Source organism: Ruditapes philippinarum, unplaced genomic scaffold (assembly GCF_026571515.1).
Source record: "Ruditapes philippinarum isolate M1 unplaced genomic scaffold, ASM2657151v2 ctg5969_1_1_1_1, whole genome shotgun sequence".
Classification (NCBI taxonomy): Eukaryota; Metazoa; Mollusca; class Bivalvia; order Venerida; family Veneridae; genus Ruditapes; species Ruditapes philippinarum.
The window spans coordinates 1-55,328 of NW_026867263.1; the positions used below are offsets into that span (position 1 = coordinate 1).

Here is a 55,328-nt window from a genome sequence, read left to right on the forward strand (position 1 = left end):
TTTTTTAGTTTTTAAAGGGGTATTACCCCCAAACTTCAAATACATATTCCTTATATCAATTACATTTTAATGTGACAATTGTTCCGTAACTCTTGAAGCAATATTTCAGATTTTATTTTCTTTGAACTTAGGATTTTCCTTACGAAAACTTATAACTTCTTTTACTTTTTAAGGTATCTATTGCAAACTTCAAATTTATATTTCTTATCATTACACACATGTTGTGTGACGGGTTTAACTCTAGATGAATTTATTTCTGATTTATTCCCTTGATTTGGAAAATTTTGTTAACAAATAATATTTTTTTACTATAACTTAATACAATTATACATAATTGGTTTTTTTTTTCATTGTTTGTCCTCCTTACTGGGTTTCCAGTATTTTATTTAGTCGAGGCTTGCCTGTCTCCTATGACCGTCTTGGGTTTTACTTTTTGTCCAAAATAGAGAACTGCTCCGTAGAAAAATTTAAAACGTTATTATATTATAATAAAATAATGTTGAACATAGTTGTCATTTAAAATTCCCAAGCCGTTGTGTTTTCACTCTTCGACTAAGTGAGATGAAAGTATGTAGACTGTAATTGACGGGGCAAAAAATCTTTCGAATAAACAGGAGGCTCTAAAGGTAAAATTTTGATGTAAGCGGGTTAAAGTACAAAGATAAAGAAGGAAATTTGACGGGATTTAGAATTCTTAGACTTACGCGGCATTTTCGAGTAAGGTTTGGATTTTAACTTATTGAGAGTCAACTGTTATAGTATTGATATGAAACGTTTGTGTTTCAAACCTAAAACGCTTTGCCTGTTCCATATTATTAATTAAAAAGTTAAAAGTTATAATATTTTAAATTTCTTAGCCCATTACAAATGTTGGTTTTGATTAACCCGTGGATTGTTTAATTGGAAAACTAAGTTAAAATCGTATTTTTGCTGGGCTTGTGATACATATAATTTATCAGAGATGTAGTTTTGATATGCACTTATTCAGGGGGTCGAACGGTATAGCGGTGGCGATACTCCTTTAAAGCGGGTGTTTCATGGCGATCGCCCTAATGGGCGGATTTACCCGTGTAAGACACCCAGAAATGATGTTTTTTTTTTTATTAAGAAATTTCATAAATTTCGATTACAATTGCATATTTTGTATTGAGGATGTGAAGATAGGACCGAAACACATTTTTTTTAAAATTAAGAGGCCCTTAAATTCATAATTTAAAAAGTTATTGAAGGTAAACTGACGGGAAACTAATTTGGGTTTCGGGAAATAAAATCAATTAATACATGCTTATATAAAATATAGTTAATTTTTTTTCTTCCCTATATTCTATTAGTGTAATCATAACTGAGTTGCAATAGCAAGTAAATTTGGGTGCTCCGATAATCATAGACGCTTACTGGTCAAAAATTTTTGAGTGACGCTGGATTTTGGGTGCGATAAAAAAACTGTACGATGTTTAAAGTTTCGATATTTTTCATTATCACAACTGCTGTTACATGTTTTCCTAATGATTATAACAAGATATCTACCAATATGTGCCAGTTTCCGGAATTTTCTAAATTTTCTTCTTTCCCTTAAAGATTTACTTTGGAAATAAAAGTTTTTGTATAACCATCTTATCTAAGCTGTTTTGAACTTAATTTGAATAAATTTAATAATAATCTATCCCTGGTGAATAATTTAGGGAGTTGGAAAAAAAAGTAACCTTTACTCTAAGATCTTAGCAAAAGTAAGGAATTTTGACTAAAAAATTGGGTAAGAATGAACTTAAAGAAAAATTTAAGAAAATCTTAATAAATTAACTCATGTTCAAAGAGAAGAACATTTCAGAAAAATAGGCTGTTAATAGCTGATATCCCCAGGGCTGTTTTACTTCATGAGGTTTAAGATCTTTTGTACAGCTGCTGTCAAACTGATATTTTTTTTCATATTCATAGATAGAATTGAACATTTAAAACAAACCTATAAAAATACAAGTAAAAGTACATTTCACTGCTGTTCTAGAGATAGAGACTGAGGAACCAGGTGGTAAATTCCCTTTCCCTTAAAATGTTGCTTAGAAAAAGGCCCCTATTTTTGTAGTGCACATAATTGTGGCCCTTGTCAGGAAAAAAAAAAAAAAACTACAATTTCAAAATTCAGTCAGTCATGGACAACCAAACAGCTCATGTCTTTCTTTGGAACAGGCTGATGCTTCAACATGTGCAAATACACAGTTGTAAATGTTTGCCAGAACATTAAAACATTACAAATTGATTAACAAACAAAATAAGTACTGCAAGATAGGTAAAGTACTACAAGTAAAAATGCTGGACACATGTACAAATAAACAAAAAAAGCTATTGAGTATATAATATTAGATTGAGTCACAGTGCTTATGGAGTATTATAATAAATAACAATGGTTTTCTGGGTTACAGTTAAAATATCATCCCAAGGAAAATACTGTTAGCCAAGGTGTTACCGAGGGAAACAGTAATTTTTTAGGAGGGTTGATATTTTTTCTGTTACTCCACAAACGCTGTGTGTTATTTATTTTATTTCCCGAACAGATACCTGTAATCTATAATGCTTTTATTTTACATAAAAAACACTTACCCCAGAATTTTATGCTGTTAAAAAGTCTGTTGGCCTGTAACAGTAACAAATCTCTTGGTACATCTTTGCTTTTAAAATAAGTAGTAACTCCTAGTGGAAAATGAAAAATTTTACAAAAAGTGGAGGGTTTTAATGCTATAAATTAAATTGTTGCAGGAGTTTTAAAAGCCTAATTTTTAAAGTAAAACTACTGTAGAATATGTTAAATCACTAAAAGTATGAATGCTTTCCCATAAGCAAATACAGAAAGCTGTTTTTGGTATACGCACTGGTCCATCGAGTAGTATAGTTATATATTCAAAGCGACAGAGCTAATGACAAACATCAGAATTACTGAAATACAATGATGTGCTCTGTATATAATATATACGAGGGTTGTTCAAAAAGTAATAGGACTAAGAGTCTTGCATCTTCATATTCAATTCAATTTAGAATATTTTTATATGTACAGCGATCGAAAAAATGTTTTCTTCAATTTAAGCATAAAAATATTGAATTCTTGCTGCTTAACGCGTGTTCCCTGTGTTTATTGAAATAAACCATGGTTAACACGTGCACCCGGCGCAAGCACATTTAAAAAGTTATTTGGAAGCTTAGTTGAACTTCTATTTTATTCATAAAATTTATTTTTTTTTTTTTCCCATTTATTCCACCAAACAATTTATTAATATTTAAGTGAACATTAGCCCAAATTTGACGTATTTCAGACATGAATTGGCTAAATCATCAAGTTTTGAAGCAACAGTGATTATAACGTTAAATGTAGAAATTTTGACGTTGCGTTAAAAACTGAAAATGTGGTGCGATCGTTAAACTTTGCCAAACAAATTGGCGATACTTTCCTTCAGATACATATGAATACATAAAATTAACATTAAGTACAATTAATCAGCTATCAGGATACTCGTTCTCAGCTTGCGCAAGCAATTCAAAAACTGCACATACGAAATCACAAACAGGAAAGGATGAGAATGATAGCGGGAAAATGGACGGGACGTTAGTGAACGTCAAATGAAAAAGCGCTACAAAATGAATCCGACGGTAAACTGTCCGACGAACTGGTCCAGCATGTTTGATTTCTGCATTGGGTCTATTGATTCAGTTTCAATGATTTGTTTCAAAACAAAATTCTATTTCCATTTAACTAGATATACGTGTTATCAATAAATTAATGTAAAAATGATTAACGGTAATTATTAATATTTTTCCCCGATTTCTTTTAAAAATGATACGCTGTTCCTAGTAGGAAAATATACTTTTCAGTTGATAACTATTGTTATTTTACTGACATAATCATATCGTTTTAAGAACGTACGATAAATGTATAATAATTCTATTAATCGCTTTTTCATTAACATCATAAGTTCATGCCTGTTTAATCTAGTATATTGATTACTATAAGGTACAAGAATACGAGAAAAAGCGGAGAGTGGCCGGCTATCGGGCTTTTTTTCTCGGAGAGTGGAACAAGAATGTGATCGTTTTCTTTCTCGCTTTCATCTCCCATAATTATGAGGTCTGGGTCAAAGTTACATGATTTAGACACATAGAACACTAGGGAGAATTCTTTCAGAAGGGATGACGCTTGATACATTTTGTTTTTATTTTACGACGTCATAAAACGTCATCTATTGTGCCTGTTAGCCGTGCGCCGGGCCGTGTTCCCCTTGTCATTTGAAATTTTCACAGACTCGTTATTTTTAAACTTATTTTATTGATTTTTTCACCGTATGTAGAGAATATGTTCCGATATTATTATCTTGTAAAATTGTGCACGTAAATTAAAAAATGTGAACAGTAGAACTGCAGTCCTATTACTTTTTGAACAACCCTCGTAACATCCAAACCATAGAGGAGATCAAACCAGTATTTTTTTTTTTATAAATTTCAAGTTCCATTGCAAAAAAAAATGGAAGAAACAAAACGAATATTATCGTGACTAGTGATTATTTGATAGAATTTCAAATTTCTGTGCATAACTTATCTCATTTTAATGATTAACCTTTGTGAGAAAAGAATATTTAAATTAACTATATCATAGTATAATACATTAATTGACACTGTTGTTTTAATTGACACTGTGGTTAACATATGATTAACATACAAACTCAAAACTTGATATTTCATCAAAATTGAATAAGAATGTACTGTAATGAGGAAGTTGCTACAGAAAAACATACCAACATTTGTGCGTACAGTTGGTTTATCGGACCAAAATATTAGGCGTACAGTAAGAAAACTGGAAATATTTTATATATTTTCGGATAGATATGGAAAACTACTCTTGTATATCGTTTTGTTTTCAAAAATAAACATGTTGGGACTTAAACTAATCGAATATCTCTATTTAAAACGACTAATAATTATTCGTATGCATGTGCATATCGGGTTGACGGTTGAATTTGCAGCAACAAATACCTCAATAACTTCCTCAATTCCATAAAATTTAGTATTTTATTTTGACTATCATGCAAAGTTCTGATCAGCATGCACAATGCTATTCTTCAAAAAATTACAACAGACAACAAATATTTGGAAAAAAACATGCTCATACCCACTTTCGTTTTCGCTCCCGTCCGCCATTAGGACGTATCGCATGAATTCACCTCGCTTAAAGGAGTATCGCACCGCTATACGTTCGACCCCCTGTTATTAGGTAGGTGTAAATAGGTATTTGATGGCATAACAAATCTGTTTTTGTATATGTTTTAGAGTTTTTTGATGTAGTGTATTTCATGATATAAATCATGGTATAAAGTAAACCACAAACTCAGTATTTCGCGCCAAAGCAACATTAAAAATTTACTACATACATGTTTCTGAATCGCACCAATATTCTAAGCCAAATATACAATGGTTTTGGCGAATTGTTTCCATAATGATATGCTTAAATAACACGTTGAAATGACGTGTCAGGACAACGTTTTTGCAAATGTTATAATTAAGAAACAAATTTAGTATCAACGGTGTTTCATTCGTTGGAATAGCCCATGAGGTTTAATAGAACGCTTAATTGGTGTTGTTGGTATCGGTATTAAGTTATGTTATATTTTATTGGTTTTTTTCTGGATCATTGATCCTGTTCACTTTGCATGTTGAAAATTGAATACCGCTCAAGCCGGTGACAGTGGGCGTGCGGGATTTTGCACGTTTCGTTTTCATTATCCCTTATGTACAGACTCATTCAAATCGAGTCTGCAATTTTCATGCTACTTTGTTATAAATGCTTCCGAAAGATAAGTTTTCAAGATTTTGCTAGTTAAGCACCCCCACCCCCTGTTCACTGTAGTAAGCCATATTGAATATACCATAGCACAGTTCAGCCACCGCATCATTCCTGGGAAGGCTGTCAAGCAGTTAACCAGTACTATGTTGCTTACACTTTTGCAAGGGACTAATAACGTCTGTGCAGACCTTAAAAAGGGTATAGTGTGAACGACCGTAGAAAGGATTACATGATAAATCACAACGAAAGTAAATCATATCATCCGGGAATCAAACCTGGTTTACTATTCAAAGCTAACCGAACGGCACTTAAAACGCTTAACATATCGGGACGCCGCCGCTATGTTTCACTTAACACAAAAATTAACTATCCTTTAGCACACCCGTAAACACGTGGTAGAACTAACTATATAAATGTCAGTTTTAAATCTAATTGTTTATGCAATCGATTGCAGAACAAAAAAGAATTACCAAGCGCACAACTGTTCTACCCGCAACAAACGGATCTTCTTGCAACCAGTGAACGGATGTGTGTATAATTAAAGTAAAAATATATGATATTTTCAAAATAAAAAGTTGTAACGGTTTAAAATTACAGCATCATAAACATTGTAAAACTTTACTTTTATGTTTTTTTCTTCGGACAATACATGAACTAGACCTATCACTAAGGTGATTAATACCCCCACCAGCAACTTTGACTTTTGAAGAAAAAAAGTAGTCTAAAGAAAAATTTGAACACAAACTATAAAATAATCAACTGTGTACAAAGAAATATTTCAATTAATTGTAATCGCAACTGGGGTCTCGAAATAAGCTTGCTATACACCAAGTTTGATTACAATATCTCATTCCTAACTCTAGTTATTGTCCGGAAATCATTTTTCTATTTTTAGTAACACTGTAACGGTGACCTTGACCCTAGAGGGTCCAAATGCAATACCAACCCAGGTCTTCATATAAGCTTCCTATACACCAAATAAGATTACAATATCTCATTCCTAACTCTAGTTATTGTCCGAAAACCATTTTTCTATTTTTCTAACGGTGACCTTGACCTTCACCCCAGGGGGCCCAAATGCCATATACCAACCAAAGTCTTCATATAAGCTTGCTATACGCCAAGTTTGATAACAATATCTCATTCCTAACTCTAGTTATTGTCCGGAAACCATTTTTCTATTTTTAGTAACAATGTAACAGTGACCTTGACCCTAGGGGGTCCAAATGCAATACCAACCCAGGTCTTCATATAAGCTTCCTTTACACCAAATTAGATTACAATATCTCATTCCTAACTCTAGTTATTGTCCGGAAACCATTTTTCTATTTTTAGTAACACAGTAACGGTGACCTTGACCCTAGGGGGTCCAAATGCAATACCAACCCAGGTCTTCATATAAGCTTCCTTTACACCAAATAAGATTACAATATCTCATTCCTAACTCTAGTTATTGTCCGAAAACCATTTTTCTATTTTTCCTAACGGTGACCTTGACCTTGACCCCAGGGGGTCCAAATGCAATACCAACCCAGGTCTTCATATAAGCTTGCTATATGCCAAGTTTGATTACAATATCTCATTCCTTACTCTAGTTATTGCCCGGAAACCATTTTTCTATTTTTAGTAACGGTCACCTTGACCTTGACCCTAGGGGGTCCAAATGCAATACCAACCCAGGTCTTCATATAAGCTTGCTATACACCAAGTTTGATTACAGTATCTCATTCCTAAGTCAAGTTATTGTCCGGAAACCATTTTTCTATTTTTAGTAACGGTGACCTTGACCTCAGGGGTTCCAAATGCAATACCAACCCAGGTCTTCATATAAACTTGCTATACGCCAAGTTTGATAACAATATCTCATTCCTAACTCTAGTTATTGTCTGGAAACCATTTTTCTATTTTTAGTAACGGTGACCTTGATCTTGACGCTAGGGGGTCCAAATGCAATACCAACCGGAGTTTCCACATAAGGTTGCAATATACAAAGTTTGATTACAATACCTCATTCCAAACTCTAGTTATCGTCCGGAAACCATGATGTGGACCGACCGACGGACGGACCGACCGACCGACCGACCGACCGACAAGCTGACTCCTATATACCCCCCTAAACTTCGTTTGTGGGGGTATAATAACTCATTTATTTCAATATAAATGCACGACATTATGGCAAAATTTTATCTTTTGATGACATATTATTTCAAAACGCCCATACTATAATGTGTAGGATAGTAGTTTTAAGGACATTATGATGTGCAGCTTCCTGGCAAGTGATTTACATAAAAGACAATAAAGAACAGTATCCTTACACGTAATATTATACCCACGTGGACAAAGTGCCTTGTTGAAATTGCCGGAGCAATTGTATAAAACGACATTCCGCACAATGTTGTTTTTTTAGGACAAAGTTCGTCTGTAAACGGTTTGACTTCATATAAAATAAATAGAGAAGAATTGATCAAGAGTTTGAATTCAATTGTTCATCTTAATTTTACAAAATGAAATCAGGAAATCCCAATGACAATTCTTAAATTAGTAAAACAATCTAAATGATCATTCTGAAACGCAAACACGGCCTTATTCCTACAACAATCTAAAGGTGTTTTGAAACTCAGTTTTGAGTTACATTTCTCGGATATTTAAGTGCTTCCCATTAAACATTTTACAGCAACAAACACTGCTTTCACATGTTTTAAAATTACATTAATTCTCTTGTAAATAGCTTTTTTAACATAACAATGTACTGAGTTACAAATGTCATCATTATTATAAGTTTTGTCTAAAACAACGAGACCACCAATACCGCTCACGATCCCAGAAACTCATGTACATAAACCACCTCCCCCCCCAAAAAAACAACAAAAAAAAAAAACAACAAAAAAAAAAAACACAAAAAACACACCACATAAAATCTCTAAACTCTTCCGATGATTTTCAGAAGTTTACGATTTTATATGATTATTGATGTGTTCAATTGATTTGAATGTCACAGGGTGAGAATAATGTGCAGCCGGACTGGGACTTCCCTTCAGCTGCTCTCAGGTCACTTCTCTCCTAAATAGTGAATAAGATAGTTTTCTTCTATATTCTTCCCGATTCAATCTGAGTTTTGTGATTAAACTCTAATCTATATGCAGTAACGGTGTCACATTGGGTGTCAGATGTCACAGGTGATAAAAATATGCAGGCTTACCGCGCATTGAACCCAGAACCCTCGGGATACCGTTCCACGGCTGAACCGACTGAGCTATCCCGCCGCTTATACATCCTCTCCCCAACATAGTTCTGAACCATGACATATTTTTATTGATCCTCATACGTATTTCTTCATATCAGTGAAGCAAACATTAATTTGCACATTAATTGTAAAATTGTACTATGTCAATTGTAGTTGAGTATATTGACAAAAAGTTATTTATGAGAACTTCTGTTAAAAACGCTACATATTGCTAAATAAATTGTGTTAAAGTCACATATCGTATTCGTTATTTAAAACCTAAATGAAAGAAAAAGTGAATTGAAACGTAAATGTTGAGTACGCATCAAGTTGTCACGGTTTGTTTGTGGTGAGGCTTCGGTATTCGGGTAAATTGTATGGGATTAAGGATAAATATTATCCGGAAAAGTACAAATGTATATTTTGGTGTTTTTGTTCACAGTAATGTATTCATTTTTCCTATAGTTAAGATCATTTAAAATAGTAAAACAAGTACGTTACATCAACATATACAACAAAACATATCACCATGTGGATTAATTCATGCATAAAACACATAGAGTATCTTTTTAAAGACACTTCATGTTTGTTTTACCGCCGAGTAATTAAAGAAAGGACCCACTTTACATGTCCTGTTATAGGACACATAGTTCATTAAAAGTTATCTCGGGAAACAGTTTATAGGGACCAAACCTTTATACATCCCTGGTTTAAACCAGTATATAACATTTTTAAAAGAACAATTATAAAACCAAGAAGGGGATAACTCTTATAATAAAGATGCTACACTTCTAAACTTCGTCATTCATGATGTGGTGCCAAAGAACAAATATCTCAAGTCTAAAGCATATGGTAACATATACACATAAGAAAGTAACAAAGAAGAAAATTAAAAAAAAATATGTATATATAACAATTTTCAAATAAATTCGAAGTTCAGCATGAAAATAATAAAGGAAATCCAGGGCTTAGATTAATACATCTACTCACATATGATTTAGGTGTTGATAATGAAAATACATTTGAAATTTGAAGTAAATCCAAAAGAGATAAGAAAATTGTAGAATAAGTTACATTGTGAGCACTCATCACTCTTAGGTCATGTTTCTTAGTGAGAAGTTGGTGAATTATATGTTTCATTATTTACATTTATCTCCATTTTAATTATAATTGGTTATTCCTGGAAATTGAGGATTGAGGTTAGTTGATTTTGTTTTGCCTCAGATTTATATCTTTTGAGTTACAAATGAGCAATGCTTTATTTGAATTTAGTCATTATTTGAGTTAACATGTATATTTGACATGTACATTGTAATCAAGATGGCTACCTATATATCTAATAGTTAGGTAATTGGTGCAATCACTATTTACTATCCTTTATTATCACAAATGTTATTTAACCATTTACAGTTAGAGCACTGCGTGATCTAGGAGAACAGATGAGCAGATGAGAGTCACTGATTGTAATAGTTATTTGTATACATGTATATATGAAGGACCTGATCCACAATTGGTAAATATGCTATTCTCTACATTGTTTATATAAATTCATTTAAGGTTATTAATATGATTGTTCTTATAGTGGGGCGGGAAATTGAGAAATAGTGCAAATTGTGATACAAGCATGAAACTTTCAGGAAATCATCTTTAGACCATGTAGATTTCAAAAGTGAAGTGAGCCCAAAAATATCTCTGCTCATTCAATATGGCCGCCATTTTCAAAATGGCCGCCATATATATTTGACGCACATGTACATACTAGCTCATTCATTCCATTTTTTGGTACAGACCTTTAACTTACACCAAGAGCATGCATATAGTTTCTCCTTTTCAAATATTTTAATCTTACAAAATTTATCTTTCAAACCTCTTTCAAATCCAAGATGGCGTCCAATATGGCCGTCGATTTTGTGCAAAACTGTTATATAATTTTTATAGTATAATTTGTGGCACAAATTGTGTTTATTATGAAAAAAATGTTTAAACATATCAGAGATAATCAAATTATATGTTAATCTCAATTAAAGTAAACATTTTAAAATATTTTGTCTTAAAATATCTTGTAAAAAGATCAAGAAAAAATTTCATTTTCATATTTTTCAAATTTGATTTTCTAAAGTAATGTACAAAGTAAAAAAATAGTTACTTTATATCTTAAACTGTATTTGACATTCCATTAATATCATGTGTTTATTGTAAAAAATGTAAGAAAAACATTAAATCTGTAGGTTTCATATTTTGTGAAAGTGGGTGGGGTAATTTTGTACGATAATTGTAAAAGAAAAAACAACAGAAAATAAGCATAGCTAAGTTCATTCTATTTCTTTGCCTTTTTACTTTTCTATGTTCTCATGCAAATGTTCCAACTTAAAAAGTACTTTTTATTGGATGAAAGTATTTTTGTCTTCCTTCGGGCCAAGTGGATGAGCCAAAAATGCACATACAAACATGTGTATACATTCAGTTATTAAATTTTGTTGCATGATAATTCTTGTTTCAATATATTTGATATCATATATTAATTGTTAATTGTAAAGACATATAAGAAGACAATAAATAAACTAAACGTGCTTAAAATAGCAAGCATGTACATGAATGTTAGGTATAAAGGTAGTCCATAAACGCATATTTTTTACTCATTCACAATTTTATTTTTATAGTATAAACATGGCTTAAAAGCCAACAAAATGTATGTGATGTGAAACAGATATATCAATGATATCGCCTACAGAAGGATCCATTTGTTTAAAAGCACTTTACTTATATTTGTTAAAAAGGGTCTCCATTTTGAAATCAAAGATGGCCGGCATTGCAGTCAATGTGTAAAGCATGTATAATTATCAGCCAATTATTCTTAAAAGTAACTGAAACTTTATTTCATGCAGATTAACGGACATACGATAAGATGTGTACCAGAAATGATAATTTTTTAAGTAGATGGTGAAGGACAATGGCGGCCATTTTGATTTGACCTTTAGAAGGTCAAGGACTTCAAGTACAGCCGTGGTAGAGCAAAAAATGGATTCAGCGTACCCGAATTATGTAAGAACGATTGACTACCTGCTTGTACTAAAAAATGCCGTTAGACTCTTAACAGAGGCTCTTTTCTGAAAATCAAATCCGTCTACCTGGCCTGCATGCAGTTTTTTGAAAAGTTAAGATACAAACTAAGTGTATTTCCTAAAGTAATCATTTCTCATTTTTTTCTTTCAATAAGAGGGCAATGATGACCTTGGATCACTCACCTAAGATCATTGTTGGGAAAAAGGTAACAAGATCATTTTGGGAGTGTCAATTATGTCATAACACACAAGATTTGTGTCATAATTGAATTCGGTTGCTTTTAAAGAAACATGCTCAATATCTAGTTTCAATTTTTTTTTCACAAGAGAGGACTAAAATAACCATATTCATATATGAGTCCATATAAACTTAGTGACTTCTGGTGTTTGGTAAATTTGGACCATGTTGTCCATGATATATCAAATATTTGTAGAGCATAACACAATTATGATGATACAACTTCAATAAGATTCCCTACACAGGTCTTTAAAAACTGTGTTCCTCGTGAGGGCCTTTAAATCATGCTCCTGAAGTCCAAAATGGCTTTACCTGTCACTTAGTTTACATTGATTTATATATTAAAATTCTTTTCCGAAACTACAGTGCACAGAGAAGAATATATATCGTATATCATCACATTGTGATTATAAAGATTATGAACTATTTTGGCATAGGGTCAAAATCACTTATTTTACATGAATATAACTAGTTATATGAGTCTTCTTGTAGCTCTGAGAGCTTAGTTATTGGGCATGTTTCTTTTCAAATAGTTTATAAATCATGACTGTATTTGGTGAAAAAAATACTCCTTATATGATGTTAGCATTCTTCAGTATTAAAGAATTATAGACCTTTTCCAGCAGTGGATCTTAGGCGAGTGATCCAGGGTCTCTATTGTTTAATGGAAAAATAAAGTATGAATACATTTAGTTTATATTCCAAATCATATGCTATGTTATGTGGGTCAAGCGGTTTTATTGATACATATTTTAGCACACATAGATAATATGATGTATCAGTCGCCTTAATTTTTGTTTCTTTTGAAAATATCATGTCTACATAAGTTATTAGAAATGGAAAGTACTAACTCAATTATACTTGGTTACAATGATGTGCAAGTAAATATATTAATATAACTTTGAATCATTCTGTAACAAGCTTTTAGCAAGACTAAATCGTCCAGGAAATAATTGTATTCATAAAAAGACAACATTGCACTCAGGTCCAGCCATGATTTTATCTTCGTTGATGAATATTCAGTCTTCTTTCTGTACAATTGTCAAATTATATTAAGAATATTGAAACAACTTATATCATGCAAACACATTTAATAACTGAATGTATACATATGATTGTATCTGCATTTATTGATAGTTTAGTACACCCTCTAGACCTGAAGGAAGACAAAAACACCTTAATACAATAAAATACTTTTACAGTGAATATTTGCAAAAGAATTCATAAAAGACGTTATTTTGTACTATAATTGTCTGATACATTTACCCCACCCACTTTGAATAAGTATAAAACCTTCACATTTTTTTTTGTTTTGTTACAATTATACAATAAAACATATTATTGATTGAATATCAAATACACTTCAAGAAACTATGTAACTTTTGGAATTTTGAACATAGACTTAGACACCATGTTAGAAAAAATGCAAAAAATGGCACTTTTTCTTTGATATTTTTAAATATTTTTTTGTACAAAAAACTAAAAACATGACTTACAATGAAGTTTACCTTAAATTTGATTTTTTTGCTTATATGTTTAACAATTTTATATGGAAATAGGCAGACTGTGTGCAAAAAATATACTACAAAAGAGATATATCAGTTTTCATTAAAATTGGCAGCCATATTGGACGCCATCTTGGATTTTAAGAAATATGCAAGCGAAATTGCTTAAATATTCAAATATTTGAAAAGGGGAGACTATATGCATGCTTTGGTGTTAGTTTCAGGTCTGTACAAAACAAGAGGGCCATGATGGCCCTGAGGTCGCTCACCTGTATATAGGCCCCCGAAGCGGGGCCAGTTTAAACCCCAAGGCTTTTATTTGAACAAACTTGGAATTAAGACACCCATTAGAAGATGTTTCATGATGTTAAGTTTTTGCTATACACCTATAAATAAAAAACAATGACTTTCACCACAACCCCCCCCCCCCGCAGAGTTAATTTTAACCCAAGGGCTTTTATTTGAACAAACTTGGTAGACACCCATAAGAAGATGTTTCATGATAATATATAACTATGCATATAGGTAAAATCAATGACCCCCTGGGGCGGGGCCAATTTTGACCCCAGGGCTTTTATTTGAACAAACTTGGTAGATACTTATTAGAAGATGTTTCATGCAAAATATCTAAGCTCTAGCTCTATGGGTTCTTTAAAAGAAGATATTTAAAGTTTTTTCTTTCGGTTGCCATGGCAACCAGAATTCTGCATGGAATTAAATTCTTTGAACAATTTTTAAAGGTGACCACCAAAGGAACATTCCTGTGAAGTTTGGATGAAATTGGCTTAGTGGTTTATGAGGAGATGTCATTTGAAGCAAAAGTTTACGGACGGACGGACGGACGACGGACGGACGCCGGACGAAAAGCGATCACAAAAGCTCACCCTGTCACTTTGTGACAGGTGAGCTAAAAATTGAAATGAAAGAGCTATTATGTACGTCAAATTTATATGGCGGCCATCTTGAAAATAGCGGCCATCTTGAATGAGCAGAGATATATTTGGGCCCACTTCACTTTTGAAATCTACATGGTCTAAAGATAATTTCCTGAAAGTTTCATGCTTGTATAACAATTTGCACTATTTTGACAGCAGATACCTTATTTCCCGCCCCACTATTACTTATTTTGACTTAAAGGGGCAACATTCGCTGCCACGGCAGCGAGTTTTTGTGGGTGTATCTTATCAGTGATGTAAAACTGTCTGTTATAAACCATGAGCTAAAAAAACATGCAGTGTTAACCTGCAGGGAGAATGTAAACAAAAACAGCTGATTTTACACAGGAGAGGTTTAATGGATGTTTTATATAACTCACAGATTAATCAGATTAATTAAAAGACATTATCAAGCCATCTTGTCCAGATATTATTTTTGAAGTCAGTTGTTTTTCTTTTTTTCACTGGAATGTTGTATGTTCTTAAAGGATCTCTTTTATATGGAATCTGTCTTTCTGATGTTTGAGGGCGATTCACATTTTCATTCCAGTCAAGGACAGCCAAGTTAATCCTGATTTTGTAGGCATCTAATCCAAAACATATTCTTTTGTCTCCATACTGTAATAATGCATTATTAAACGATTCTACGTAGTGAGTATCCATACAGTATCTATATTTTTCTGCATCTTTGTATACTGGCATTGATTTTAAAAAAATGTAAGAATAGAAACAGCTTTTTCATCTTTGATGGTGTAGTTTTGGAACATTCATATTTTGGGTCTGTTTTGCATCGAGAAGTTGGTAGACAATTGTCGTGACTGCCTTGTTGTGGTCAACAAAGTTAAGTTTGTTTTTTCGTAGAATTTTGGGATTATTTTGGCAGTTTTTCATTGAATGGAAATTGTGTTTTTTTAATGCAGTAGCTTTGTCAGACAGTTCCTCATGCCACACAACTCCGTTTGTTGATTTGAAGCCTGTTGTAATTTTTCTTGCAGCTTTCGTTATGCCCTTGGTCGAATGCCAAGTATCACTTGCATTCCTTGTTGGGTTTCTTTCTTCTCTAACATATAAGTTATTTGGTTGTTGTTGTCATGTGCATGGATGTCTACTGGGCAGTCCTTTTGGTCAAGATAATCATATTACCCTCGTTCCCTTACAAGTTGATGCCGTTGAGAGCTGGAATCATCAGACTTGGTGACTGTCTCAACTTGAATGCACTTGTTTGTTGCTTTACCAAGACAGACAACATCAGTGAACTTTGCATTCTTGCGCCAACAATGGCGGGCATCAGTAACAATATTTATTCCTGTCAGTATTTCATCATCAGGCAAAAGTGGAGCGGTCATGGCAATTTCATCTTGAAGAGCATTGTTTTTAGATTCTAAGACTTCATTCTCTACAGCTCCTTTGTAAGTCTCCATCATTTCAGAAATATATTTTTCCCCAAAATCTGCAATATCTGAAGCTTCACACAGTTCTTGAAATTGGTTAGGTAGTATACCGCTGGAAAAATAACCATGACCAAATTTGTAACTTGCTAAAAACTTTCCGTTTCCCATGTGTGGAGAGGACGTCCAGCTCAAGGCATGGGACTCCTTACATTTGATATTGGCAGTCATTACCCCATGCATTTTTTTGTTGTTTGATTTATCAAGACTTAATCTTTCCTTACATTTTATATCATGGGCTTGTACTTGTGTTATAAGTTTTTGAACTGATGATAAACATCCTATAAAAATGTCTTCCGTTTTTGCATCTTCCAAGGTGCAGTATTGATATTCTGGCTCAAAGTCTAAACTTTCATTTGTCACATTATCTTCAACGGGTAAGTTCAGAGAAGTAAAAAAATCACAAAGCCTGTGGAGTAGCTCAAACGTCGATATTTTATTAAACTGTCCTCCACCAAAAAAAATTTTATTTTGTCAATTTTGTTAAACAATTCAGTTATTTCTGACTCATCATTGTAATAGTACTCCAATTTGCCTCTTGATTTTCTATTTATTTGTCTATTTTCTTTATTTTCTTGCACGTCTTTTTTCACCAGAATTTGATGGATAGGCTTTTGGCTCCTTACGTAAATCCAAGCGTATTCTTTTTATTCCATTATTATGATCTTCAACTTGTTGATTATGGTTATCATCCATGTTTATCACTATATTGTATACCTGACTTTACTAATGAATTCTTCACACAAATGAAAATGATATCAGCTTCACATTGTTTTAACTGTAAACTCTGCTTGGAAACATTTTAATCTGCCAACACCTAATTAAGATGCTGTCACACTGAAGTATAATTGTTCATTGTATGGCCTGCCATGTAGAATTAAAAATCACATATGATGCTTGTTTTGGAGGGAAATAGTGCAAATCTTTAAGCTGTTATAATCTGATTTTATATATTTCGTACAAATTTGAATTCTAAAAAAATGGCACAGGATAATAAGAAAAAGAGATATGTGATTTATATGACAGAAGAACAGAAAGAAATTACTTGTGGAATATTCAATTTTCATGGGTGGGATATTGAAATATCAAGTGATGACGATACTGAAGCAACAAGTACCCAGTATCAAAATTTGAGCAGAACATCCACTGAGACTAAGTCAGTAAACTCAGATGTTTTGCGAAAAAGAAATACCTGAAGAGAATGCAAACTTGTCAACATATCAACAAGATGGATCATCTGAACTGGCTACCGGTAATACAGATGTTTGTCACCACTGTCTTAGTTCCCCCTGTGTGACTGCAAGTCCTCAGGGCTGGTTAGGAGATGGTCGCTTAGCAAGACCAGGAAATAACTTAATAAGAAAAAAACTTTATAGAAAATACTGGACTATGCTCGAAAGAAGGGGACTTTGGAGCAATAGTGTATATTTAGAAAGAAAGGAGAGACTTATGCTTGCAGCACATGTTGAACTAACTGTAAGGGAAGTTATGCCTGACTGTGTCCTGCATCAGGTCAGACAACTATATCCAAATCCAAAGGATGTGCCGTACATTGGACATTTCTTTTAAGAAAAACCTGCTAAAAATGATCTTGACAGGAATTTTAAATATTTTTAAACTATTAATATATAAACATTTTATACAAAGGATAAACATTTGTGAAATGTAATATTGACTGCAAGATATTTACAACAAAATATAGTGTAAATGAATATACCTGGAAGTTACTTTTACTTTTTCATGAAGTTTAAAACCATTTAAATACAAGTTGAATCAGTACTTTGAAATTAAAAAAAAATCATAGATTAATGGATTATTGTAATTTGTTGGATATAAATACTTTTTGATAAAGTAAGTTGTTTTTTCTTATCATGTATTCAGCATTCGAATGTGTCGTCTGCTGAAAATCTCCCTCCCTGAAATATATCGTCTGCTACAAATCTCTCTCACTGAAATAAACACTGCCACGTGCGTCTGTTTACTACTGAAGGTTCATGACCTGTAATGATCAGTTGGCTCCTCCCAGGGAAATTCAAATTTCAAATTTGACAGCCAGTATTTTTTCCAGAAACACACTTAACAAAGTTTTATTTTGAATAATTTTGGTCAATCTATATCAAGAATATCTATGCCTACATACATGCCAAGTGTTGTTTAAATGCATTTGGTAATTAATCTTAAATCTTTGAAAAAGGGTCCCTGAAGTGAAGCATGCATAAAATTAATAAGAAACCTGCCCTAGCGCCATCTGCTGGCTTTTATAGTCCAGTTGGGCCTTTAAGGCTAGGACTGACTTGACAGCAAGAGTATTTAAAGTGTGACTATTAATATATTCATTGAAATCATTTATAGACATACATGTATGATATCTTAATCTTTATTTATTGCAATATGTTATAATAGTTATTGCTTATTTACAGGGCTTTAAAATATATACAGAATAGAACGAAATCAGACTTTGTTGTATTGGAACCCAGGTTTAACAAGTTATTGCTGGCTAGGGCCAGTTAAGTCTACTCTTACTATTAGGGCTTGAGCCCACCTGGTCACATAAGGACAATTCAATGTTTAAGGGAGAGACAATTCTGGAAATATGGACGCTAGATTTATGAAGCTTGTTATATTATTATGACATGGTAGTTTAAAGTTTGAAGTAAATCGTTTAAAGAATCAAGAAGTTTGAGAAAAAAATCATATTTCTAGAAATAAAATCTAAGTTCAAGGTAGAATTCTGGAAATGGTCAAGCTAGAGTATTGAATCTTCGCACACATGATCTTAGTAACAAAAAGTAACATAAACTTGAAGTTTGAAGAAGCAAGAAAGAAAGAAAAACAAAGAAAGAAAGAAAGAAATGTGGGTGATGACAAAAAAGATATTTATGAAGTTTGAAGTAGAAACATTTAGAAATAAAAAAGTTACACAAAGAACAATATTGCTTTTTATGAAAGTTGTAAGTTAAAGGGGGTTATTCTGATAGGTTTGCTGCTAAAATTACGACCCTTGTCACAATTGATGTTGATAATAAGAAACATATATTTCAAGTTAATACCTTGAGCAATAAAGAAGATATAGTGAAACACAGATTTTACTGAGTAAAAACTGTAAAAATCAGGACGCGGTGGTCGACGCTTGATGAGTAGGACACATCTCAATATACTCCCCATAGTCAAGCTAAAAATGACGTGCATACTCTCTATACTGTCATCTATCCATATTGCAAGTTTCATTAAAATATTTTCATTATTTTGAGTGTATTTGTTGCCATAACAACCATTTTTTTTCAACAAAGGAACAAGAAAAAGAGACAGAATATCTCCAAACTGCCATATAACCATATTTTAAGTTATTAAAATTATTTTTGATACATTATGCGTTATCAAAGATCAGGTTTTGTGAACGGACAGTATTGTAAATGTTTACCAAAATGAAGAAAACTCGAACTCATCTATGAAATTATCCATGCGGACGGCACTTACGAAACAAATTTTTGTTTGCCATTGTTGTTGTCTTTTTTGGTGCACTTGCGTTTCTGTCTGCTGGTTTTCTTTTACGTAAATAATTCATTATGTCAAAAGTAATCAATCAACAGTGCCCTGAAACCGTCTGAATATTCATTCCGGCGTCAAAGGCCTCTAACAACGTTTGTTGTGCGGTGTTTATCAATGAAGTTACATCATATATGTACACTCAAGGGTGATTCATCATTTATGTACATACGTCTTAAATAACAAAAAGTTTTTATGTAAATAATAAATGAGTAAGTATTTCCTGTTGAAAGGGATTATATGGTTAATTATAAGGTGTAAAACGTTGACAGTTTATTTCAAGGCTTTTAACGAGCATGTTTTAGACACAAGGCAGAAAGAAACCGTTCTGTTTTGTTGTAATTATTAAAGATCCTGTATGTCATAAATAAGGTTGTTACCACACTTAAGTGAAATTTATATATGTATATAATTATGCTTCTTAAACGATTTTCAAACAACGAAGAATATGTAAAAATATGTACTGAAAATATTTGTCCTCATTATGTGTAATCATTAAAATATATGCATTCATATCTGATTGAACGAAATGACTTAGACTTTATAGGAACTAAATTTCAAATTAACATGAAATAGAAATTTGGTAATATCTTTACAAATAATGATTTTTGGAACATACAAATATTGATAAATCTTCATTTGAGCATTATATTTATGATATAAAACCATATAAAATCAGTAAAAGGATCTTAAGATTATTAAATAATTATTTATCACTTGTTTCATCCACGGGATTGATTGATGTGCATGTATCTTTTGACAAATTACAAACAAATGTTATGAAATTTCGGTTACATTGAAAGTTACTGCGGCACATTTTCAGATTTTCTTGAAGTTGATTGTGACTAAAAACCTAGAAATATTGTAGATTTACATTTAATATTTACCGCAAGATATTAAATGTTTTATATTTGCAAAGTGGAAGGAATCGATTATAATCTTCGAAAGAGAGAATTTTCGTTTGTCCTAAATACTGTTACATTGTTTATATTTCTGGCAATGGCATTCGTCTTTGAAACGGAAGTATCTACCATGTCAAACGGACAAGCAGAGATTTATGAAGTTTGTCAAAGCAATTTACGAAATAATAAACGGGTTGATTGTTATCACAAATTGGAAACGTCGGGATCAAAACGCTAAAGAAGTACATGTTTTGTATTCATTGATTTATAGAATTATTGCTGTTGGCATGAACACTTTTAATCCATAAAAGTTTCATAGTATTTGTAAGTATTCTATTAGATTCTTTTCTCAGCCTTTCTATTGTAGAATTCATAAACAATAAAATATTTAAGCTTAAAAAAACCAACCTGCCCCTTGCCGTCTTTTGATTTCATCAACATTCTCTTTCACATCAGTTACATTTTCCTTTATGTCTTCAACGTCTCTCGTCACATCTTACATTTTCCTTTATGTCTTCAACTTCTCTCGTCACATCATTACATTTTCCTTTATGTCTTCAACGTCTTCGTCACATCAGTTACATTTTCCTTTATGTCTTCAAGGTCTCTCTTCACTGCATTATCATTTTTCTTTTACATCTTCAATGTCTTTCTTCACATCAGTTACATTTTCCTTTATGACTTCAAGGTCTCTCTTCACTGCAGTATCACTTTCTTTTACGTCATCAAGGTTTTTCTTCACGTCTGTCATTTCTTGTTTTAGTCGGTCAACATCGTCTTTTAGTCCTTCCACTTTTCTATTTCTTTCTGGATTCTTCTCTCTTCTTCCAGATCAAGAGGGCAGGTTTTGAATTTGCCGATTGTTTTGCTGAATATTCAAAGCTAGAGAGCTTCGACGAACAAGTATCTAAAACCGGAAATGAATAACTTTATCATTTAAGTTTCGATGTTTGATGATCTTTATAAGTGTTTAGCGAAGATGTTGACCCAACAATTTATCTGTTTATGAAAATATTAGACATAAAAGACAAACGTTACTGAACAAGAGCCATGATGGCTCTATTTATTATAAAGGCTCTTGATGACAAGGGACAATTAACACGGGGGAGGAACTGTTACACGGAGGATGGAGTTCTTATGATAATTTGTTTGGAGTTCTTATTATAACTGTCACGGAGTTCCTGGAAAATGTTACGGATTTCTGTGGAAAACTTTTCTATATACAAATTATTTGAAGAACTCAAGTGCAAAATGATCATTTTTATCTTAAAATGGAGAGTTTGAGGTGCTAAATCAAACTTTGATAATAAAGTTTGGCCTAAACATTGTAGTATGTTTCAGAAAAACATTTTATTTCATTTTTCATCGCCCTTCTTAACAAACTCTGGTAGTTTTGTATAAAACTTTCAAATTACATGTTCATTCGTACATACGAGTATTAACATTTTCATTTGTGATCTTCCTCGTTGCCATACCTAATTACCTAATTATAATGCAGAGTTGCAAACATAAAGCCCAAGCTAATAAATTTATACCCGATTTTTCAAATGTCACGGAGTTCTTGTGATAACTCAAAATATGTCCTGGAGTTTCTTATGATAACTTTTGTTACTTCCAGTGTGTTTCTTGTGTTTATTTAAGGCACGTTTAAGCGTATTTTATTAGTCAATAAGTGTGTAAATCATTATGAACCATAGTACGCTTATCATTTGCACAAAATTTGGTAAAATAACGTTGGGTAAGAGTGTATTTTAGTTCAAGAGATATTTTTCTTTCCTCTGTTTTTGTAGGTTTTTTGTGTTTGTTTTTTTTTGTTTTGTTTTTCATTTTATTGGAATGACTGAAAACATACTTGATGTAGAACATTGACTTACAGGATAAAAAAAACGCTTTGAATTTAATACTCGATTTTTTCATGTATACATTATTCTTGGCAGTTTTTAGAGAACATTTAGTAATTATGCTATCGGTCTGCCGAAACAAATTACATGTAAATGGTTTGCAGCAAAATAGGAAGTAGTATGTACTTCCTTTATCTAAATTTAATGAGGTGGGTGTTATCTTTTGGTATTCAACGGATATTTTGATGTCTAAAAAGTTTCAATTTTTGTCATAGAAGCGTATAAAGTTGATAAGACAATAAAAGTAGGTCTTTAATGAGATATGTTAGTCACCGTAAAGGTTCATGCCGTTTATCGACCTTGTTCCTTTCACTTTTAAATCCAATGTAGCATCACGTGGTGTACATAAATCTCCATACGGACCTTTTTACATTACGATTTTTCCATAGCAACGTATGCTGCATTTCGCGCATGCGCATTCTGCGTACGGCAAAAAGCGCAATAACGATAGCATTCATTTAACGCACTTAAAGTCTTTAAAAGGCGTGATTTCAAGTTATATCACACAGAAAAAAGAAATATTGGGATGAATTAAAGCGGTTAGTACTTTAAAAGTGAATTGATATTTATAACAGATATACAAAAGCAGGACTTATAATTCAACGACCAAAAGTCCTCTGTTCAAGTATCATTAGGTGACCTTTTCATCAGTAATTCAAATAATTAAAACAACAGGGTGTTAAAGATCACATTTTATCACCCATGTATTACATAATATTACACAATTAGTATTCTTTTGAAAGTTGATTGGCAAGGCGGTAGTGTCAAACAGATTGACACGTGACCGGTTGTTATTTGCCAGCTACTTAACAAAATCATTCAACCGTGTCGTTTTTGTACCATGACATAAAATTATGAAAATGATTAATCGTAATTTAAGTAATTTTTATTTATACCAATCTCATCAATGTTTATTGATTTTGTGAAGTGACAAATAGTGTACGTGACGTGCATTTCCATGTGTTACAAGGAACCGGACAAAATGTGTGTTATTCCACCACCCATCTTAACTTCACAAGAGTTTGAAAAAATATTTAAATATATTATGTGACTTAAAAAAATTATGTTTGGCATCTCAGTCAAGTTGGATCAAGGATAAAATTAGCTAAACTGAAAACTAACAAGAGCCACCGCCGGGCGGGGGCAACGCTCGACTTTTTACTTTTTTCTAAACGCAAACATTCAAAGGTTTGAACATATATTAACGTTTCATTTTTATAAATTTAGTTGGTCTGTCTTGTCACATTAGTTTTGTTTATATATTTTGTATATATATATGAATAGAAACATTAAGCATATTTCTAAAAATAGCAACAGTACGCAGTTTCTTAAAATAGCAACAATGACGCAATTTCTAAAATAGCAAAAATAACACAATTTCTAAAAATAGGAATAATAACGCAATTTCTAGAAATAGAAAAAATGACGCAATTTCTAAAAATAGCAACAATGATGAAATTTTCAAAAATAGAAAAAATGACGCAATTTCTAAAAAATAAAAAAATGCCGCAATTTCTAAAAAATAGAAAAAATGACACAATTTCCAAAAATTGCAACAATGTCGCAATTTCTAAAAATAGCAACAATGACGCAATTTCTAAAAATAACAACAATGATGCAATTTCTAAAAATAACAACAATGATGCAATTTCTAAAAATTGAAACAATGATGCAATTTCTCGAAATAGCAACAATTTCGAAAAATAGAAAAAATGACGCAATTTCTAAAAATAGAAACAATGACGCAATTTCTAAAAATAGAAACAATCATGTAATTTCTAAAAATAGCAACAATTTCTAAAAATAGAAAAAATGACTCAATTTCTAAAAATAGAAACAATGACGCAATTTCTAAAAATAGAAACAATGACGCAATAAAAATAGCAACAATGACGCAATTTCTAAAAAATAGCAACAATGACGCAATTTCTTAAAATAGAAACAATGATGCAATTTCTAAAAATAGCAACAATGATGCAATTTCTAAAAATAGAAACAATGATGCAATTTCTAAAAATAGGAACAATGATGCAATTTCTAAAAATAGCAACAATTTCTAAAAATAGAACAAATTAAGTAATTTCTAAAAATAGAAAAAATGACGCAATTTCTAAAAATAAAAACAATGACGCAATTTCTAAAAATAGCAATAATTTCTAAAAATAGAAAAAATGACGCAATTTCTTAAAATAGAAAAAATGACACAATTTCTAAAAAAAAAAAAAAAAGCAACAATGACGCAATCTAAAAAAGAAAAAATGACGCAATTATTTAAAATAGCAATAAATTCTAAAAATAGCAACAATGACGCAATTTCTAAAAAAAAATGACGCAATTTCTAAAAATAGAAACACTGATGCAATTTCTAAAAATAGCAATAATTTCTAAAAATATCAAAAATGACTTTATTTCTAAAAAAAAAAAAGACGCAATTTCTAAAAATAGCAACAATGACGCAATTTCTAAAAATAGCAACAATGACGCAATTTCCAAAAAAAAATGATGCAATTTTTAAAAATAGAAACAATGATGCAATTTCTAAAAATAGCAACAATGACGCAATTTCTAAAAATAGCAACAATGACGCAATTCTAAAAATAGAAACAATGATGCAATACCTAAAAATAGCAACAATGATGCAATTTCTAAAAATAGAAACAATGATGTAATTTCTAAAAATAGCAACAATTTCTAAAAATAGCAACAATGACGCAATTTCTAAAAATAGCAACAATGACGCAATTTCTTAAAATAGAAACAATGATGCAATTTCTAAAAATAGCAACAATGATGCAATTTCTAAAAATAGAAACAATGATGCAATTTCTAAAAATAGCAACAATGACGCAATTTCTAAAAATAGCAATAATTTCTAAAAATAGAGAAAATGACGCAATTTCTAAAAATAGAAAAAATGACACAATTTCTAAAAAAAAAAGCAACAATGACGCAATTTCTATAAAAGAAAAAATGACGCAATTATTAAAAATAGAACAAATGACGCAATTTCTAAAAATAGCAATAAATTTTAAAAATAGCAACAATGACGCAATTTCTAAAAAAAATGACGCAATTTCTAAAAATAGAAACAATGATGCAATTTCTAAAAATAGCAACAATTTCTAAAAATAGAAAAAATTAAGTAATTTCTAAAAAAAATGACGCAATTTCTAAAAATAAAAACAATGACGCAATTTCTAAAAATAGCAATAATTTCTAAAAATAGAAAAAATGACGCAATTTCTAAAAATAGAAAAAATGACACAATTTCTAAAAATAGAAAAAATGACACAATTTCTAAAAAAAAAGCAACAATGACGCAATTTCTATAAAAGAAAAAATGACGCAATTATTAAAAATAGAACAAATCACGCAATTTCTAAAAATAGCATTAAATTTTAAAAATAGCAACAATGACGCAATTTCTAAAAAAATGACGCAATTTCTAAAAATAGAAACAATGATGCAATTTCTAAAAATAGCAATGATTTCTAAAAATAGCAAAAATGACGCGATTTCTAAAAATAGAAAAAATGACGAAATTTCTAAAAAAAATAGAAAAAAATGACGCAATTTCTAAAAATAGAAAATGACGCAATTTCTAAAAATAGCAATAATTTCTAAAAATAGCAACAATGATGCAATTTCTAAAAATAGCAATAATTTCTAAGAATATCAAAAATGACGCAATTTCTAAAAAAAAAGACACAATTTCTCAAATAAAAACAATGATGCAATTTCTAAAAATAGCAATAATTTCTAAAAATAGCAAAAATGACGCGATTTCTAAAAATAAAAAAAATGACGCAATTTCTAAAAATAGAAAATGACGCAATTTCTAAAAATAGCAATAATTTCTTAAAATAGCAACAATGATGCAATTTCTAAAAATAGCAATAATTTCTAAAAATATCAAAAATGACGCAATTTCTAAAAAAAAAGACACAATTTCTCAAATAAAAACAATGATGCAATTTCTAAAAATAGCAATAATTTCTAAAAATAGCAAAAATGACGCGATTTCTAAAAATAAAAAAATGACGCAATTTCTAAAAATAGAAAATGACGCAATTTCTAAAAATAGCAATAATTTCTAACAAGAGGGCCATGATGGCCCTGAGGTCGCTCACCTGTATATAGCCACCCCCCCACCCCCGGGCCAATTTTTACCCAAGGGTTTATATTTGTTTATTTAAACAGACTTGGTAGACACCCATAAGAAGATGTTCCATGCTAAACATCTAAGTTCTAGCTCATTGGGTTTTTTAAAAGAAGATTTTTAAAGTTTTTACTATACACATATAGTAAAAAACAATGACACCCCTGGGCCAGGGCCAGTTTTGACCCCAGGGCTTTTTATTTGAACAAACTTTGTAGATATTTACTTAAAGATGTTTCATGCTTAATATCTAAACTCTAGCTATTTGGGTTTTTTTCAAAGAAGATTTTTAAGTTTTTGCTATACACTTATAAGGAAAAATCAATTCCCCCCCCCTCCGGGCGGGGCCAGTTTTGACCCCAGGGCTTTTATTTGAACATACTTGGTAGACACCCATTAGAACATGTTTCATGCTAAATATCTTAGCTCTAGCTCTTTGAGTTCTTTAACAGAAGATTTTTAAGTTTTTACTATATGCATATAGGGAAAATCAATGACCCCCTGGGGCGGGGCCAATTTTGACCGCAGGGCTTTTATTTGAACAAACTTGGTAGACATTCACTAGAAGATGTTTCATGCCAAATATCTAAGCTCTAGCTCTTACGGTTCTTTAAAAGAAGATATTTTAAGTTTTTACTATATGCATATAGGGAAAATCAATGACCCCCCGGGGCGGGGCCAATTTTGACCCTAGGGCTTTTATTTGAACAAACTTGGTAGACACTTACTAGAAGATGTTTCATGCCAAATATCTTAGCTGTAGCTCTTTGGGTTCTTTCAAAGAAGATTTTTTAAGTTTTTACTATATGCATATAGGGAAAATCAATGACCCCCTGGGGCGGGGCCAATTTTGACCCCAGGGCTTTTATTTTAACAAACTTGGTAGACACTCACTAGAAGATGTTTCATGCCAAATATCTAAGCTCTAGCCCTTAGGGTTGTTTAAAAGAAGATATTTAAAGATTTTTCTTTCGGTTGCCATGGCAACCAGAGTTCTGCATGGAATTAAATTCTTTGAACAATTTTTAAAGGTGACCACCAAAGTAACATTCCTGTGAAGTTTGGATGAAATTGGCTCAGTGGTTTATGAGGAGATGTCATTTAAAGCAAAAGTTTACGGACGGACGGACGACGGACGGACGGACGGCCGGACGAAAAGCGATCACAAAAGCTCACCCTGTCACTTTGTGACAGGTGAGCTAAAAATAGCAACAATGATGCAATTTCTAAAAATATAAAAAAATGACGCAATTTCTAAAAATAGAAAAAATGACGCAATTTCTATAAAAAAAAATGACGCAATTTCTAAAAATAGAAAAAATGACGCAATTTCTAAAAATAGAAAAGACGCAATTTCTAAAAATAGAAAAATATTTCTAAAAAAATATATATATATATATACACACACATTTATATATATATAATACATATACTATACAGGATATATATATACACACACACCAATAAATGCACACATCTGAGAAAATTCAGTAATATAACCTTCAAGGTCAAGGTCATTAAAGAGCCCAAGCAAATTTGGGTTTGATAAACAACAAGGTCTGGTCCTTAAGAATGTTCTGTTATAATATGAAGTTTATCCCTTCAATAATAGCAGAGTTACAGTCAGTTACCGCGAAAACAATGAAAATTTCAATAATTTGACATTCAAAGACAATGTCATTTAATGAATGAAGGTCAAGGTCTTTCGGTATATTTTTAACAGTTATCTTTGAAGATTATTATGTCCAAGTTTAAAGACAATCCATTCAAAAATAACAAAGTTACAGCCAATAATAGCCAAAAAAATGAAAATTTCAATAATTTGACCTTCAACGTCAAGGTCATTTATGAGTGAAGGTCAAGGTCTGACTGGTTATTTTTTAGGGATATCCTTGAAGATTATTATGTTCAAGTTTGAAGACAATCCATTCAAAAATAACAAAGTTACAGCCAATAACAGCATGAACAAGCAAAAATTGGACATTTAACCTTGAAGGTCAAGGTCATTTATGGATGAAGGTCAAGGTTAGTGTGGTCTACTGAAAGGTCTTTTCCCAAAGGTTGTTGTGGCCAGGTATGAAGACAATACACCAAGAAATAAAAAAGTTATGATCCAGGTACAAGTTTGCGGACGGCAACGGCAACGGCAATGGCAACGGCAACGGCAACGCCGACCTGACTATAACAATACTTTTCAAAAAAAAAGTCGAGCTAAAAATGCATTTTATCACGTGTTTCGACTTTTTTCAGAATGATATTTAACCTCGATTTAAAATGTTAATAAAATTTATATAAAAATGTTATATATTATATGTAATAATTTTTTTTTTAATATGGATGTCTTCAACAACAATTAATTTGACTTATTTATTTGCTAACATATATATTTCCACATATTTTTTTACAACAATAATCTCAATGTCAGGTCAGTGACCGTGAGGGGGAATTCTTAAACAATCGTCTTTTCCATGCCTTTATTGGCCATCGTTTGTGTTTCTGTTAAAAGCTATTTTATATGATTTTCTATTTTTATCTTAAACAAATTCGGAATTGTCTATGAATTTCTACTTCATTTCTATGCAGGGCATGGCTTTAGTGCCATACGCAAATTGCGCATGCGCGATAAAATACTACTTCCTGTCATTTTTTTCATAGCGACGGACCGCGTCTTAAAAAGGTATATTGCAGAAAATTATTGCATACAATTTTCTTATTAAATTTGGAGTCCTTCGGGCATATAATCATTGTTGTGGAAACTCTGCAACAACTTTTGCTGTAATTGATACCAAAACTATATTGCTCGAACCGTGGAAATCTGTTGAAGAGATCGGTAGTGATCGGTTGATTTTTTATGTATAATAAGATCATACATTTTTGGTGCATGGGTGTGAAGGGTATCCCGATTATATACTTGTTGTTTATATTATAAAATGAAACAAATTACTTAGCCGCTTCTTGAGTGAAGCCCAACTGTATATTGTCAGCCTTAGAAAGGCAGTTGCTTAAAACATGTCGTTGAGAAAAAAGTGTAAGTTCTTAACAATTTTTGCTTGGGGGTTTAAGCCATGTTACTGCTCAATACAGGTTACCGCTGATTCAGGTTTTGCTGAAGATAGCCTATCACTTGTTTATCCTTTGTAGAATGTACACCAAAGCAGTATCATGTTCAATATATGCTTTACAGATTTGGGGTTTTCTGACTGCCGAATTCCGAAAAAATGACAATAACCGAAAAATTTACTTGACAAAATTTTTAACACACCAATCTATATACCGCATATATACTTAACGTTGTCATCATAAAAACGATATGCATGTCTGTTATGCTACTTATATATTTCTCAGTAGTTGCTGTAAATTCAGCGTAAACATTTCAAAAAAAACTTATGACATTAAAACTATATTTTACGAACAGTATACACAAAAACAATTAGTGAATTAGTTCGGTTTTATAATGTATATGAATTCGCACAAATTTAATTAGAAACATATCTTTTGAAGTAAAACACGCTCAAAACTAACATTATATAACCAGTTTCATGATAATTTAAACACATATTAAATCATAAAATACGCTTAAATATGCCGTAATGAAGCACAAGAAACACACTGGCAGTAACAAAAGTAATCATAAGAACTCCAGGACATATTTTGAGTTATCACAAGAACTCCGTGACATTTTTAAAAAATCGGTTATTTTTAGCATGGGCTTTATGTTTGCAACTCTGCATTATAATTAGGCATTTTAAGTACATTGTATAGTAACGAAGAAGGTCACAAATGAAAAGGTCAATATGTACGAATGAGCAAGTAATTTGGAAATTTTACTCAAAACTACCACATTTTTATTTTAAAAGGCGATTAAAAATGGACTAAAAGGTTCTTCTGAAACAAAATACAATATGCAAGGGCAGCTCAATTATCAAAGTTTAATTTAGCAACTCAAACTCCCCATATAAAGGTAAAAATGACCATTTTTCACATGAGTTCAATATAACCTAAAACTAGGTTTTTTGTCATCAGTCCATCTTAGGCAAGTCACAGTAAGTCGCTCTGGGTCGGGTTTGTGGCGGTTTTTTCCACCCAGTTATGTTCTTGTTAAAACGTTTTTCACTTGTTATGTATTTTATTGCATTTAATTAATGCCCTATTTACTTGCTATGTATTATATGGCATTTAATAAATGCCCTATTTTTATTCAAATACTAGAGTTGTGTTTTCACTTTATCCATACAAGTGTGACCTTTGTGACTTTCTCTAATGAGCAAAACATAAATCATAAGAACTCCAAACAATATATCACAAGAACTCCACCCATCGTGTAACAGTTCCTCCCTTGTGATTAACACTGTTTACTATAAATCAAAAAACAGATATCAAGTCATAATCATTTACTGATATTACAAAGGTCATTTCTTGCATAGCAGACTGGCGTTTCCGTGAGTTTTACCCATGCCGGAAATTTCATCTGGCATGGGGGGTTCCAGATGAGTCGCGTGCCAAACAACAACGTCATTTTACCGCACTTTATGGATGAACCGCGTTAAATTGACGTCGTTTTAGAAGGGAAATATGTGCTAAGGATGACGTCATTTCGCCGTTGTTATTTAAGTTGTAAGTTCATACGCTTTTGTAAGAAAATAGTAATGGATGAAATGACTTAAATTTTCATGAACATATATCGCATTGAGGTAAACCATTTTAAATATGAAATAATATGGCAGAATATGCAAGAAAAAATATCTGACATATGTTTGCGGTTCGGATCGGAACATCCGTCCCTCGGGAACCCGCCCATGGGCGGTAACTCGGCAAGCCTCGTTACCGCCCAATGGGCGGGTCCCCTCGGGACGGATATTCCGGTCCGAACCGCAACATATGACAGATATTATTAATCTGCATCTGAAATCGTGCAAATGTAAAACAGTTTACAGGTTGCTATTGCTGAGAAAATCATTAGTAATTAAAAGATTCACTTGCTGCTTTACAGTTTGGTAGTTAGTGGTTACTATGAAGGTCAATGGTTGATTTCTCGATTAAAAGTTAATAGTTTCTATAGAAAGTGAATGGTAGCTATCAAATTATATGGTCGCTATGGAAATATGGAAAGTCACTGTATGCTATGGAAAACAATGAATGTAATCGGAGTCGATTGTTTCCATTGAAGTGACTGGTTGATAAAACAATTCATTTAATGTTGGAAATCACTGCTTGCTATGGAACATCAATAATTGAAGAAAACACGTGTTGCTAATAAATACAAGGAAACTGGAAACCTGAAATATTTAAGCATGAATGTACTGTAAAATCTGAAAATTTTGAAGCACTCTAATTTCTAACTAGAAATGTGTCCATAGGACACTGATGCCCCCACACGCCACTGTTCTGTCAATCTTATGACTCTAGGTCAAATATTTTTTGGACTACATGTGCCACAAGTTGAAAACTAAAAATCAACAAAGGGCCATAATTCTATTAAATTTGGTCGCAGCAAAATATCCTTCCTTTACGACCATCTACACATTAAGGTTGTTCATCCCTGCAAGTTTAAGCAAAATCTGCCATCCGGTTTAAGAGGAGTTGCGTTCACAAAATTTCTACATAGTATAAAGTGAAAAAATCAACAAAGGGCCAGAATTCTGTAAAATTTGGTCGCAGCGAAAATTCCTTCCTTTACTACCATCTACACCTTAAGGTTGTTCATCCCTGTAAGATCCGGTTTAAGAGGAGTTGCGTTCACAAAATTTCTACATAGTATATAGTGAAAAAATCAAGAAAGGGCCATAATTCTGTAAAATTTGGTCGCAGCGAAAATTCCTTCCTTTACTGCCATCTACACATTAAGGTTGTTCATCCCTGTAAGTTTAAGCAAAATCTGCCATCCGGTTTAAGAGGAGTTGCGTTCACAAAATTTCTACATAGTATCTAGTGAAAAAATCAACAAAGGGCCATAATTCTGTAAAATTTGGTCGCAGCAAAAATTCCTTCCTTTACAACCATCGACACATTAAGGTTGTTCATCCCTGTAAGTTTAAGCAAAATCTGCCATCCGGTTTAAGAGGAGTTGCGTTCACAAAATTTCTACATAGTATCTAGTGAAAAAATCAACAAAGGGCCATAATTCTGTTAAATTTGGTCGCAGCAAAAATTCCTTCCTTTACTACCATCTACACATTAAGGTTGTTCATCCCTGTAAGTTTAAGCAAAATCTGCCATCCGGTTTAAGAGGAGTTGCGTTCACAAGATTTCGGGACGTACGGACGGACTGACTGACGGACGGACGGACGGACAAGTGCAACGCTATATGCTCCCACATTGTGGGGGCATAAAAACATTTGCAAGCATTGAAAGTACTTAAAACCTGAAAATAGTAAAGAACGCAAAATATTGCAAAACATGTGAACTGTGTCGCACTTCTAATACTCGAAACCCTTAAATCGTGATTTTTTTAAATAACTTGAATCCTGAATATTGGGAAGCACTGAATGGACGGAAAACTATAAAGCATTGAAATTCACATAAACTTCACCCTGAAAAAAATTCACATTACTTATAATTGAAAATGGCGATGCTCGGATGTAAGTGTAACGCACTGAAATAATTGCTACTTGAAAATTGTGATGGACTGGAATAACTGATACTTGTAAATTGTAAAGCACTGAAAGGAAATCAGAAAATCGTATTACACTGAAAATACTAGACAACTGAAAATTGTGAAACACTTAAAGTACTTGACAACTGAAAATCGAGAAATACTGAAAGAACTTGACAAATGAAAATCGTATCACACTGAATGTATTTGACAACTGAAAATCATGAAACACTAAAGAACTTGATAACTGAAAATAGGGAAACACTGAAAGTACTTGACAACTAAAAATCGTGAAACATTGACAGTACTCGACAACTGATAATCAAGAAACTCTGAAAGGACTTGACACCTGAATATCGAGAAATACTGAAAGTACTTGACAACTGAAAATCGTGAAACACTTAAGATAGTCGACACCTGAAAATCATAAAGCTTTTAAAGTACTGACAATTAAAGCGTAAAGGTTTTTTTAAAGTCTAAATACACCAAGCGTTCGCAGAGATAAGTCAAAATCATTCACATCGTGTTTGGAGATTTCCAAAATTTTACAAAAAATTATTTTACAATTAAAGGAAATCTACTGAGGACGTCAAGTCTAAAATAATAAAATTTGAAATTCTTACAGATCAAATTGTGCGCTCAAATGTCTCTATGGGGGAATCGGCTCGTTTGAAATGATTTGCTTGTTTCGACGAACATTTTGCGTCAAACATTTATACGTTTCATTAAATTTGAATTTAATAACCCATTTAATGTTTACTTTTTTAGGAACATATGCCTTACCGTTTTAATTTACTTTTTCTACATTTAAAAATGGATTTAAAGGTTACAAAGATAATAATAATAATAATACGCTGAAAGCGAAATGTGCTCACCAGTTCAATCTCATTCCACCAAGCTGTAAAATCAGTTTGTTGTATTGCAGTCGTTGTTGATATGTGACTTATCTGAAATAAAAACTAAATTATGATTCACTTTAAATACGAGCTCAAATCACCGAATCAAATGTAACAAAAGCAACCCACCCTTATATCCCGATTTATTTCATAACGACAGCATTATCTCGGATTATTTCATGAATGCAGTAATATCTGGAAATGTTTCATGATGGCAGTAATATCTCGAATTATTTCATGACTGTAGTTATATCCCGATTTATTTCATGACGGTATAAAATCTCAGATAATTACATTACAACAGTAATATCTCGGATTATTTCATGAATGCAGTATTATCTCAGATTATTTCATAACTGCAGTATTATCTCGAATCATTTCATGAAATTCAATGCAATTTTATCTCAGATTGTTTCTTTATGGCAGTATTATTTTGGATTGTTTCATGTCGTTGTAATATCTCAGATTGTTTTATGATGACAATAATATTTCGGATTGTTTAATGACAGCAGTATTATCCCAGATTGTTTCATGACGGCAGTATTATCTCGAATTGTTTTATGATGCAGTATTATCTCGGATTGTTTCATGATGTAAGTATTATCTCTGATTGTTTCATGAGGGAAGTATTATCTTGGGGTATTTCATGGAGGCAGTATTATCTTGGAATGTTTCCATGATTTCAGTTTCAGGTCAGATTGTTTCCTTGCCGGCTGAATTATCTAGGATTGTTTTAAGACAGCAGTATTATCCCGGATGGTTTCATATGGTAAGTATTATATCGGGTTGTTTCATGACCGCAGTAATAATTCGGATTGTTTCATGACGTCAGTTATAATTCAGGGTATTACATAGCGACAAAATACGCTCAGATTGTTAAATGGTGACAGGAATATCTCTTATTAATTTTTGACTGCAGAATTTTCACGGATTGTTTCTTTACGGCAGTATTATCACAGACTTTTTGATGTCAGCAGTTTTATCGCAAACTGTTTCATGACTGCAGTAATATTTTGGATTTTTACATGATGGCATTATTATCTCAGACTGTTTCATTGACGAGGTATTATCAACAATTGTTTAATGACGGTAGTATTGTCTCTGATTGATTCATGAAGGCAGTAATATCTGCGAATATTTCATGACAGCAGTTTTATCTCGGATTGTTTCATTAAGGCAGTAATATTTCGAATGATTTCATGACTGTAGTATTAGCTCTGATTGTTTTCTCGACGGAAGTTTTATCTCGGATTGTTTCATGAAGGCAGTAATATTTCGGATTGTTTCATGACTGTAGTATTAGCTCTGATTGTTTTCTCGACGGAAGTTTTATCTCGGATTGTTTCATTAAGGCAGTAATATTTCGAATGATTTCATGATGGCAGTATTATCACGGATCAATTCATGACGGTATTTATATCTCGGATTATTTCATGACGGCAATATTATCTCGGATTGTTTTATGACTGCAGGTAAGATTATTTCCGATTGTTTCTTGTCGACAATATTATCTCTGATTGTTTTATGACTGCAGGCAGTATTATCTCGGATTATTTCAAGACTGCAGGCAGTATAATCTCGAGTTGGTTCATTACTGCATGCAAGATTATCTCTGATTGTTTCATGACATCAGTATAATCTCTATTTGTATTATTACTGCAGTATTATCTCTGATTGTTTCTTGCCGGCAATATTATCTTTGATTGTTTCATGACGGCAAAATTATCTCTATTGGTTTTATGAATGCAGTATTATCTCTGATTGTTTCACGACAACAGACTTATGTCGGATTGTTTAATTACGGCACTATTATATCCGTTTATTTGATCTCGGATTGTTTCTTGACTGCAGTTTTATCCCTGATCTCGGGTTGTTTCATGACTGCAGGCAGTATTATCTCGGATTATTTAATGAGTGCAGGCAGTATTATCTCGGATTGTTCATGACTGCAGGCAATATATCTCGGATTGTTTCTTGACTGCAGTATTATCTCGGATTGTTTCATGACCGCAGGCAGTATTATCTTGGATTGTTTCTTGACTGCAGTATTGTCTCGGATTTTTTCATGGCGGCAGTATTATCTCGGATTTTTTTTTATGACTGCAGGCAGTATTATCTCGGACTAGTTCATGACGGTCGTATTATCTCGGATTGTTTCTTGACGACAGGCATTTTAATCTTGGATTGTTTATTGACTGTGGTATTATCCCGGATTGTTTCATGACTGCAGGCAGTATTATCTCCGATTGGTTCATGACGACAGGCAGTATTATCTCGGATTGTTTCATGGCGGCAGTATTATCTCGGATTGATTCATGACTGCAGGCAGTAAAATCTCGGATTGTTTCATGACTGCAGGCAGTATTATCTCGGATTGTTTCATGACTGCAGGAAGTATTATCTCGGATTGGTTCATGACTGCAGGCATTATTATTTCGGATTGGTTCATGCCGGCAGGCAGTATTATCTCGGATTGTTTCAAGACTTCAGGCATTATTATCTCGGAATGGTTAATGATGGCAGACAGTATTAACTCGGATTGTTTCATGAACGCAGGCATTATTATCTCGGATTGTTTCATGACTGCAGTATTATCTCGGATTGTTTCATGACTGCAGTCAGTATTATCTCGGATTGTAACATGGCGGCAGTATTATCTCAGATTGTTTCATGACTGCAGTCAGTATTATCTCGGATTGTAACATGACGGCAGAATTATCTCGGATTGTTTCTTGACGGCTGTATTACCTTTGATTGTTTCTTGAAGGCTGTATTAACTCGGATTGTTTCATGACGGCTGTATTACCTTTGATTGTTTCTTGAAGGCTGTATTAACTCGGATTGTTTCATGACGGCAGTATTATCTCAGATTGATTCTTGACAGCTGTATTACCTTTGATTGTTTCTTGAAGGCTGTATTATCTCGGATTGTTTTCTTGATGGCAGTATTATCTCAGATTGATTCTTGATATCGTGATACCGTGAAGGATTATTTCATGACATAAATAAAAAGTAAATAAAATATCCATGTTTAAGATGTTCATGTTATAACCTTTTCAGCATGACTTCGTAGCTGTAAAGATATGCATCGAATAAGTTCTTAACTAGGCAATATTTAAAGTTGTACTATTATATGTGTTTTAAATATTATGATTGATTAAATTATTTTTAAGTTAAACTTCTGCAGAATTTCATTTCTTTAAATATACGTAGATATTTATATTGCCACTTTATTCATTTATTTTATTCTTCTTTATTGCCAAGGCAGGAATTTAAAAAAATGCATTTCGAATGTACTTACTTTATTTCGGAAATCCTTTAACCGCCATATGTCTGCCTCTATTGATACATCGGTTTGTGCTGGTGCTGTCCTCCAGTCAAACTTTTTATTTAATCCAAAACATTTCAGATTTCTAAGAAGACAAATAATAAGCGTGATGTCTAAATCTGACGAAGTTGGGACTTTACCTCCCGCTGGAAACAACACGTCATATTGGACCTGGGTTATAACGCCGCGGCTTTTCAAACGTGTTATTGTTGACTTTTCTTGATTCAAGCACGCACTGAACGTTATGCATTGAGATGTCAGGGACTGGTCCAGTATATTTCTCAATACCAGGAGGCCACCATCAATGACTAGTATTTGTAACCGAAACAAAAATATACGGTTGTCTGGCGTCTGTGGTTGACCTCCGGTTGCCATTTTGTTTACTTCTTGATTTATTACATCTGTATTATAGCCACATCTGTAATGTACAAGTTACAATTGCTTTAAACACATTATTATACATGTAGTTATGTCGAATCGCAATCATAATATATATACAATTTATGTAAGTTATATCGATATTTTAAAATTGTTGTCAGATTGTGTTTCTGTCAAATTATTCATATTAAGACGATTTTAATCTAACTCATTTTAAAAAGAATAACAACAACTGTATTTTAAAGATATAAGTGATTCAATAACCATTTTATGTGATGAATTTAAATGTATATCTAGTAACAGAAATTCAGAACTAAATTGAATCTAATTTATTGAAGTCTGGGATAACAATTATTCCCTATTTGTTGAATTTTGGTAAAACTATAATCGAGGGTGACATAAATAATGACAAGAATTTGTAACAGATGTACCAACGTCCCCGCATACAAAGCATAAAATTGTGCTGTTTAAAAAGATTGAGATACGATCGTATGGATCTCAAGACCTTTAGTCCAAAATGATGATCAATGCTTGATCTACACATTTAAAAATCTATCATGTTAAGCTTTGACCTCTAAGTGTGACCTTGACCTTAGAGGTATTGGTGCTGGTGTTGTGCATGGCATATCATATTATTATTGTAACTATTTGTGCCAAGTATTTTCAAAATCCCTTGAACTATAAGAAGTTATAGATCGGACACAAAATATACCTTATAACAGAATATGTTAATCTTTGACCTCTAAGTGTGACCTTGGAGGTAGGGACCTATGTTTTGCGCATGACATATCATCTTATCGTTGTGACTATTCATGCTATTTGTGATATGTATTTTCAAAATCCCTTGATCTACGAAGAAGTTATGGACGGGACACAAAATATACCATATAACACACTCTGTTAACCTTTGACCTCTAAGTGTGACATTGACCTTGGAGGTAGGAATGCAGGTGTTGCGCATGACACATTGTCTTATTATAGTGACTATTTGTGATATGTATTTTCAAATTCCTTTGATCTATGAAAAAGTTATGGACCGGACACAAAATATACCCTATAACAGACTATGTAAATCTTTGACTTCCAAGTGTGACCTTGCCCTTGGAGGTAGGTGACTGGTTGTTGCGCATGACACATCGTCTCATTATTGTGAACAATTGTGGCAAGTATTTACAAAATCCCTTCAAAATTAAGAAAGTTATGGACCGGACACGACATATACCCTCAAAAAGACAATGTTGACCTTGAATGAGCAGGTGCGACATTGACCCTGGAGGTAGGGGTCTGGTTGCTGCGCATGACACATCGTCTTATTATAACAAACGTTTGTGCCAAGTTATTTCAAATTCCTTTGATAAATGACAAAGTTATGGACCGGACACGAAAGTGTGACGGATGGACGGACGGACCCACGGATATGCTACTTAAATAGACTAAGGGGCTATTTCTTTTGTTATTTTCTTTTGTTTAATAGAGGGCCATGGCCCCATATTCTATTCATATGGAATGAACTCTATTTTTCTCTTTTCTTCTGTTTACAGTTAGATGGCCTCCTACTTCTCATAAATAGCCTGGACGGACAGACAGACGGACGAAGCCTATTTCTATATCCTCTTTTTTCTTCGAAAAGGCAGGGACAATAAAGCATGAACAATAATTATTATCATTATCTTTTGTTCTTACGATAACTGTTTAACTGATTTTAATTGTTTTTATCATAAATGTGACGCTCTAATGAAGATTTATGAAAATTGTAAATTCCAAAAAGCATTATTTGTAGAGATATTACCAAATTTACATTTCATGTAAATAAAGGCAGGTTATTAAAATTTCTTTTTCCATAATGTCTTAGCCAATTTTCAAAACAAAGTGAATGCATATATTTTAGTGAATACTTATAATGCGTATGAACGTTTTGCAGTACATATTTGACATATCCTTGGATGTTTGGAAATTGTTTAAGGAAATAATTATATACATGTATAAAGTTTCACTTCAGAGTTGTTACATCCTTATCCCGGACGAACCCTTCACTTTTCATGCTCGTCATTATGGTCTATTTCCGGTGGCGAGGGTAAACAAACCGAAACACACACATTGTTTCATCCTTAATTACAACATACATGTACAATATCTTTAAATATCCACATAAGTATTCAATAACAAAAAAGTGCTTAGAGTGTCTTCAATTAAATTAGTTTAACAGGAAAACGCTCATTAGATTTGTTAAGTTGTATAGTCATAATTTTTATTTTATTGGTCTCGCATAGAAATTAAAATTAAGGTCAAAGCATTCGATTAAATCGATTATTGTTATTAAAGTTGAGCGGGTGCCACTTAATGAACTCTAAATGAAATAAACAAATTTCATTTTAACAAATTCGATGAAATTTTTTTTTAAATTATCATAGATAGAATCTAATACAAAGTGGAACAAAACCTCATATAAAATAAACAATCGTCATTACTTTGTATCTACGATAACTTCTAAAGTAGTAGAGTATCAAACAAGGCTAAATGACGACCAATACTTTATAACGTTTATTTAGCGACAAAGACTTAGTGAATGTTATTTTGCGACCATTACTTTATTGTGTATATGATTAAAAAACTTAAAGTCTTCAGGTAGAACAATCTTGATCAACTGATATCTGGCTAATAAGACAATGAAACATACCAAACATGTGATGTTAAAGCATTACATTGAAAAAAACAAGAAAAGCATTGATGCAAAGCATCAAAGGGAGTTCAAGCAAAAAATGCAGCAAGTGAAGATAAACTAATAGACATCTGATAACCAGATATTCTGATAAACTTTTAATGAATAGGAAGACGAAAGACTTTGTTCATCATGAACTTTGGTAGGCATGCTAGAGACTAGAATATTAAATGTTTTTTCTCACAGGAACTTTTTGTTTGTTTGTTTGTTTGTTTCATTTTACGCCTTTTCCCAACAGTATTTCAGTCATATATAGGCGGTCACAGGAACTTGAAATTCTATCAATATTGACGATAATATCCAAAATATACAGGTCTATAATATCCAAAATAAACCCCTATATGGTTTAGGTTTATTTTACACTATTTGGGGGTGTATTTTGGGATATTATCATTAATATTGGTTATTTGATAGAATTTCATGTTCATGTGGTATTTTCTTTGGAACATACAAAATAGTAGCCAAAATGAACAATGTCTGTCCATTGATTTATTGGGAGGCAAATCTGCTATTTTAATGAATTACTTCAAAATAACCTAGTCTGACCAACGAGTGTGTTTATATTCCTATCAATATTCCACGCAAACTACCTTAAAATCGATTGCCTTCAAAAAAAAATAAAACATATAAATCCGGGAAATCAGGATCAATTTTAGCCAAATAGACTCGAACAGCAAATAGGTTTTATAGTATACTACTTCTAGACCTGTTAACTGTCGCACAACGTCAAAATATAAGCGACATTTAAAGTTATGAACTAAGTCTATTTAAATATTCACGATAAAAATGTCATAAGCGCAATCAGGAGCGTAAAAAAGAGAACCGGAAAAAACCTACAGAAAAGACAATTTGAAAATGATAATACTATAGCTTTTCGGACTTTCACGATGTTAAGGTCATCATTCTATTTAAAAGTACAGCAATATAAACAGATACATAATAACCCACATGATTAAATAAAAAAAACCCCAAAGAGCGCGATTAATTGATGGATAAGATTATTTCATTTGAATATGTTAGCATTGCGAAATTCTCCAGTTCGCTATTCATTGTACATATCGCGGCATTTCATTTTTGATAATCAAGTACCATCATTCCAATCGGAATGATCGGCTTTTATGACCGACGAAACGGCCCGAGAAAATGCAATTGCACTTTCACAAAATCTGATTTCATTCCATAAAGGGCGTCCAGCTTCGGCGCCGACGCCAATAAAGGTATTTCAGAAAAGACTCTACGCAAAGTCAATCATGATTCGAATGAACTTGGGAGTGATTGAATATGCAATAATACCCAATATATGCTCTAACCTTTGTTTTAATTGAGAAAATAGTTTTACAATAAACTGACCCAAGGGCAAGGCTACTTTTGACCCAAAAGATATGATTGGACCAAATTGTGTTAAAGTTAGCAAGGGCACCGCAAAAGCAACTATATTTTTGAATGAGCTCAAATATTCTTTCAGTTAGATGAGAATCAATTAAACACCAATGGTTGTGGTATTTTACCTCTTGGTGCATGAATAATAAATGATAGTTTTACTGGGAAATGGCAAATGTCAGCTAAACAACCTCTATAGTATCACCCAATAATACTTCAAATGTGTTATCTTCACACTATTGATTAGAGGGGCTTTATTTGATACCATTATTGTTGAAGTCCACAGGGCAATAGTACAGAAAAATGTGTAAATTATATTCCGTAAATTTAGTGTGGCACTAGGAATGTGGATAGTCTAAAGTTGTTTTTTTTTAGCCTATAGCTACCAAAGAGAAAATTACTGAAATCCCTTCATACATCAGTGGTTTGCCTCTTATAAAGTAAAGTGCCTACAAATGAAGTTTTAGATTGACAACGTATTATGCCAATGTTTAATAAGATACACGCTCATTAATCTGTCACTACATTATTTATCCATTAGATTCACTACAAGAGAGACTAAGAATTTAGATAACACATACTTTTGATGGATATTCCCCTCCTTTCGTAATACCGTATGTACATACGCACGGAGAGCTTTAAACACTATGAAATCTATTTTTAGCTTTAAACTATCGTTTTTACCTTGATAACGTTAAACCTTTTAAACCGGCTATAACACGATACACAATCACGCATACACAGAATGATAGAAATCTAGGTATATTATCGCTCATGTAACGTATAACAAGTCGGTCAAATTTAAGGATATATAACTCGTTTTGAAGAGTATTCAAAAAGGCACTTAGGGCCATGGAACCTCAATAAGCCAATGTCTTTTTACTTTTAATATAATTTATGTATCTTCAATATCCCTTTTGCGAAGAAAGAAAAAGTTCAATTTTAATTGTTTAATTAATTTAGGTATTTTTGGCTAAATAATGCTAAATCCAATAATAAATATGGTTAGGTGGCATTTTACTGTACTTTATTTTCAAAGTACAATAACATTAAAACTAAACGGTAACGTATTTAATATTTCGCATAATTAACCACTATACTTTTTAAAAAAGAACAATTTTGAAACTTTGAAAACAGGCACTCATTTCAGTAAATTTAGGGAATTTTTTCATAAGGCTCTCTAAGAAGGATCGTGTTGAAATCGAGTGGAGTAGGATTACATTTTATATAAAATTTCATAAACTTCTGAGTAAAACAATCATTTTGCTGAATTACATTGTCAGCTCAATGTCTTTTACATCTGTGAACCTTTTACCCCATGAGCATATTGCGACAATTGGCCTTTTTCATTGAAAAGCCTCCTTTAACAAGTTCAAACTGCTATTAAACTATGAAAAATGCGTCAATACTAATGAAACTTGGCACAGATGTTAACTAGACTATAGCCTCTGTAACAGCATGCTTAATTGTAAATTTCCTGTTACCATGACAACAGGGGAAGGTCTCAAAATCACTTTTTTGTATTGTTCTTTTCCCATCAATTCTGATTTCAAAGTGCTGCAACTTCTCAATGAATCGAAATAGAGTAAAAGGCTTTTCAGCGTCCGTTACTTGTTACCCTAAGATCGACCTGGGGCCATTTTTAGCCTGTCATATGTCCAAACTTTTCTTGGCGATGAGGGGGACTACCGCCCCCATTCACCCCCCCCCCAAACAGAAGGGGACATTTCCCCTTCTGGCAACCCCCTGATGCAACATTTGGATGAGGGGCGGCGCCGAAAAAGTGGTCTCTTCTTTAAACAAATTTCTCAAACGAAAAACAGTGTTTTGGGCCTAAAAAGGGCATTTTTTTCACTGTTTGAGGCCTCAAAAGGGGGGGGGGGACAAAAAGCCGTCAAAACACGTCTATAGGAGGGAAAACGTTAAAGATTGTCTTTAAATTAATAACAAAACAATTTCGACGTTCAGAATAATATTATTCTCATAGGTATCGTTGGAAAAACACTAAGTGTATGTTACATCCTTGTATATTACATCCTTGTATATTAGGATCCCGACCAGACCGCGCGGACGCGCACGCCCGTCCGGATCCATGCCGGCCGCAAAATCGTTTAAAGTAAAAGATTACTGACGACGGACGGACGGACGAAAAGTAATCACAAAAGCTCACCATGTCACGTTGTGACAAATGAGCTAATTATATACATAACCTACTGTGCTTGATGAGCTGCTTTCTTTAAAGAGTATGCTGTAGGTTAAAGACAAGGGGAGATAATGTCGCCACTACTTTTTTCTCTGTTCGTAGAAGACCTAGAATTATTTTTACAAGATAACATAAGTTCTGGACTTGATATAGAAAAAATTATCTTACTTTTACTATCCTTTGCTGATATGGTTATATTAGGAAAATCGCCTCAAGAATTACAAATGCATTTAGATAAAATATATGGATATTGTAAAAGTTGGGGATTAGAAGTAAATGCAGATAATACTAAAATTGTTGTATTAGGAAAAGAGGCGGTTTTACTAGGAAATGAGTTTTGGACATATGATGGTAATGATATTGAAGTTGTGAATGATTTTAATTATCTAGGAACAGTTTTCAATTACACTGGAAATTTTACTTTAAATCAGGAATACATTGCAGGTAAAACTTTAAAGGCGCTTAATGTTTTGCTTTTAAATTGTAAAAAGTATAGTTTTAAACCAAAGTTATTATGTCAGCTATTTGATTCTTTTGTTGGCTCAATTTTGAGTTATTCGTCAGAAATATGGGGATTTACAAAATCAAAACAAATTGAAAGAATACATTTAAAATTTTGTAAAAAATATATTGTCAGTAAGAAATACTACCTGTACTGTTAGTGTATATGGAGAGTTGGGAAGATATCCTTTGTTCATATCCCGTTTTGTACGCATTGTTAAATATTGGTTTAAGTTGCTGCACACAGAAAATATTATTTTACGCTCATTAAATGATTGTAATAAAGGATTATGTAACTGGGTAGCCTATGTTAAAAAGCTTTTGTGTGACTATGTTTTTTCAGATGTTTGGAATAACCCATATGATATTGTATTTAAAAACTTTATCCCGATATTTAGACAACGGATAATTAATTGTTTTGATTGTCTTCTGCCTATTGTTATGTTGTATGTGCTATAAACATATATTGTATGTTTAACGCAATAAAATTATTTTAGTTGAGTTTAGTTGAGTTTTATACAGGGGTGGCAAGTATCTAAAGAAACAAGTTCTGTATTGGAATTATATAATGTGTGTAAAATTAGTTTTTGTTACGAAAAATATTTAGATATATTGCCTGATCATTGAGACTTCTTATTACTAGATTAAGAACTTCTGCACACAGCTTAAGAATACAAACTGGTAGATATGCCAGAAATAGAATACAAAGAAATGATCGGTATTGTCAATGTTGTTCTTTAAGAGACTTAGAAGATGAATTTCATTTTGTTCTTATATGTCCATGTTATACATGTATTCGTACCCTTTATATTAAAAGATATTATTTTGTTAACCCAAGTATGTACAAATTTATTACACTGCTGCAAAGTAATAATAGAAATGAGCTATGTAAATTAGCACTATATTACAAAAATGCTAAGACTGTTAGAACTACAATGTTAAATAATGTTCAATGATAGATCAAAATTTAGTTTATTAAAAATAAAGTTTAATGATAGATTAAAAATTAGTTTTGATATTGATTTTTCTTCTTAAATATGTTCATCCTCACTTAACTGAGGCTTAATAACAAATATCTGAACAATGACAATTGTGACAATTACAATTATTAATCTCTTTATATTATTTATTTTATTAATTTCTTTATATTGATTGGACTGAAAATTACATGTTACTCAAATATTATTATGTTATGTATATGATGATGTACTATGTACAAATCAGAAATAAAAGATCTGTTCTGTTCTGTTCTGCTTTGTTTAAAATAAAGGTCACGTGACCGATCATGCGTTACTGATGACGTACCATTGTGTAATATTTAGAAAGACATTCTGTCTTATCAATCATTTCTTCCGCAAATTATCGAATTTACCATCAAATAACCTTTCTGATAATTGTGTAAATAATTTACATAATATATAGGATCTTTAAGTTTTTGTGCAACAAAATGTTTTTAAAACTGTAACTTTCTTTTTCTTTTTTTACTACAGTATAGTGGTCAGGGTATCGCATTGTAACATGGCCAGCGATTGGCTGAAAAAAAGTGCAGGGAAAACCGTATGAGTCAATTTATACATGAGGTGATTGGATGGAAGTGGGGTATTTTTAAGTAAAAAAACTAATTTAAAAAGTAACACTACACTGTTTTCTGAAGAAAATGAAATATTTCATGAGTCTCTGTGATAATTTTGACTTGGATATTTGCATTCATAAAAAGTGTATGTCAGTCCTGTGATCAGCAGAAAATTTCAATGAAATGGGGGGTAATCCTCTCTGAAGTAATTTGCAAAAAGTTTGGTTGGCTACCCCTATATAACAAGAACATTTTCATGTGTCAGGCATTTCATTCTGCTAGAAAAATTAGCTCTTTAGCAGGAAAACTCAATTTTTAAGGTAGGATTAGGGACCATTTCTTATAATGTAAGTCTATGGAAATATCAATGTGAGTGTCTGACCTAAAGAGAGGGAAATTGGAACTGTCATAATTCATTTGTAGTACTTTGTCTTCATTGATACACCATGAAAAGCTGATATTTTGGAAGAATGGATGTATACAGCCTGTCTATGTATGAAATTTCATTATTTCAATGCAACTGTTGGTGTTTACAGCAGATAATGTGTCAAGGGGGCCAATCTACAAGCATTGTTTACATATGAACAAGAGTATTAGTGTTCCTTAAAAGTCAATAATGGTTTGTATTTTTTCTTTAAACAGTGAATTTGAGTGATAATTAAATTGGTAATATGTTGATGAATGAATAATGTAGACCTTGGTCATTAAAAATATTTTTCAGATTTCAAAGAAATGCTGTACATTGGCTATACACATGCCAGTTTGAAGACTTATGTATAACTTGACAGGACCTGATGTAAGCACATTGGCCACTTTTGATGGGTTGTTTGCAGGTATATCACTACAAATGCATATTGCCAGGTTCAAAACTAATATATTAATACTAGAAATAGTCTAGGGTGCTGTTTCGGTTAACTTTCGACTTAATTTAGGGGGCGGACATTTCTTCGCTCGGCACTATTTTTTTTCCATTTTGCTCAAATATTTACATAGAATGTCACAAATAAATTGCTTCTATGTCTGTTTCCCATATAAGAATGTTTTGTGTTTCATTTACAGGCATAGATAGCATAAAAGCTTCAAAATAAATAGCATTTAAGGCTTCTGTCTTAAAATTTACTTGGTTTCAGGGCATGAATATCAACACATACTTAGAAATTGAAATCCATTGAAAATTGTAGCATAATTCAGTTAGGTAGCCTCTGAATAGCCTCTTATTATGTGGTTAAGATGCAAAATAGTGATAAAAATTTATTGTTTTCTATTTGGTAATACATATTTACACACTCACAATGTATAATGCCATAGTTTTTAGACTTTATATCCGTTTAAATGCATAATTGAAAATGAGCATCACAATGGCCTAGGGTAGAATTATTTTGTAGAAAAAGTGTTATTGATAAGTAAAAGTTGATCTACTTTTTTCACAATCATATTAGGCACAATTATAACACGGCTTTAGTGTCTCTAATGTGTCTATAAACAGAAAAAGCACTTATTCTGGTAGATAAATGTACACAAAGGGTGTGATTATTGCACAACTTTAGTGAATTACCTCCTTTATTTTATTGAGAAACTTAGATAAGTGCATAAATTCTAAGTGTCTGGCTACCCTAAATGAGAAGAAAATACACAATGCTATCCATTCCAAGTACATCTTGGTCTGAAGAGGTGATTTTCATGGTAAAACAAACCTGAAAGAAGGTTTCAATTGTCATATTTAGCTCTAAATGAATGCAAAAATGGCCAATAAATTGGGTGTAGAAGTCAAATTTTAGGCTATTACTGTCCAGAGGAACTTGGTTTTTTCCATGTATTGCATTTTTTATATCCATGTAAGAGAGAAGAGACAAAATATATATAAAGAATTTTTGCATTTTATTGACATTTAGGCTTGTATTTAAGACTATATAAGCAAATATTTGGAGTAGAAAAAAAACAGCAGGGGCAATTTTAAAAATTTTACCTAGTAACACCCAAAATGTTTCTATGTGTGTACAAATAACGTGTAATCCATAGTCAGTTCACTATACAGTAGTTATTAAGTATGTTTGCTAAGCTAAATCTTCATTCAGGAAGTCTATTGGTAACAAAATGTTGAAATTTGGGTGAAAAATCACTTTTTTTTGTTATGGGTGGGGTGATAAAATTGCTCCCTGCCTACATCTTTTTGTTAGAAAATTAGTATTTTAAAGCACTTCTGTAATGGAGAACAGTGTAGTGTTGCTATCTGAGTGATTTTAATGGAAGTTGTTACAAAAAATTGGCTTCAGAATAATGAATTATGTATGAAAATCACATGCTAACATTCATTTTCAGAAAATCCGGATTGCGGCATAACGGCGCTTGTTAGAAAAAAAGGAATTTCAAAGTTTCAAATGACTTAAGAGTATGAAATGCATCCACTATAATTGGTAATTGTAATATGCAACTTCATTTATTATTAGATATTAGAATACTAAACATTTAATATTCCCTTTAGTAGATTACTTTAAACTTCATTCTAACACTCACGTGATTTTGTCACTATAGACAAAGCAATCTCCTACGCACTGATCTCCCCTTATCAGTACAGCGATACAATTCTGCCAAGGGAGGTAATCAGTGTGAGGAGTTTGTAGACAGAGAAGGAATAAAACGGGTGTTAAACTGCCAATATACACCGGTTAGGGGACTACTTGAATATGCGCTGTTATGTTTTTCACCCTCGATTGCATAGTTATATAAGGTCCTTTTTAAGCAACAATAGAAAGCATTTTTATTTATATTTTCAGTTTCGTATAAATGATTTTTCTTCTCATACAATACCGAAACAAGTAGAATGGTTTCATGCGGGGAACATTTTAATGATATAAAGATATTTCATTTAACTATATTTTCAACATTGTTTGGGGGAATGAATAAACGTTTTGTATCAGGAATATAGTTTTTGACAATAATCGAGGCGAATATAGATATAGAAGGTCTTTGGAAAACTGGTGACCGTTAGAGACCTGAGACCGGAGAAGGTCGAACATACGAGTAAAACAATTATTTCTTTTAAGAAAATGATTAAATAACCATTTTTTCTGTAATAATTCCGAGCAAAAAAAAAATAAACACATTTTATCGTTGTTAGAATCAAAATAACATCGGCCGGAGAGGTGTATATCGGCTATTTAACAACGGTTTTGTCGTTTTGATGCGACAAAATTAACACTCAGGCCTGCGGCCTTTGTTGTCAATTCCTACGTGCATCAAAACTCCAAAAACCGGTGTTCGCGATAGTCGCGATAATGTCCCTGTACGATCACGTGATACTAGAAAAAAAAACCAAGGTGAAAGAACTCCGACGTTAATAAAAGAAGGTATTTCCCGTTGGGTGGAAAAGCGAACTGTTTGTTGTTCAGAGCAAGAAATGTTAAAATATAATGAACATTTGAGAGTGTCATTTTCAATTTCTTTCAACTATATAATTTTTTGAGGGAGGATTTTGAAAATATAGCAGTAGCGTGGCATTTTTCCGGTATCTTCTGGTTAAGGTATTAGATTTGTATAAATATCACTTTTTCAAAAGGCCCTTTTTAAAACTTTATATACATTTATTATTACACTTTAAGAACTTTGACTAAACTTTACTTCTTAGAATAAGTACAAAAAATTACAAAAAATGTAGCCCTTTTGTTTATTTTAAGTTCCTTTTGTATATGTTAAAACAAGTTAGTTTTCAATTATCTGTAGACAAGTTTATACTTATTCAAAAGTCGAAAAGTATTTAATGAACTAGTATTTTTAAAATAACTTCAAATAAATCAATCAATTTTAAATGTATATAAAAAATATTTTTGTTTGTTTGATTGACACAGGTACCGGTTATTTCACTTCAAATAAGAAAATGGGATGAGGTAAGATAAAAACATCAAGATCTTGTCAAATATAATCTGGGCATCAAATTATTTTTCAATAATAATTATCTAGAAATATTCTTAACATTTGTGCAAAATATAAGAAAGTTTTACCACCGATTTAAAAATTTATAATCATTTCAATTCGCTATGCTATCAAAATTTAAAATTTCAAAGTAAAAAATTAATATTACATAAAACTTCAATTTTTCTCAAATTACAAATTTTAGGTGTAAATTAAGTGAGAAAATAATCATCTGATGAAAAAAGAACAAAAAAATTAAAAAAATATTTGTAGCATCTGGTGGTTTGAACTCCATGCCCTATCGAAACACTGTCCCTCAATGAAAAAGAATACTCTTTAGAAAAAAGTATTCCATTAGCCATCCAATACCTTAAGTCAAGTGAATGAAATTTCATGCTTGACCCGATAATATTGGTGAACGTCAGTGGCAAGCGCTTTTCTTTAAAACGAAAAACGCGAAACATGACAGTAACTGTTACAATCGTACTGTCGTACTGTAACCATCGAAGTCGTATAGTAACCATGTACTGTCGTACTGTCAACAATCAAATACTGTCATTCTGTCAACCATCCTGTACTGTCGTACTGTAACCATCGAATGTGTATTGTAACCATCGTACTGTCGTACGTCACAATCATACTGTCCTTTTCTTGTCACCATTGTACTGTCGTATTTAACCATCGAATTCGTATAAGTAACCATCGTAATGTCGTACTTCAACAATCATACTGTCCTTTCTGCAACCATTATCTGTCGTATGTAAACCATCTTTACTGTCCAAATCATACGTGTCCTTCTGTCACCATCGTATGTCGTCTGTAACCCATCGTAATGTCGTATTGTAACCCATCGACTGTTACTGTCACAATTCTAACTGTCCTTCTGTCACCATCGTACTGTCGTACTGTAAAAACCATCGAAATGTCGTACTGTAACCACGTACTGTTTGACTGTCACAATCAACTGTCTTCTTTAACCATCGAACTGTCGTACTGTAACCATCGAATGTCGTATAGTAACCATCGTACTGTCGTTACTGTCACAATCTACTGTCCTTCTGTTACCATCGTACTGTCGTACTGTAACCACGTAATGTTTCGTATAGTAATGTCGTATGTCACCATCGTACGTCGTATTGTAACCACGTAAATGTCGTATGTAGTAACCATGTACTGTCACAATCTACTGTCCTTCTGTTCACAACGTAATGTCGTATTGTAACCAGTACTGTCGCTGTCACAATTATACTGTCCTTCTGATACCATCGTACTGTCGTACTGAAACCCATCGTAATTGTCGTATAGTAACCATCGTACTGTCGACTGTCACCATCGTACTGTCGTTATTGTAACCATCGTAATGTCGTATAGTAACCATCCGTACTGTCGTATTTGCACAATCAACTTCCTTCTGTCACCATCGTAATGTGTATTGTAAATCGTACTGTAGTACTGTCAACAATTATGTCCTTTGTCACCATCGTCTGTCGTATTGTAACCATCCGTACTGTCCGTACTGTCACCATCGTACTGTCGTATTGTCAACGATCTAAACTATCCACTGTCACCATCGTATTGTTTGTAACAGTCACCATCGTACTTGTTCTGGCCTCAATCGTATGTACCATCGTACTGTCGTAACGTCACCCATCGTACTTTTGTACTGTCACCATGTACTGTCGTATGTCACTGACCGTATTCTTATCGCAAGTTATTGTTATTGTCGTAAGTGTTTCATCATCGTATTGTCGTACTGTCCTCAATCGCATTTGACGTATTCCACCATCATACTGTCGTCATCGTTAATGTCATATGTACTGCCATTATTCGCCGCTTCGTTCCCAAAAAACGCATGGTCCTAACGGAACACCGTACGTAGCGCGTGCTTTTTGCAATCGTAAAAAAAACAGTTGCGCTGAAATTTATTTAAAAGAAATTCCAAATGTCCGCTAAAATTGATCAAGAAAAAAAAAATACAAATCTATAATGTACTAATCTGCTTGTCCATGAAATGATTAAAAGTAATGTCTTAGTTTCTCTTCGTATTTTTGACGGGGGCAATAATTTCTGTCAAATGCTTGATACAGTTGTCTGTTGATACAGTTTTACTTCTCCTTCTACAGGTTAGGGGTTAATATGGTGAACAATGGTTTGGCAAAGTTTTAAAGCCATAGTCAATGACTTTGAAAAATATTTGAGTTATTAAAAACATTAAATAAGTGGTTTTACGCCGACGCCCGACACCGACGCAGACGCCGACGCTCGGGTGACTACAATAGCCTCTACTTTATTCTTATCGAATAGTGGAAAGCTAACAATGGCAGACTTATATTTTACTCTTTAGTCATTAATAAAACGGACTATTGTATATCATATTGAAAATAGAAAAAATTTGATAACATTTATAATAAAGAGATGTGTATTAGCCGGGATTAGAATTAGACATATAGAGATCCCTGGGAATGTAAACCACTCCGAAATGCCGTGATAGGCGTTAAACATACAGTCCCCGGGGAAAAAATTATCGTTCTTAAAATAGACAGAACTATCGCTGAATGTGATTCATACCCCCACCAATTGTCCTTGACATTAATACGACTTGGGAAAAGGTGGTAAAGGAAATAACTTAATGGCGCAAATACTATAAAAAGAAATCTCTGGTGAAAAAAAGATCTAATTGTACAGGTAAAAGTATAAATATTCATTACAAATCATGTTCGAAACAGTTACAAATAACCTTTTCCATTTTCCCAAAAATTAAACTTTTTATAAGTCAATTTTTTGACCTTAAAGTGGGCCTTGACTTTCAGCTGGCACCAGGGTAAGATGGATTCTGCACATCGCCCAGTTGGGGTGGGAACATTTGAGTAAATTTTAAGAAAATCCTTCCATTTAGTAATAGAATTTATTAAGAGTGGACACAACAAATTGTCTAGTATTTAATTGTATGTATATTAAAGATCAAAAAAAAGGGGCATAACTTTGTTGAAAAAGGCAAATACAAATTTATGAAACTTGACCAGCATATCTTTATTGTGACCTTTCCTATATAATTATCTATCCTTTTCTAGATTCAAAATATTCATATAAATGTTAAAAAATTTAAGAAAATTTTCTAAGTCAATTTTTTAGCCTTCAAGTGTGACCTTGACCGAACCGGCAAAAAAGTGTGAACCTGGGTCTGCACCCATTTCCTTTTGAGGGAACATTTGACCAAGATTGAAGTAAATCATTCAATAAGTGTAGGACTTCAGAGCGGATCACGACATACTGTCTATTATTTGTTTTTTTGATATTTGATCTTAAATGGACCTTGACCTTGAGCTGACACATGGGCAAACATGGTTCTGCACTCCCCTTGTTGAGGTGAACATTTTAGCCAAATTGAAGAAAATCCTTCAATTAGGTAGGGACTTACAGAAGCGGACATGACATATTTGTAAATTTTGATTGTTTGATATTTGACCTTTCCAATTGTGACCTTGACGTTGAGCTGACCACCTTTGGAACATAGGTTCGTGCACATCCCCTGTTTTAAGGTGAATATTTGAGCCAAGTTTTGAAGTAAAATCTTTCATATAGTGTTATGAGTTACAGAGCGGACACGACATACTGTCTAATATTTGATTGTTTGATATTTGACCTTTCATTATCCTTGACTTGAGCCTACACCAAAGAAAATTTGTTCTGCACATCCCTTTGAGTGAACATTTGAGCCAAGTTTAAAAAATCCTTCCAAATTTTTGAGGACTTACAGAGCGGACACGACATACGTCTAATATTGTTGTTTATATTTGACCTTCAAATTTGTGACCTTGACCTCTGAGCTGACACGACAACATGGGGGTTCTTGCACATCCTCTTGTTGATGGGGAACATTTGAGCTAAAGTTTTGAAGAAAATCCCTTCAATTGTATAGGAGTTATAGAGCGGACACGAAAATGGAGACGGACCGACCGACGGACGGACGACGGGCGGACCCCAGACGGAAACCCACCGGGCCGACCGGGCAAAGCGAATCCATATAGCCCCCCCACCACATTTTTTGGTATAATAAATAAACCCCAAGTAAACATAACTGTTTTTCTTTTTGACAAAATGCAAAGTTGATGCATGTCTGTTTTTGACTTAAAAAGGGCAAAAAGACTTTTTTTAAAATTTTTAGTGAATAAATTTGATATCACAAAAAAAAAACAATATACGAAAAAACAAACAACACTTCACTTTGCATAGGTCATAAAAACAGAAACACCAATAATTTATGTTTTTTTAAAAGCAGTCATGCATTAAAATTTACCTTATCAAAACACAAAATTTCTATTTTGAACAAAAACTTAATCAAAAGCAAGTTTAACAATCTTCAATACTACCTGACAAAGCCCAAAAAAATTTTAAAAATTTTGCATTCGTACAAGAAGAATGGGAAAAACTAATATGAATCAACATACAACATGGATTTGGTAACTTCAGGACATAAAACATATCATTTTGAGATACATTATTCCCCTCCTTTCGTTATACTGTATGTAAGCATGTTACGAAATCTATTTTTAGCTTTTAACGGTCAAACTTAAAGGGAGACACAGGAAATTTCATTTTCTTAGGTTTTTGAAATTTTCCATTTCATTATTCTTAAAAATGCCCAAATGAATACAACTCAAACAGTCAAAGGAAAAAAACTTTTCCCATAAAAGAATAAATGGTGTTTTCCTAACTGAATCCGCGTGGGTCAGGTTAGAGCGCTAAATTTCACAATAGTTGTCACTCTGTACTCTGGAGGGAAACGTTAAAAAAATGTCAAATCAATTACTTAGACTATTGTTTTTTCAAGTCATACAATATCCACAATATTTGTTATTGTAACTTCCCAGGGTTTAATTTCAAATCGCATGACTTGTTTTTTTAAACTATTCGGTGATTCGTTTGCGTCAAAATTTCGTTCAACATCATATAGATATTTAACTTTCAAACCCAAAATAATAGAATTTATACAAAATTCTGTTGGGACTTTTTAAAGAAATGTCATTTTAGGGGTGATTTGAAGTACAGCAGAAAATCATTTTTATTTTTGCCTTATTTTTGCCTGAGTATCCCTTTAAGGTACTGCCC

At 32.6% G+C, this 55,328-nt stretch overlaps 1 protein-coding gene across 3 annotated transcripts; it reads right to left on the reverse strand.

Annotated features, from left to right (window-relative positions):
• Positions 1-21,254: 21,254 nt before the first annotated feature.
• Positions 21,255-42,728, reverse strand: LOC132735446 (uncharacterized). 3 transcript variants are annotated; one of them, XM_060722390.1, is made up of 4 exons: positions 42,615-42,728; positions 37,530-37,974; positions 34,208-34,279; positions 21,255-21,587 (listed from the first exon to the last, which is right to left on the reverse strand). In XM_060722390.1, the coding sequence occupies exons 2-4, from the start codon at positions 37,929-37,931 to the stop codon at positions 21,513-21,515; spliced, it is 549 nt and encodes a 182-aa protein (XP_060578373.1). In that variant the 5' UTR covers positions 37,932-37,974; positions 42,615-42,728; the 3' UTR covers positions 21,255-21,512. The 3 variants fall into 3 exon arrangements, with proteins under 3 accessions (XP_060578373.1, XP_060578372.1, XP_060578374.1); XM_060722389.1 differs by lacking the exon at positions 42,615-42,728 and adding an exon at positions 39,913-40,019; XM_060722391.1 differs by lacking the exons at positions 21,255-21,587; positions 42,615-42,728 and adding exons at positions 31,117-32,016; positions 39,913-40,020.
• Between the last annotated feature and the right edge of the window lie 12,600 nt (positions 42,729-55,328).

What these genes read in the sequence shown, in the direction of transcription:
- LOC132735446 (XM_060722390.1), bottom strand. Translation starts at nt 37,931, where the DNA reads ATGGCAACCGGAGGTCAACCACAGACGCCAGACAACCGTATATTTTTG. An exon ending in TAAAGGATTTCCGAAATAAA is followed by an intron (nt 34,280 to 37,529) that starts GTAAGTACATTC and finishes TTTTTATTTCAG; the next exon opens with ATAAGTCACATATCAACAAC. An exon ending in GGTGGAATGAGATTGAACTG is followed by an intron (nt 21,588 to 34,207) that starts GTGAGCACATTT and finishes TTCCGGTTTTAG; the next exon opens with ATACTTGTTCGTCGAAGCTC.